This window comes from Staurois parvus, unplaced genomic scaffold (genome assembly GCF_062004578.1).
Source record: "Staurois parvus isolate SC_StPar_1 unplaced genomic scaffold, SC_StPar_1.0 ptg000175l, whole genome shotgun sequence".
NCBI lineage: Eukaryota > Metazoa > Chordata > Amphibia > Anura > Ranidae > Staurois > Staurois parvus.
The window spans coordinates 8,278,188-8,350,276 of NW_028317971.1; the positions used below are offsets into that span (position 1 = coordinate 8,278,188).

A 72,089-nucleotide genomic window follows, 5' to 3' on the forward strand; every position below is an offset into this window, starting at 1 on the left:
TTTTTTATTTTCCATGCATGTTCCCCTCAGATCTACAGCAGCTGCACTTGCAGTGCACAGTCTATTTGCCTTTAGTAAATCAACCCAACCCCATTATGTTTATCTAAGGTGTTGTGTATGTGTGCTGTCAAGGTCTCCACATCTTTGATTCTGGCATAGAGGTCCACTGAAATGATGGGTCTCTTTTTCTCCAATGGAGGGCCACCAAACAGCATGCTGCTGTCAATATATGATGGGACAGTTTTTTAGCCATTTTAGAGAGACTGGGGACGGGGGGTAGTCCCAGAAGGAAACATTTATTTTGAAAGGAATGCTTGTGTCAAGTAACCTTTGCAGCAAGTGAGAAAATGACCACCAATAAGGAATGATATGCTGGTAATGACACTATATACTGTATGTATCAAAGTGCCACGGTGACACCCCCCAGCAATGATCACTCGACATGGGATAAATTGCATGAAGAGCCGCTGGCGTTGGGAATCAAAACATAATTTTATAAGTGTTTTCCTTGTACAATATACAAATGGAACTCTTTGTAGCCTGAGACCAAATTAACTGACAGTTACTCACCTATTATCCCTTCCCATTTATACATATAGGGGTGTTTGCCCTGACTTTGTAAAGGAAGAGCATTTTAATTCATTTTTAATATTCAAAGAAAACTCCCTTCATCCATCCATGTCATCATGCTTTATTTTGCTGAGAAACACCCCCTCCCTAACATTTTTGGTCGGGGCCTTCTTGAATAGGAATGGATTATTCATGTAGCCTTCCTGCAATCCATTCACCCTTAGCTCAGGCATGCAGACAGGAGGGTGTGCTTAGCTCAGAAAATCCCTCCTCCCCTTCTGAAGACTCATGGGATGTATGACGCCATTTGCTTAGGCAAGAAACCAGGAAGTAACTGAAAAAATGTTAAAGTACATAAATGATTATATACTTTCCTATCTATTTACTAATGCTAGCAGCATAAGGATGAAAAATAGTTCATGTTGACTGAGAAAGTGAAGTTTAGCTTTAAATACTGTAATAGCATTGAGGAAGCATAGACTGTATGAGAAGTCCCTCTAGTGGGCAAATAGAAGTATGCAGTGCCTGTCCTGCATTATATTATAAAATCATAAATTAATGTATTACAAAACCCTGGACCCTGCATTCACTCTATCTGGTCTCCCACAGTACACACAACACGGAAATACAATTATTTTAGTAAACATAAACTGCTAATTACTTTTTCTCATCAGCACGTAGAGCAGTCTTGTGACTTCTATCAGTGTCCAGCAGAGCACTGATCAAAGCTTGTAGGAGGAGTTTTCATTCTCCTGTAGGAGGATGCAGAACCCCTGACCTCTGTCTGGACAGTGCTGATTGGTCCTGTGCTGATCACATGCATTCTCCCAAGAAAAGAAAAAACTGCTCTAGTAATAAACACCAAACTGAGCATGTGCAGCTTGCCCCATGAGCCTCTGTTCTATCAGAAGATATTTAGGAGACACTGGAAAAAGGGAGGATCAGACAAGACAGGATCAAACATCCTTTTTAACACAATGTGGAGGATTAGCCCCTTAGGTTCCACAGTGAGTATAACATGCATGCTTTACTGCATATACAGACTGATTTTACTGTTTAGGGTTTAGTAACACTTTAATAATTATTTGTGTTACTGTTAATATAATAAAAGTTTAAGTAAACATGGTATTTTTAGGCAAATAATAGAAAGTAAATACATTAAAACTAGGTCTTTCTAGGGACCAGTGGAACAATATACGGAAAATGGACATGATTCAAAATTATAAATGGTAAAAAAATGTTAAAACCAAATCCCAGGCACAAAAATGTTTATTTAAATATATTCCTCAATAACCACAAATGACATAAATACATTTTGTCTGCACTAAATATCTTTGCAAACCCAGATATTACATTGCAATTGTAGTAGTGACACCATCACTGTGCTGCACATAGCCTATGCAGAGAGCAGAGCTGTGGGAGGGACCAGCAGGTCCTCTCACTACAGGTTGTCTGCAGAAAACTACAGGAGGGTAGAGTACAGGACCAAGCACCCTGCACAAGGAGAGAGAGCAGGGAATGGTACAGAAATATAGAAAGCTCCTGCACAAAAGCAAGGTTTCATAGGGGATTACTGCAGAGATCTGGAAAAAATACATGATGGACACCATGAAACAAGTGAGAATACACATTCCTTTCATGTTTAGATAATATTTGCTTATCATGGAGTTCATCTTTAAGTTTTCAGCAGTTTAATTGAGATTATCAAGCAGTTCCATATCAAGATATGTATCCAAATGGTCTCACACATCATTTTTTAAACCTACCAAATGTTTCTGAATGGTCGATATATTCCAGAGGTGTAATGTCATAGTTATTAAAAAAAAAAAAGATACAAAAATGAAACCTTTAACATGATTCTGAGTTTCCTGATCTGCATAGTTGTTTTAAAGTGACACCAAATGATCTCCTTATTCTCCAAAAATAATCCATCCACTACTTAAAGTGTTAAAGTGTTACTAAACCCACACCAGTAAAATCAGTCTGTATATGCAGTAAACCATGCTTGTTATACTCACTGTGGAACCTAAGGGGTTAATCCTCTGCATTGTGTAAAAAGGCTGTTCTTCTCTTCTCTGTTCCTCCCCTTTTTCAAGTGACCACCACTTATCTCCAGACTGACCTGTAGGCATGCACATGCTCAGTTTGGTGTATATTGCTAGAGAGGTTTTTTTTTTCGTGGGAGAGTGCTTGTGATCAGCACAGGGCCAATCAGCACTGTCCAGACAGAGGTCAGAGGATTTCCATCCTCCTAGAGCAGAAAGAAAACTCCTCCTACAAGTTTTAGCTAGTGCTGGGCCGGACTCTGATAGGAGTCACAAGACTGCTCTAACTGCTGATGAGAAAAGGTATTTAGCAGTTTATATTTACTAAAATAATTGTATTTCCATGTTCTGTGTACTGTGGGAGACCAGATATAATGAATGCAGGGTCCGGGGTTTAGTAACACTTTAATGGCCCTGTAACTTCTTTTTCTTACTATGTTTTTTTGCTCCTTGTAACGTCTGCCAAGATCTCCTGAACCCCTCTTTTTTCCCCTCACTTCCATTACCTTGGAACAAGCAGTGAAGTTTAGTTGCGGTCATGTGCATTACTCTATGAACACTACAAATCTCATAGTCCATAGTGGGCCTTTTTTGTCATACTGTGTTCTGGCACTGGGCCATTGCTGCACTCTGAGCATTACTTACATTTGACCCATGCATTCTGAGTGATACTTACACCTGACTCCTGCACTCTTATGCTTTCTTATGAACATTTATTGCTATTGTTATCATGCACCAAATACTAAATATGCTACTTTCTAGCTTTACTCACTCTTTAACTCTTTGTGTTACTTACTCCTGACCTCTGGACTCTGAGCATTACTTACTTCTGCACTCTGAGCATTACTTACACCTGACCCCTGCATTCTGAGCAATACGTTTACCTGACCCCTGCACTCTGAGCGATAATTGCACCTGACCCTGCAATCTGAGCGATACTTGCACCTGACCCCTGCACTATTATGCTTTCCTATGAAGAAATGGCATAGGAGACTGGTGACATGGACAAAATAGCTGCTACACATGCAGCTATTCATGTGCACAGTACACACAACTATTATAGAAATGTTTATTGCTATTAGCATTATGCACTAGATCAGGGGTCCTCAAACTACGGCCCGCGGGTCAGATATGGCCAGCCAAAGACATTTATCTGGTCCGCCAGGCCAAAAAAAAAAAATGGCACCTGCCGGCAAATAGCTAGGCTGCTCGCTGGTTCCTCGGCCATGAGGACCCATCGAACGGCAGCCTGGAAGCCCCGGATTTCACCTGCTACAGCCAAAGTAGCAACAGGAGAGCATACCAGGTACAGTGCATTGCGGTGTCCAGTGTGTCAGAGTGCAGTGCGTTACAGAGTACAGTGCATTGTGGTGTCCAGTGTGTTAGTGTACAGTACATTGCGGTGTCCAGTGCATTACAGAGTACAGTACATTGCGGTGTCCAGTGCGTTACAGAGTACAGTGCATTGCAGTGTCCAGTGCGTTACAGAATATAGTGCATTGCGGTGTCCAGTGTGTTACAGTGTACAGTGCATTGCGGTGTCGTGCATTACAGTATACAGTGCATTGTGGTGTCCAGTGCGTTACAGAGTACAGTGCATTGCGGTGTCCAGTGCGTTACAGAGTACAATGCATTGCGGTGTCCAGTGCGTTACAGAGTACAATGCATTGTGGTGTCCAGTGCGTTACAGAGTACAATGCATTGTGGTGTCCAGTGCGTTAGAGTACAATGCATTGTGGTGTTCAGTGCGTTAGAGTACAATGCATTGTTGTGTCCAGTGCGTTACAGAGTACAATGCATTGTGGTGTCCAGTGCGTTACAGAGTACAATGCATTGTTGTGTCCAGTGCGTTACAGAGTACAATGCATTGTGGTGTCCAGTGCGTTACAGAGTACAATGCATTGTTGTGTCCAGTGCGTTACAGAGTACAATGCATTGTGGTGTTCAGTGCGTTAGAGTACAGTACATTGTGGTGTCCAGTGCGTTACAGAGTACAGTGCATTGCGGTGTCCAGTGCTTTACAAAGTACAGTACATTGCAGTGTCCAGTGCGTTAGCATACAGTGCATTTTAAATATTGTATTGTTTTTTCCTGTTTTTTTGCACTACAAATAAGATATGTGTGGTGTGCATAGGAATTCATATTTTTTTCAAACTATAGTCCGGCCCCCCAACAGTGTGAAGGTCCTTGAACTGGCCCCCCGTTTAAAAAGTTTGAGGACCCCTTCACTAGACATTTAAATACCAAATATTCTACTTTATAGCTTTACTCACTCTTTAACTATTTGTGTTGCCTACTCCTGACCTCTGGACTCTGAGCATTACGTACTCCTACACACTGAGCATTACTTACACCTGACCCCTGCACTATGAGCATTACTTACACCTGACACCTGCATTCTGAGCAATACTTACACCTGACTTTTGCACTCTGAGCGATACTTGCACCTGACCCCTGTACTCTGACGGTTACTTACACCTGACCCCTGCACTTGGACCGTTACGTGCGCCTGACCCCTGCACTCTGAACCTTACTTACACCTGACCCTTGCACTGAGCACTATAAACTTTGCATGTTATTTACTTCTGCACTCTAAGCATTATTTTTTCCTGAACTCTGAGCAATACTTACTACTGCACTCTGAGCATTACTTGCTCCAGACCCTGTAATGTACCTGGTGGTGGAGCCTGATGTGTGGAGGTAGGCTTCTCTTACAATTCCAGCTCAGGAACCCTGGTAAAGTGACAGGAGTGCCTGAGCACAGGGTGGGCACGAGTGCATGACTGGTCCTCTGTTGCAGGATGCTGGAGAGCAGTGCATGTATTGCCGAAAAGCAGGCTGTGTGTTGTCGAAGAGCAGGTGGTGCATTGCTTAAGAGCAGGCTGTGTGTTGTCGAAGAGCAGGTGGTGCATTGCTGAAGAGCAGGCTGTGTGTTGCTGAAGAGCAGGCTGTGTGTTGTCGAAGAGCAGGCAGTGCATTGCTGAAGAGCAGGCTGTGAGTTGCTAAAGAGCAGGCTGTGTGTTGTCGAAGAGCAGGTGGTGCATTGCTGGAGAGCAAGCTGTGTTGGCGGTAGACGCTGATCGCCACCATTACTAGTAAAAAAAAATTAAAATTCCAGTATATATACTGCCATTTGTAAATGCTAAAACTTTCACACAAACCAATTATTTTACACGTATTGGGATTTTTTTTTAGCAAAGACATGCCGCAGAATACATTTTGTCCTACAGTTATGAGAAAATTAGATTTTTAAAATTTTTTAATGGGCATGTTTAATAGCAAAAAGTAAAAAATATTGTCTTTTTTTCAAAACTGTTGGTCATTTTTTGTTTATAGCACAAAAAATTAAAAACGCACAGGCGATCTTATACCACTGAACAAAAGCTCTATTTGTGTGAGAAAAAAGACATACATTCGGCCGAAAATAAAATCGGCCGTTTTTCGGATCGTTAGTGGGCTATTTGTTCGGCCGTGTTTCGGTATTTTGGCAGATTTTTTTTTATCGGTAAAGTTGGAAAAAAAATCGGCCGAGTTTGCAGATCGGCCGATTTTCGCGGCAATGATGGGCAAATCGGCCGATTTTTTACCGATAAAAAATCTGCGCATGAGCAGTGACCTGCAAGAGGAAGACAAAAAGAAGAAAAAGAAGAAGAGGAAGAAGAAGAGGATGATGATGATGAAGGAGAAGAGGATGATGATGATGAAGAAGAAGAGGATGATGATGATGATGAAGAAGAAGAGGATGATGATGATGATGATGATGAAGATGATGAGGAGGATGATGATGATGATGAAGAAGAAGAGGATGATGATGATGAAAAAGAAGAGGATGATGAAGAAGAAGAAGAAGAAGAAGAAGAAGAAGAGGATGATGATGAAGAAGAAGAGGATGATGATGATGATGATGATGAAGAAGAAGAGGATGATGAAGAAGAAGAAGAGGATGATGAAGAAGAAGAGGATGATGAAGAAGAAGGGGATGATGATGATGAAGATGAGGATGATGAAGAAAGAGGAGAAGAAAATGATGATGATGATGAAGAAGAAGAGGATGATGATGAAGTAGAAAAAGAGGATGATGATGAAGAAGAGGATGATGATGATGAAGAGGATGATGATGATGAAGAGGATGATGATGATGATGATGAAGAAGAGGATGATGATGAAGAAGAAGAGGATGATGATGATGATAAAAAAGAAGAGGATGATGATGATGAAGAAGAAGAGGAAGAAGAATGAAAAATAAGAGGAATTCCAGTATAGGAAAAAGTGTCCCTGCAGAGAGCTCCGCTATTTCTTTGACAGTTCTCTGACAGTTCCTTGACATTTACAGCGGTTGCAACATTGTATCTATTTGTTTCCGAATAAACACATCTGTATCCTAAATGGATACAAATAGATACATTGTTGCAACCGCTGTAAATGTCAAGGAACTGTCAAAGAACTGTCAAAGAAATAGCAGAGCTCTCTGCAGAGACACTTTTTGCCGGCTGTAGACTGGATGAAAATCGGCCGATTTTTTTTACCATTGCTGGTAACGACGGCCGCTTGAACGACCGATTTTTCGTTTTTTAAAAGAAAAATCGGCCGTTTTTCTCCCCGTCTATGGCCTGCATCAGTTCAGTTTCACTTTAACTTCACCTCCCGCCCCACCCATGCCTCTGTCTCCTCTAGTCACATCATGGGGCAGTGACAAAACTCCACCCTTACCATCGAATAAACGGGGACCCAATCACTGACGTCACTTCCCTCGCCCTACCTGCTTACGCTAGTCTGCCTAAAGCCCGCCCCCAGGGTCACGTGATTCCGATGTCAGTCCTGTAGCTCTCTCATTGGATGTGGGGGGCTGTGGAGCGATGTAGAGCGGGCTGTTAGGTTGCTTACTGGCCGCCACATTCTGGTGAAGAGTGTCCGTTGTGTGTGGGGCGGAGTTCGGGTCAACTGGACGGTACGGCGTTATACCGGATTATAGAGAAAGAACGTGTCCGGCGTGGTGGCCGCATGTCTTTATTTGACGTGTTTGATAATGACTCCACTGCTGTCACCATTGTGCCCGAACGTGTGTAAGGGGAGGGCGGCACTCCGGTCCGTGTTCTCTGCTCACATGTGGTCAGCCGGGACTCCTCACATGAGGGAAGCCATGAGATGGGGCGGTGTGTGTCTAGATCTGCCATAGCAGAGGAGGACCCCGGGTATAAGGCTGTGTGATGGGTGTAGAGGGGGATAGTTCTCCCACAGGGGCTGTGGAGGTCTATGACGAGCGATCAGGGTACGCATGAGGTCTATGACGAGCGCTCGGGCTACGCATGAGGTCTATGACGAGCGCTCGGGCTACGCATGAGGTCTATGACGAGCGCTCGGGCTACGCATGAGGTCTATGGCGAGCGCTCGGGCTACGCATGAGGTCTATGACGAGCGCTCGGGCTACGCATGAGGTCTATGACGAGCGCTCGGGCTACGCATGAGGTCTATGGCGAGCGCTCGGGCTACGCATGAGGTCTATGGCGAGCGCTCGGGCTACGCATGAGGTCTATGACGAGCGATCGGGCTACGCCTGAGGTCTATGACGAGCGATCGGGCTACGCCTGAGGTCTATGACGAGCGATCGGGCTACGCATGAGGTCTATGACGAGCGATCAGGATACATATAAAGTCATGTTCATCTCTTCCTCCAGGAATGAAGACAGAGGAACAGAACCTGAACATGTCATTTATTGACACCACCATCAAGATGAGGAAACAGGCCAGCTCCAGGAAGTTTGTCCTGGCTAGTGGGGTCCTCAATGTGTCTCTGGCTGGGATTATTTACACTGAGATGTGAGTATCATGGCTCTCCTTCATTAACCCCTTCACGCCTAAGGGTAAAACAAATCTTAAAGCCCAAGTAAAATTTTACACCTTTGACATGTGTTAGTAAAACCGTAAATATCACCACAGCTTCTTTGTACATCCAGGTAGATTATACCTTGTATTTTTTCAAGACAAATTGGGCTTTCATTTGGTGGTAAATGGTAATGGATATCTCCTGATTTTTTTATCAAAGGAAAACCTGGCCCAAAATAGTAACAAAAAATATATTTTTTTATTTAGCTGTGTTTCTTGTTACTACCATAACCTACCATCAAAGAACAACCCAAAATAAATTTTCCAGCTCTTGACGATCGCAGTGATGCCATATATGTGTAGGTTTTTTTTTTTCTCCCGGAACTACAGCCCAGAAACAGTAGTGCACGTTTTGTTTTTTTACCTAAAACACAGTGACACGAACTGATACCAATTTGAAAAACGTAATCCTGACCCTTGACCTAAACACCAACCCTGGCACTGAACTAGATCAAATTTTTGATCTAGGTATTTTTTCATATTTATCTTCTTTTTTTTTTTTCCCTCTCTGCCAGGAGAGAGACAGATACAATGTGTCTCTCCTTCATTCAGAGAGAGAAAAAAACCAATGTGGGCGGGCTTCACAGTGACTGTTCACTGTTTATAGCCAGTTAGAGGCTGTCACAGCAATCATGTGACCTGGAATCGGGAGTCTCTTGTTAGAACGGGACCTGGGGCTCTGTGAAACACTGTCTTTGTGCTGCGGGTGCGTTCTCAGCACAAAGACAGACACAAGTATGCGGCCCCACGGAAAAAAGCCCAGTTCTGTGAGGCTGCATATTTGTGTAACGTTAGCATGAAGGGTTAAAGAGCCCACAACTTTTTCCAACTAATCACACAGGACTTAAGTGTTTGCCTCCCACCCACACTTCATGTACGGGGGGGGGGGGGGGGGGTTGTGCAGTCAGGCTTGGCGACATACCCATATTTTGCCACCTGGCTGCCGGTTTTGGAGCGCATGTGTGCTTGCCCCCTGCTGACCTGTGCTCTGATTGGTCAGGTTGCAGCCAATTAATTTGTCTGAACCCTGATTGGGTCTGTTCAATGGGAGATGGCAGGATTACCAGTTACAGATCAGGGGTGTGGGAAAAAGCTACATGTCCAGGGACTAAATTAGGGCCCCAATCTATTTGTCCCTCACGACAATCTACTTGTCCAGATATTTTGCCACCTGGCTTCCGGTTTTGGAGCATATGTGCACTTGCCCCCTGCTGACCTGTGCTGTGATTGGTCTGGTTGCAGTTAATGAATTTGTCTGAAACCTGCTGATTGGCTGTGTCCAATTACTGCATGGCATTTTGTGTTTACAATTACACAGAACAGCAATCTGGCTGTTCTCTCCGAAAAAGCAAGGCGGAAAAAACAGCCAGATCTGTGAGTAAAAGCAGCACACTTTAACCTCTTTCCGTCCAGTACATGCACACAAATGGCTGGACGGGAGCAGCGCTGAGTCGAGTGGATGTTTTCCTGTGGAACACAGATCGCTGTACTAGGCTGCTGTGGGCAGCCCCAGTACCATATAGTCGCTGATCACATGTACAGTAATAAATAAAATGTCATTTTGTGGAATAATTTTTTATTACTGTGAGCTCTATGATCAATCACAGAGTACAAGGCCATTCACAGCAGCCTTGTAGCATGTCATAAGCTGTGACCATTCACAGCTCTCACAGTATTTCTCAATGGCTGCAGGAATGCAGCCAGAGAGGGTGAGAAATGACTGCTTTTAAGCCATGATGGCTGTAAAACTAATCAGTGTAGAAAATAAAATCCTGATCACCCCTCACAAGTAGTACAGTGTTACTATGGTGACACTAATGCTAGGGTGACGGTAGGTAAAAAAAACCCAAATACATTAAAAAAATTATATATTTTTTTCTATGTACTGGTATCATAATCACTATAAGTTGGGGATCACCACCATTACAAGTATAGTGTCTGTAGCTGCATAAATTTCAGTGTATTTATACCATAGTTTGTAGTTGGACAAACCCGCCCAGCCCTTTCTTCAGTTACACAATACAGAAGGAGTGTGCAAATAGGAAGAGAGGTTGTCCTGAAAGCATGCTAATTGAGTGTTTGACCATAAACTTCAGACCTGGATAGGCATGTTGATAATGTCGAGCAACTGCTGAGGTCAAAACTCAAGAAAAAAAAAAGGGAGGAAGGGGGGGTCCTCTGAGCTATAGAGAAGAGGGAGCCAAAGAACTCAAGAAAAGGTACCGAGGGAGGTGACGTAGAGGAGGAAAGATAAAGGAGGAGGGGTTTCTCGCCATGGGGGAATTCGGACACTGGTCCGCCTCAAGAATGATTGGGTTGGGAGATGGCAGGATTACCAGTTACAGTTCAGGGGTTTGGAAAAAACTACTTGTCCCGGGGCTAAATCGGGGCCTCAATCTACTTGTCCTTCATGACAATCTACTTGTCCAGATAAAAAAAAAAAAAAAAGGGGGGGGGGGGAGAAAGACCTTGCAGTGTGATGAACAACGATTGGCTGCTCATCAGGAAAGGGTGGGTCAGGGCTTATATTTTATTCCTTTCGCTGCCAGTTTCGTTTTTGCGTTTTCACTGCCTGAGCCGTTTTTTGCATGATAAAAAATCATTTTAGGCCTGAAGATTACATAAATTCCCAAACATGTATTTTCTGAAAGCAGACCCTAGAGAATAAAATAGTACATGTCGCATGATTTTACAGCAAAATTTTAGTAAAAAATACAAGTAAGTTAACTTTAGGGCACAAAAGTAATACATTACCCTATTTTTTTGTAAAATATAAAAGTTGAGGTTGCAGCAAGTAATTAGATATCCAACTTGTCAAACCTTAAATTTTTGTGTGCTCGTGAAATGGTGACAAACTTCAGTACTCTATATTTTCTAGAGGTCTACACTTTTAAAGCTCCTTATAGGTCACCAGTTTAGTGTTACGGAAGAGGACTGGGCTAGAATTATTGCTCTAATTCTGGCGTGCGCGGCGATATGTGACGTGTATCGCAATCTACGGTTCATGCATAGGTGCTCCAGCATGTGCTTTTACGTTTGTACATGCATATATGTGGGGGTGGGGGCCTCAATATTTTTTTTGGGGGGGGGGGGGATGGTATGTGCTTGGGTTTAACTAATTTGTTAGAAAAAAAAGAAAAAAAAAAGTCTTTTTATTGTATGTGATGATTTTTGGTGACATGTTCTCTTTGAGACATTCAAGGTCTAAAATACCCTGCATGTCTCCCTTTTGCTCCACTGAATGTAATGTAGTGCACATTGCACCATATTACATTTGTACCTGGGGATTGCATTACAATCTCTCAACGGGGACCCGAAAGTGACATCGTAACGTCACTTCCGGGTCAGCACAAGAAAGGGAGGGGAGCGGACTTGTTCGCACTTCTCCCTAGCCGACAGCAAGCCGGGCCCGCAGATGTGCAAGTGGAGCCCAGGAAACCTCACGGGGGGGGGTGCACAGAGGCTGGTACTGCGTGCAAGTAATTGTGGGCAGCGCTGCCGCTGAATGCTTCCACCTGACAGGTGAGCCCGCTTCTTGCCCACAGCAGGGCTAAAGTTAGAAAAAAACTACCCACTCGGCGCCCGGAACTACATGTCATGGGCGATGGGAATTCAACATCACTGCAGATGGACCAGTCGTGTTGGAAATCTAGAGACTGGTTGCTGGTGGAGCCAGGGCTGCCAAATCGACAGAAACTGGTTGTGTTTGTCTTCCAATACCGCCATTAGCTTTTCATTAATGAAAATGCCCTGTATTTTGGATTTCACTTCCTCAAAGTGTCGGAGATTTCCTTGCCCATGCTCTGGTTTGTCTAGTTGCCATAAAGATGAAGTCTCAGTATCCTAGACTTGCATGGTATCTCTTGCAACAGTCTATGAAGCAGAGCTTCACACAGGTTTTCCTGCAAGTTGAAGTGTAATCGAATGAATCCAATTATATTCCCTAGTCCACAAGTGGTAGGCCGTTGGGCAGGACCATCAAATATGAAACTTTGTTCCTGTGTTTGCACACTCTCTGAAGCAAAGGGGGTTATACCCAGGAACATACTTGGCTTTGAGCACAGGGGCAAAATACCAACGGGTGAGACCCTTGTATAAATTTTCCAATGCCTGAATATTCCAGTGGCATTTTGAAGTGGCCTGCCAGATCAGTATCCGATCCTCCACTGAGAGATTTTTTTTTAAGGACTCAAGACCATTGGGCAGAGTAAGAAGACCTTTAAATAGTCCAGCAGGGGTTTAAAATAAACCTTGATTCAGCTAGTTTCAGTTCTCCTCTCCTCTGTGAAGCTGTCCTCTGCAGTAAGTCTTTTCTGCCACTAGATGTCCTCAGTCTTCTGAATGACACTTGGCATCTTTCTCATAGCTATAAAAAATGTCAGGTGATTTTTGTTTAAGATCTGAAGTCAGTTGCATTGTTTGCTATTAGCCCATCTATGCAGCTGAGTAAAGATCAGTTAAAAATAAAAATACCTTTGCATGCATTGTCTTTTTATACATGTATATTACATAATGAGGTTAATTAACTAAAATTGGAGAGTGCAACATCTGGTGCAGCTCTGCACAGAAACCAATCAGCTTCTAGGTTTTATTGCCAAAGCTTAATTGAACAAACTGAAGTTAGAAGCTGATTGGCTGCCACAGCTGTACCAGATTTTGCACACTCCAGTTTTAGTAAATCAACCCAAATATTTTATCTCTGCACAGTGTTTTTAACCTGCAGAGGCCAATTGACTGCATAGTGTATTTTATTCAAAAGGTGAATTTACACTTGATGGTGACCTGTGGTATTCACCAGTGCATGCAGGAATCTCCTGTTAACCCAGATCTGATCTGAAAAGTTTACATGTCTGGATGCTTTGTTTTTTTTATTCCTTCTGTAGTTTTCTATCATCTTGACCTGAAGTGCTTATTATACAGGATTTATATAGCACCGACAGTTTCCTCAGCACTTTACAATATAAAGGGAGACAATACGGCAACAATACAGTTTAATACAAGAGGGTTAGGAGGGCCTGGGAGCTTACAATCTAAGAATAACAAACTGTTATTTATTGCCATGTTGTAACATTCCAAAATGAATTTAGGTTACTTTTTCTTTTCCTCAGGACTGGTAAAACAATTGGAACATATTTTAATATTCCAGACTGGCCATTCTGGTATTTTGGTAAGTTAGAAATCTTTCAATAATACCTCATTTTCTTTTCATGGTAAGTTGTGAGGAAGCTCAGCCTAATGAAACATGATATTGGTTTAAAGTGAACCATATAGGGGTTTTGTATACAGTGTGTATATATAGTGGTAGTGATGGGCCCTGCCACAGTGTGTGGGAGAAGGTGGTGTGCATGGTATTTGCATCAGGGCAGAGTGTGAGGCTCCAGAGTGTTTTTAAATGGAGAAGACTTGCTTGTCAGGGTTGTCTGGGTTTTGGTGGTCTCAAATCTGGGTCTGAAAGTTGCAGGTTTTAAAGTGTCTTGGGAGGGACAAAACCTTTAGTCCTGTGTTTTTGGGTTTTGTTAGAGGCCTGTGGGCTGTGTGGGAGTGCATGCTTGTTGTGGGCTGGGCTTGGGCATGGCTCGGGCTCCCATTTTGGAAACATAACTGTGTGCTTCAGCTGGGAGAGACATACATTGCTTCCAGGGGCACTGCGCCCTTTGAGGGTTTTCCTGGCCTGTGGGACTGGGAATGCCGGTACAACTTGGTCTGGGAGGGCTAGGGCTGAGTGAGCTTGAAGAGAACCAGGTGGCTTAGCAGTTTTCATTTTGTTTGTTGATAATGCTTTGTGGAGCTGAAATTCTTGCGTAGGAGAAATACTGACATAAGAGACTATTTTCTTTTATTGTTAAAATACAAACTTACCCTTTAAACAAAGCTTAAATAATTCCCATTTTTTTGCAGGTAAAATAATGTGCATTTACTATTTTTTGTTTTAGAGGTCTGGAAAGCATTGCACCAGCAGATCGCTGGTGCCATGCAAGTCTCCTGCAGACTCCGTGTAATCTGTCTGCCCGTGCATCGTACTGACAGGAAGAATTACTGAATTACCAGAGAGCTCAACAGCTATGTGGTAGTTCATTGAGAACTACAAGCAGACACCTGCAAATGTTACTTGTAGTTTATTGATTTCACAGAAATCTGAGAATCAAGGATGTGGCCGTGTGGGCGGAGCCCTGCACAACCTTGCTCTTTGAATTGTTGTAGTGAGTATGGGGAGATTATTGTGGCAGCAAGTATGGGGAGATTATTCCCAGCTCGCTGCCACAAGGGGGTGTTGAGGGGTTTGATGCTAAAAAAGTTACACCCTGTATATGGGTGTAACATGCTTAGCAAAATGATCTTATCCTTTTAAGGGTGGACTAGAAAGCCTTTAATCTGCAATTCAAGCTGACATAAATCGGTAAAAGCTCATCTACCACATGCCCCAAGTCACAATACGTACACAGACTGGTCAGGACAGTACAACATCGGGCATGTAACACGATCCTCTATGTGCAAAGCAACTGACTTCTACATTTTATGGTAGATGTGGGTACCCCATAAATCTGTATTGTAGGTTTGTCTCCCAGCATTACCTTTTTTTAGGTTCTCCTAACCTGCTTTTTGGAACAACTGCTCAAATTGTACACTTCTTTATAAGCTTGAAGCCAAGCATTGTGCTTTATTTATTAATAATAAATACCATTTTCACAATTTGAACCAAAATATTTTTGAGTGGTTTATAAATTTACCATTTGGATAAATTAAACTTGTCCCTAACCTGGGAGGTTCATACTTGTTATGGAAATTTCTGGCTGAGACACTGAAAATAAGTTAACTCTGCAATTACAGTTTGGGGGGGAGAGAACTTCTAGCAAAGTTGCGTCTGTGTGTGAGATAAAGATTACGGAGCACATTTCAACATTTAAAGCAATATGGAGTCTCTTGTTCTTAAATGATCAATACAGTGAAAGTCAATGACAATGCTTCACTGTTAGTCCTTTTGACTTGCATAGGTTAATATGAACATCGGTCTCCTGCAGGAAACATTTCCTCAGTTTTCACTTCCCCTGTGATCTGACTACACAATTGTAACTTTGTATCAATTTACAAATTTGAGACAGGGGCTTATCTATGTCAGATATGTGTGATCACAGCTGACAACTGTACAGGGATCAGGATGACTAGGAATAAATGCCAATCATTTTATAATGCAAGAACAAAGTTGGCTACGTACTGCTGGGGAGAAATTTGTTGTGGTAGTTCTGTGATTTCTGATACACATTTCTGTAGGCGCTAGTTGTACATTAATTAGCAAGTACAGTCATTGCCAAAAATATTGACACCTCTCAATTTCTATCAGATAATGCACCACTTTGCCCAGAAAATGGTCAATTACAAATGTTTAGGCATTCTCATGTTTATTTCTTTTGCTTGTATTGGTATGACACAAAAAAGTGGAGAAACAAATCCAAATCTGACACGCAAAATTCCAGAAATGGACTAGACAAAATGACTGGAACCTTGAATTTAATATTTGGTAGCACACCCCCTTGGAAAATATAACTGAAATCAATTGCTTCCTGTAACCGTCAATGAGTTTCTTACACCTCTCTATTGGAATTTTAGATCACTCTTCTTTTGCCAACTGCTCCAGGTCTCTCAGATTGGAAGGGTTTCTTTTCCCAACTGTTGTTTTGAGATCTCTCCCCTCCACAGGTGCTCTATGGGATTAAGAGCTGGACTCCTTGGCCAGTTCAGTACTCTCCAGTGCCTTGTCTGAAACCATTTCTGGGTGCTTTTTGACATGTGCTTTGGGTCATTGTCCTGCTGTATGACCTCTGACAAACCCAACTTTCTGACACCAGGCCCTACATTGCAACCCAAAATTCTTTGGTAGTGCTCAAATTTCATAATGCCATGCACACGGTAAAGACATCATGTGCCTGAAGCAGTAAAGCGATCCCAAAACATCAGTGAACCTCCACTATGTTTGACTGTAGGGACTGTATTATTTTCTTTAAAGGCCTCATTGCTTTTTCTGAAACCAGTAGAATGATGGGCTTTACCAAAAAGCCGTAATTTTGTTTAGTCTGCCCACAGCACATTCTCCCAAAAGGATTTTGGCTTCCTCAGGTAAGTTTTGGCAAACTCCAGTCTGGCGTTTTATGTTTCTTTGTCAGCAGTGGGGTCCTCCTGGGTTTCCTACCATAGTGTCCCTTTTCATTCAGATGGCGAGCTGACACAGTTGTACCTTTTTGCCTGAAGGTCAGCTTGACTTTGTCTGGAAGTTGATCAAGGTTTTTTAGCCACCATTTGAACACTCCTTTGTTGCAATCTTTGATCAGTATTTCTTTTGTCCATGTCCCTGGAGATTAGCTACAATGCCATGGGCTGTAAACATCCTGACAATGGTGTCCGTTTATGACACAGAGAATAGGTGCGATTCAACGGATCTCCGCTATTCTCTGGTCATTCACAGTTTGACACTCAGGAGATCATGTCAGCCCTTCACTGGAGATCTGTGTTCTCCCTCCAGATTCTCCAGCCCAGAGCTGGAGAATCAGAGGGACCGCAAACTAAGCAGAGATAATTTACCTCTGCTTAGTAAACTGACCTTTTACTGTAATCTCACGAGATTATAGTAAAATCAGCTATTTTCCAGAGTTTGTAGACCGTTCTCCAGCGTTTGGAGACCGTTCTCCCTTCGTTCGGAGAACTGCTTGAACTGCATTCACAGGAGAACTGTGTTCTCCGAGAATGCAGGAGAACTGAGCAGCGCTCTATTACCGCTGGTTCATAAACGGACACCAGTGTTGCGCACAGTGGACGTGGGAACATTAAGATCTCTGAAGATGGACTTGTAACCTTGAGATTGTCCATGCTTTTCCACAATTTTTGTCCTCAAATCCTCACTTTTTTTTTGTTTTGTTTTGCTGCTCTTTTTCTCTTCTCCATGCAGTGCACAGACACATCAGAAAGGTTGAGTAAATTTTGCACAATTTTAACTGGTTGCTGGTGTGATCTCTACACCCTGTTCCAAATTATTATGCAAATTATATTTTTCTAATTTACCTAAATAATTGATGTAAAGAACAGTCAGCATAATTCTCATGTTATCAACTATTAAGAGTACAATTCAAATTTTATTGAACAAACCACCTAATAACAGTATTTTTTTTAAACATAATACACTTACAATGCACTGTTCCAAATTATTTCGCACAGTAAGTTTCAAAACACTTTATAGGTTGTAAAGAACTGAAAATTGTCATTTGTTGTGTTTGTAGCATATTTACTGAAATCAAAAGCTATTTCAATCAAACTTTTAACAACATTTTAACTTTTTAAACATTTTAACAAGTCACGTTGCATTGTAACATAGGACCCCTTATTTGATAGCAGCTTTACAAGTCTTGCATCCATTGAACTTGTGAGTTTTTGGACAGTTTCTGCTTGAATTTGTTTGCAAGATGTCAGAATAGCCTCCCAGAGCTGCTGTTTGGATGTAAACTGCCTCCCACCCTCATAGATCTTTTGCTTGAGGATGCTCCAAAGGTTCTCAATAGGATTGAGGTCAGGGGAGGATGGAGGCCACACCATGACTTTCTCTCCTTTTATCCCTATAGCAGCCATTCATGCAGAGGTATTCTTTGCAGCATGAGATGGTGCATTGCCATGCATGAAGATGATTTTATTACGGAACGCATAGTTCTTCCTTCTGTACCAGGGAAGAAAGTAGTCAGTCATAAACTTCACATACTTTGCAGAGGTCATCTTTACACCTTCAGGGACCCTAAAGGGGTCAACCAGCTCTGTTCCCTTGATTCCAGCCCAAAACATGACTCCACCACCGCCTTGCTGACGTCGCAGCCTTGTTGGAACAGGGTGGCCGTCCACCAACCATCCACTACTCCATCCATCTGGACCATCCAAGGTTGCACGGCACTCTTCAGTGAACAGGACTGTTTGAAAATTAGTCTTCATGTATTTTTCTGCCCAATGCAGCCATTTCTGCTTGTGAGCATTGGTTAGTGGTGGCCGAATAGAAGGTTTATGCACAGTTGCAAGACTCTGGAGGACTCTACACCTTGATGTCCGTGGGACTCCCAGAGGCACAAGCAGCTTCAAATATCTGTTTGCTGCTATGTAATGGTATTTTAGCAGCTGCTCTCTTGATCCGATGCATGGATCTGGCAGAAATCTTCCTCAATGTGCCTTTATCTGCACGAACCCGTCTGTGCTCTGAATCGGCCACAAATCTCTTAATAGTGCGATGATCACGCATACGTTTTCGTGAAATATCTAATGTTTTCATACCTTGTCCAAGGCATTGAACTATTTCACTCTTTTCGGCAGCAGAGAGATCCTTTTTCTTCCCCATATTGCTTGAAAATGGTGCTCTGCTTAATAATGTGGAACACCGTCCTTTAGTAGTTTTTCCTTAAATTGGGCTCACCTGCCAGTCTAATTATCACAGGTGTCCGAGATTGTTTTCAGTGATCAAAAGAGCCCTGACACACAATGCCATCCATGAGTTAAAATGAAAACAAAATATTTCATCTTTGTGACACTTAAATAGAATTTGCATAATAATTTGGAACACGTTGTATATTGTCAGCACCTGTTCATTAATGCAGGTTAGTTTATTTACAAACTACAGAAACATCACAAACTTGCAATGCAATTATTTCTTACAATTTTGAGAAGGTGCCAATAATTCTGTCCAATCTATTTTTGTAGTTTTGTGTGGAATGTCAGATTTGGCTTTTTGTTTCTCAATATTTTTTTTTTGTCATACCAATACAAGCAAAAGAAATAACCATAAGAATGCCTAAACATTTGTAATTGCAACAATTTTCTGGGTGAAGTGGTGCATTATCTGACAGAAATGCAGGGTGCCAATATTTTTGGCCATGACTGTATAAACTTTAAACATATCTGACAATAACTTCAAGGTAATTAATTTTGTGCATATTTCTTTATTAGCTCAATCTAAATTGCACAGGGGAGTGACCTGCTTTCTTTGAGCAAATTTTGTAAACTTGCAGTATTGGCCCTAGTTCACACTGATGCAGTGCGGCACATTGCGTGTGATTCGTACAGGAACTGCACTCTGTTCCTGTGCAAATCACATGCAATTTCTGTGCTTTGCAATTTGAGGCATACATCTGCACCAAAATAGTGCAGGACTTTTTTTTTTTTTATCTGTACCAGATTTGGATTGCATGGGTATTCACACCCATGCAATCTGATTCTGCACATTGTACTGCATTTTGTGAACATATTTGTTGGGGTGGTGTTAACTTAAAATACACACCCACAATGGTTCACATGAACATGGTGCAATTAAGATGCGATTCAGAAATCGCACAGAAACCGGTGCAAATTTTGCACCGCATCAGTGTGAACCTGGGTTGAATGTATTTTAGACACCAGAATATGTCAGAGCATTCCCATAGCCTTACTATAAAGTGCTTCAAAGTTTTTCTAGAAGACAATATTTACACTTATGTATGGTTTGTTTGTTGAGAAGGTGCAACTTTTCTTTTTTTTTTTTTTTTAAATGTTGAAGCTGAATATTTATCTGTCAATCACTGACCTTTCAACTGTGTTTTCTTGCACCAGAACTAGTTCTCGCTTTACTGTTTAGTGTGAACGCTTTGTTTGAATTTTGGAGATACTTCAAATACACAGTGACATCATCATGCGTTGCATTGAGCCCTTCCCAGCAGAAGCTTTTGGGCGTACCAAAGTCATGTAAGTCTTTGCTATACCCATAACAATGCTTTATGTAGATAATCTCTTAATATTGGTGTTTTTTAAATACAGAACTTTGCTGTGATTAAAAAAAAAGTTCCGTATACTTGGCTCCCCTCCAGGGATGTGACAAAAAGCCTGCTTGCGACTTCATTTTGTGGCATAAAGTTCTGCTTTCAAGTACAAGTTAATATTCTCTGTGTAGGACCCCACACAGACTGCAGACCTGTTTCCCACTGGCTGGCTTACAAGCAGAACTAGAAGTACTATAATGGGAGAACCAAGGTGACTCTCATTCATCTCTTTAAATTTGAAGTTGTGCACTGCAGTGTTAAAAAGGCAACTCGTAGAAAAATGAGTATAAACATTGGTCAGTTTGGCTTGGAGCTAGGCAACGGGAAGTAGGTCTGGACTGCTTCTGAGGTCTGTGTGGAGGGGAGCCTACAAGGTGGGGGAGGCAAGGGAACTCTCAAGGGTTTTTTTTCTGTCCCTGCAAGTACCCATTGTAATTTTGCAATCTGTTTTAAAGCCACTTGAGTCCTAGGCCAAAGTTGTACATAAAGCTGTGACATCTAGCCCCCCCCCCCCGCCTCATTTTATTTGTTCTGCTCCCTGACAATCATTTTCTGTGTGCCATACATGAGTGGGCAGTAGAATGACTAATGCAGGAATTTGCAGAATGCCACAGGATTGTCTGTTTTAACCTTAAAACATACAGCATTGGGCAAGTAAGATTAGCTAACCGTGATACTAAACAAAATCTTTATTCTCTAAAAATAATCCATACACATCTAATCCTTCATGTCCCTGTAATCTGTTTATTCCACAAGTGTCTTTCAGGACACCTATGAGAGAAAAGACTGCTCCCCCTTTTTCAGGAAACACTGCCACATCAAACATTAAAAGGAGTGTCTCTCTCTCTCTGGTGGCAAAACACTTCATTGATACCTGTTATTTGGCTGCTTTTAGGGGAAGTTTGGCTACAGGAGCTAGGTGGGTCACAGAGGAGAGAGACTTCAGGGGATCTAGCCTAGCGGTGGGCAGGGGAAGTTTTGGGAGTCTACTTTCCTCCTCGGTGCCCAAGGGATGGTCTGTACTGAAGGGGAGATGCTTTCCTGTGGATCAGAGTGGTTCAAGTCTCATCGGCAGCTGAGACTTTACAGCACTTCTGGGTTTGGTCTTGGATGGTAGGTGACGTCCTTTCTGGGAGGAGGCAGAACTTCCTTTGTGTGCCGCAGTTTGTGGCCTCAAGGCACACAGTAAGTTGATCAGGCGTGGGACTGGTGTAGAGTTTTCTGCAGATGCAGCGGTGTTTTTTTTTTTGTTTTCTGGTTGCCCTCTTGGTGGTCAGAGGCTGCTACAGGAGAGGAGTGGTCCTTGGACGAGTTGTCTCCTTCATACTATGTTTAGCGATTTTGAGCACTGATTTTGGAGTTGTAGCTGATGGTAGTTAAAGCGGAGCCCCAGTCAAAATGTAAAACAAGTCAGCAACTACAATAACTGTAGCTACAGCAACTACAAAAACAGACAATTGCCTGTCCTTCGACCCAGCGGTGTCCTCACTGCAGCCGATTTCACTGGCCGTCCTCTCTCCCTGGCACTGGCATATTAAAGTGTAGGCACCTGGCTATGACAGCTTGTGACTTTTTAGACGGTTGCCCACTGAGTAGCGCTGCACCTTGAGAATAGCCCCGTAGTCTTCTGGGACCTGACACGTAAAGGTACCAGTCCTTAATATGGAGTGGGGGATTTGGCCTTAAAGCGGAACGTTTACTTTTTGAGTGGAGCTTCGCTTTAATGAGGCTCTTCTGTTTTTGTGTTTTTAGGGTAGAGTCCTAGGAAATGTTAAGTTGCCGCCTCAAGGGACAAAAAGGAAATGCACCTCTTGTATGATGACTCTTAAGGAGTTCTGGGCTTAGGCTTTATGCAAACCTGTGTTGTGGGTCTGGTCAGAGAGCAATCTGTGGCCTACTTTACAGAGAAAATGAAGTCATTTTACTGATGCAAAGAGGTTTCTCCCTCCGGGTTGCTATATGGTGTTGATCGAATTTAAGAGATGCCTACCTGCACATCCCTATCTATCCAGAGTCGCAGAAGCACATCAAGTTGGCATTAAAGACATTGGGGGATAATACATCCTCAGTTCAACCACTTTTTCCTTTTGGCATCTCATCGCACAGGATGTTCACCAAAGTAATGTTGGAGGCATTAGCTTCATTACGTCTCGAGTGTTGTGGTGGCTTATTTGGACGATTTGCTCCTCTTTGCTAGCTCTGAGAGGTAGCTGGCCCTTGATTTGATATTAGCTCAGCAATATTAGGAAAGCCTGGGTTGGCTTTTGAGTCTGCAAAAGTCAAACTTTGTACTGGCCTTAATAATGACCTTTCCAGGGTACGTGTTTGGCTCTATGCATCAGAAGGTTAAAAGAAAAAAAAAGTTGAAGGTGGATATGGTGGTTCAGTTGCTTCAGGGGAATCATTTAGTGTACATACAGTCAGGTCCATAAATATTGGGACATCGACATAATTCTAACATTTTTGGCTCTATACACCACCACAATGGATTTGACATGAAACGCACAAGATGTGCTTTAACTGCAGACTGTCAGCTTTAATTTGAGGGTATTTACATCCAAATCAGGTGAACGGTGTAGGAATTACAACAGTTTGCATATGTGCCTCCCACTTGTTAAGGGACCAAAAGTAATGGGACAATTGGCTTCTCAGCTGTTCCATGGCCAGGTGTGTGTTATTCCCTCATTATCCCAATTACAATGAGCAGATAAAAGGTCCAGAGTTCATTTCAAGTGTGCTATTTGCATTTGGAACCTGTTGCTGTCAACTCTCAAGATGAGATCCAAAGAGCTGTCACTATCAGTGAAGCAAGCCATCATTAGGCTGAAAAAACAAAACAAACCCATCAGAGAGAGAGCAAAAACATTAGGCGTGGCCAAAACAACTGTTTGGAACATTATTAAAAAGAAGGAACGCACCGGTGAGCTCAGCAACACCAAAAGACCTGGAAGACCACGGAAAACAACTGTGGTGGATGACCGAAGAATTCTTACCCTGTTGAAGAAAACACCCTTCACAACAGTTGGCCAGATCAAGAACACTCTCCAGGAGGTAGGTGTATGTGTGTCAAAGTCAACAATCAAGAGAAGACTTCACCAGAGTGAATACAAAGGGTTCACCACAAGATGTAAACCATTGGTGAGCCTCAAAAACAGGAAGGCCAGATTAGAGTTTGCCAAACGACATCTAAAAAAGCCTTCACAGTTCTGGAACAACATCCTATGGACAGATGAGACCAAGATCAACTTGTACCAGAGTGATGGGAAGAGAAGAGTATGGAGAAGGAAAGGAACTGCTTATGATCCTAAGCATACCACCTCCTCAGTGAAGCATGGTGGTGGAAGCGTCATGGCGTTGGCATGTATGGCTGCCAATGGAACTGCTTCTCTTGTATTTATTGATGATGTGACTGCTGACAAAAGAGGCAGGATGAATTCTGAAGTGTTTCGGGCAATATTATCTGCTCATATTCAGCCAAATGCTTCACAACTCATTGGACGCCGCTTCACAGTGCAGATGGACAATGACCCAAAGCATACTGCAAAAGCACCCAAAGAGTTTTTTAAGGGAAAGAAGTGGAATGTTATGCAATGGCCAAGTCAATCACCTGACCTGAATCCGATTGAGCATGCATTTCACTTGCTGAAGACAGAACTGAAGGGAAAATGCCCCAAGAACAAGCAGGAACTGAAGACAGTTGCAGTAGAGGCCTGGCAGAGCATCACCAGGGATGAAACCCAGCATCTGGTGATGTCTATGCGTTCCAGACTTCAGGTTGTAATTGACTGCAAAGGATTTGCAACCAAGTATTAAAAAGTAAAAGTTTGATTTATGATTATTATTCTGTCCCATTACTTTTGGTCTCTTAACAAGTGGGAGGCACATATGCAAACTGTTGTAATTCCTACACCGTTCACCTGATTTGGATGTAAATACCCTCAAATTAAAGCTGACAGTCTGCAGTTAAAGCACATCTTGTTTGTTTCTTTTCAAATCCATTGTGGTGGTGTATAGAGCCAAAAATGTTAGAATTGTGTCGATGTCCCAATATTTATGGACCTGACTGTAAGTGCAGCTGTGTCTGCCCTGAGCCTGCTGCCATCCTCCATTCTGGTGGTTTAGTGGGCAAGTCTGCATTTGCAGCTTTTTATCCTCGAGTTGAACTCTCTAATTATGATCCCAGTCCAGGTGAAGAGGACGCTCTGATGGTGAAGGTGCTCAGCAAACCTGTCACAGGAGCACCTTTTGGGTTCTTCCCATCACCAGGCATGTGACTACGGATGCAATCGCTTGGGGGTGGGAAGCCCATCTGGGGTTGATGGTTATGCAAGGCAGATGGGAGTATAGAGAGATGAAGAGATCTTGAGGTAGATGAAAGTGGTTAAATCTGGTGCTAAGAACCTTCCAGGAGGATCTTGCGGGCCAACATGTGCAAGTTCTCTTGGATAATGTTTCTGCGGCATTATATGTCAACAAATGGGGCACTAGAAACATGGCTTTGTGGTTGCTGGCAGAGGAGCTCCTCAGATGGGTGGAATTGAATCTAGCTTTCATATTGGCTCCAACCTGAAGGGAGAACTGAACCATTTTGCAGATTTCCTCAGCAGGAGGCAGCAGTGGGAGGCTGAATAGGTGCACAGTTCAAGGCTTTCAAACAAAATTGGGGTACTCCTCTGACCTTTTTTGCAACAAGTGAAAATGCCAAGGTGCCACAATTTTTTTTTATTTTCTTTTTCCCCTAAACATGCAGGACCTTGGGGTGGATGCTCTCTCTCCGCACTGGTGGTTCCCCCGTGCAACACTTTTCCCCCCTTTTGGCCTTGGTGCCAGTGGTTCTAAGGAAGTTTGAGGGAGAAACATCATTAATCCTAGTAGCTCCTCATTGGCCCAGGAGGGCTTGGTTTTTTGGTCCTGAGAAGACTTGCAGCAGAAGCTTCCTGGATGCTTCGATGCAGGGAGAACCAGCTGTCACAAGGTCCACTCTGGTGTCCTCAAATAGAAAAGCTAAATTGAGGAGCAGCTGCTAGGGCATAAGAGATTTTCAGACTGTCTGGTGGCCACCCTGATGTCTACAGGATGTAGGTGACTGGGGCAGTGAACATTAAAGTGGTTGTAAAGGCTGAAGGTTTTTTACCTTCATGTATTCGGCGTATGAAGGTAAACCTTTTCTGTACAGCATCCCCACAGCCCTCTCTAATACTCACCTAAGCCCCCTTTTGATCCAGCGATGTGCCCTGGAGTCTCAGCTATCCCTCTCTTTGGCTGAGACAGCAACAGGAGCCATTGAGTCCTGCTGCTGTCAGTCACATTCAGTGAGTCAGTGAGGAGAGGGAATGGGGCTGGGTTGCAATTCTGTGTGTGAATGGACATTCGGAGCAGTGGCTTGGGAACTCACCTGCTCAGGTGCCCCATAGCAAGCCGCTGCGATTGTATGTTATGTCGTCCCAGGTGGAGGTACTCTGTACGAACTGAGGGGCTGGGGGAAAGATGTTCCTTTTTAAAGTTTTGATGTGGCAGTGTTTCCTGAAAAAGGGGAGGAGCCCCTTTTTTGCACAGGTGCTGTCTTGAAAAACGTTACCGGAAAGTAACTTTTTTGATTTTCATTAGTTTCTTACTGTGTTCTTCTGCCTCCCTGCAATGTACTCTGAACTTCCAAACTTTTTTACTACTCATTTCTGTTTGAAATGAGCTGTGTACGTTCATTGTGATCATGTACACTGCTGTATGCACCCTACAAATTCCATAGTTTCTAGTCCAACTCAGCAGTGTGCACCAAGGGGTGACTACGTTCCTACATACAGTGCGATTATGACACTAATGTTTAGTGTCACTGTTAATACCCATTTTCCTTGTGTACAGATTTTTGCCTTTTTAGCACAGAATGTTGTTACTTTTATTTGAACTGAATGTGCTTTATGATCTAATTTGCAGTTGTGCAATCCAGCCCACCAAAGGAACTCATTAAAAATACAGTGCCAGCATCGTCGCCTTACCCGGGCGTGCAAGGACAAAGTGTATTAAGTTACAGCCCTTCACGGTCACCCAGCACGAGTCCTAAGTTCTCTTCCAGTTTCATCAGCGGTTATAGTCCTCCAATACAAAATGCTCTGTCAAGTAGCAGTAACTCTTTTACGTCATCTGTGCCATACACGCCTAATAGCAGTTATTCTAAGGTATGTTTTTAAATTATATTAAATTTATCCAGGACAGGAAGTTCCTTTTTTATGCTTATTTGTTTTAGTTGTAAACATACTTGGGCCGTCCATAGACAGTTCAAATCTTGGCTGGTTAAGCAGAAACCGGTCGAGATTTGAACCATATATGGGCAGGCTGTGAATGTACCCAAGTTGATAAATCCGCTTGGGTACAACCAGCCTGCTGGATTTTACATTCAGTTATTGCTGTCTTCTCCTGGCAGGGACGGCTTTCCCCACCCCCCTGGCAGGAGAATGCATTCGCTCCGAGGGAGGAATTCCCAAGTCAACACGGTCTATGTTGATGGGGGAATAGAGTTAATTTCTTTCCTCCATCCCATGGTTGAGGAAAATAAATTGCTTAGTAAGGCAGGCCATACACGGAGCAAGTTTAGCAGCACCTGTAAGCCTGCTCATTTGTGAAATTATCTAATCTGCCAATTATCTGGCAGCTGCATAACGGAGAACCTTCATATTTGGGTAAGGAATAGGAATGCGTTGGGTTCAGTCCGCAGTTGGTCTTATCCCAGTTTGATGGAACTCGTGGGAAGCTGTCATGTGATTGCATCTCTGCCAACCCAATCATGTGGCCATTTTAGGTCAATGATGTCACAAGCGCAGCTAATTTGGGCTGATGGGGCTGCGATCATGTGACCGTTTACCACAGGTTCTGTCAGACTGGGTTTAGTTTGGGTCAAATCTAGGTCATTCCTGGTAAGGAATTTTAGTCACTGTTTACATCAAACACTAGAATTGGGGAAAATATGTAATTTGGTGATTTCAACCAATGATGGTTTTTGCAAGACCAGTTGGTTTAAGTGTTTCTTTAACTGTTGAGCTCCTGGTATTTTCATGCACAACAGAGATGGGTTAATGGTGAACAAAAAAATCTAGTGAGCGTCACTTCTTCTGTAAACAGAAATGCCTTGTTGATGTGAGAGGTCAAAGGAGCATGCCTAAACTGATTTGAGTTTGTCAAGCTATGGCAATTTTGATAACCACACTTTTTACAATTGTGGTTAGCAAAAAAGTGAATCGGAATGCTCAACACATTAAATCTTGAGGCAGATAGGTACAACAGCAGAAGAACGTATGGGGGTCGACTCCTTTTCGCCGAGAGAAAACAAAGCTGAGGCTGCAGAGGTCACAAGCTCACCAAAACTAGACTGTGGTAAAGACAAATCAAAAGTCGTCTTAAACTGGCTTTATGAACATAGCATTGAAAATGGCCTTTCCAGTTCTAGAATTTGAATCCAGTAGAACACTAGGTTGGAGTAGGACAATAGATTCAAAGGAATGTTGTTGTGTTAGAACCCTTTCCCACTGATGTGCTTTTGCAGTGCTGGAACGCACTTTTCTAGTGGGACAAAAATGGAATCGAAATTATTTCTCTTTAAATCCTATGAGACTTTTCACATCGCTGCGCTGTGGTTTGAAAAGTCTTGCATGCTTGCATCTTTGATGAGCTTTTAAAAAGTGCACCAAGGATGCACTTTCCATTGAAGTCAATGGGAAATGCCCAAAAACGCACCCAAGGTTAATTTTCAGGTGTTTTTTTTTTTTTTTTTTTTTTGAGTTGCTATGCTGGTTAAGGAACGGGCACCTGCCAGCGTCCATGACCAGTGAATGGCTGATATTTAAGGAGCCAGCAGACGCCAGCTTCCTTAATCAGCGGGTGTGGTTTGTTTTTTGTTTTGTTTTTTTTTACAGCCTAGTGCGTTCTTAGAAGCTCTGCAGTATAAATGAAACCACACTGTAGTATAAAAGCAGCCTAAAGTGGAATAATGGCACAAAGGGAAGCCATATTCAGTATTTGTATTCAGCTCAGGACAAGACAGATCAACATTTTTCTGAAGTCCCATTGAGAACTTCATCCTGCAGGTGTGGTGATTGTCTTGTGCTCTGCTGATAAATTTTCATTTTAAAATCTTGGATTTTGTTGGGGAATATTCAAATAAGTTGATGCAACTCTTCTTTTACAAGTTGGTGTATGGTTTTTCATTCTGTATTGTCTGCCATCCTGGTCTGTAATCTTCCTCCTTGGGTGACCTCCTAAATAAACTTAACCATTCAGACATTGCTGGTGGTGAGTGGAGCATAAAATAGTGAATTCTAACTAGTTACTCGTTCCCAGATGAATTGATACACTGCATAGCAACAGGAGGTACTATAAAGAGGGGTATCCAGCTAGATCTAGTTCACCACCCACTATTGGCGCTATTTAGCGCAGCCAGTGTTTTTCCATTAAGTGCTACGGGGAAAGGCATAATGCAGTCTGTGAACACATTGCAGGTTATTGGTGTTTCACGGCAGAGGTGATACTCATATAGAGCTGTGAAAATTTATGGGGGATTGTTTGGAAGATATGGGGACGCATGGCTTACAGACTGACATTTACCTGGATATGGGCTTTAAACTGCCAAGGGGATGAAAAACGAGAATTTTTTGCTTATATTTAAATATTAATATACTTTTTCTGAAATAGTAATACACCTTTAATGCTGGTAATATGCCTTTAGGGCCGGTTCACACTATTCCCTGATACAAATTGCAGAGGAACATGCTGTGCATTCATATGCAGATCTATGCAGTGCGATTTCATGCCCATTCATTTGAATGGGATGAAATCGCACCACACCATGCTAAAAGTTGTACATGCACTGCTCTTTTTAAACGCATGGCAACCGCATCACATGGTACTTTGTACCATGCGGTTTGCTGCTGGAAAGCACAATGCGCTTGCAAACTGTTTTGGAGTGTCGTTAACTTTCATTTACTTTTGCAGCAGAACGCAAGGGTATTGCGATTGTAATGTGGTGTGGGAAGCATGGAAACACAGCTCTCCCGCATCACATTCAAGTGTAAAGGAGCATTTAGTCTGAAAGTGAAGAAAATGGTATTTAGTAAACTTTTTTTTATTTTTGCTTCCAGATGCAGGGTTATAGTCCTCCTTTGGCATCACCACAGTATCTTAGTACTCTTGGGCCGGTGGAAAGCAGTGGCTTAAGATCTCGCTACAGGTGTTCACCATCATCCCACAGCTCTCTAACAGACACAGAAGACTATATAACAGACCCCAAGGTATTGGATGCTTTTCTTCGCAGTGAAGAGCAAAAGCAACAGCGATCCCAGCTAGGTATGAAGCCTTATCGCGTCAGACTATTTGCACCAGCCATAGTTCTTCATCTATATAACAAGCACAAAGACCAACCTCCTAACCAGATTCAAAGCTGGATTCACAATGTGGCTGAGACTGCACAGTTGCTGGATGACGAAGAGTATAGGGCTCAGTTTTCCCTATGTCGTCATTGCTGTTCCAGGAAAAACATTGTGCCCAGCATTTACAGGAATGTGTTCTGAGCCACGCCATACAGTGATACTTGCCTGCTCTGTGCAGTAGTTATGTACAGAATAGCCCTGATCCTCTTCTTTTTGGGTCTGCCACCTTTGTTCCTGGCTCCTCCCACTAGGGTAGTGCCCCCAGAGAGCTGCTTGGCTTGGGGGCACCGTTGCGTGTCTGCTCCTGAGCCACTGCTCTTGGCTCACTGGATTGATTGACAGCAGTGGGAGCAATGGGTTCCTGCTTTTTCTCTCAGCCAATGAGGAGGTAGAGTCCTCATACAGCCGAGGCTATTGTGAACATTGCTGGATAAGAGGAGACTGAGATAATTATTGGGGGGGGGGGGGATGCACACAAAAGGGTTTTTTGTTTTTTTTTTTTGTTTTTTTTTTACCTTCATGTATAGAATGCATGAAGGTAAAAATTCTTGAGCCTTTAGAACCACTTCCGACTGACTAATTGGGTGACTTTTAAAACCTAAGTTCGTTTTTTTTTTTTTTTGTCTTTTTTAAGATTACAAATGTTTTTAGCAATTATAAATGTGCTCCTATTTTTTTATACCTGCAATTTTGACAATTTCTCTGGGATATACACTGTGTGCACAATTATTAGGCAAGTGAATATTTTGATCAAATCATCATTTTATGCATATTGTCCAACTCCAAGCTGTATACACTTGAATGCTTATTGGAATTAAGCATATCAGGTGGTGTATTTGTGTAATGAGGGATGTGGATGTGACTTAAGGAGATTATTATTATTATTATTACAGTTACAGTAATACCAGCCCATACCAGAACTCCACCTTGCTGGCATTTGAGTTGAAGTGGAGCTCTGTGCACGTTACTAATCCAGCCACAGACCCATCCATCTGGTCCGTCAAGAGTCACTCTCCTCTCATCAGTCCATAAAACCTTGGAAAAATCTGTCTCCACATATTTCTTGGCCCAGTGTTTCAACTTATGCATCTTGTTCAGTGGCGGTCAGTTTTCAGCCTTCCTTACCTTGGCCATGTCTCTGAGCACTGAATACCTTGTACTTCTGGGCAATCCAGGTAGGTTGCAGTTCTGGAAGATAATGGGTTCCTTGTGGCTTCACGTTTTGATTCTTCTCAAATCCTCGGCAGTTACTTTTGCGTCCTTCTCTTTTTTTTTTTTTTCCTTTTTTTTTTTTTTTTCCCTTAAGTTTCTCGCGACCTTGTTACAACAGAATGTTTGATTTTTCTGTACTCATTCCTCAATATCTTAGCAGTTTCAAGAGTGCTGCATCACTCTGAAAAACTTTATAATTTTTGACACTTCAGATTTGGTTAAATCTTTTTTGGCCCATTTTTTTTGAGGAAAAGAAGCTGCCTAATTATACACACCATGATATAGGGTGTTCATCTCCTTAGGCCACCCCCTCCCTAATTACACAAACACACATCACCTGATATGCTTAAATCCAATAAGCATTCAAGTTTATACAACTTGGAGTTGGACAATATGCATAAAAATGATGATTTGATAATTAAAAACTCACTTGCCTATTAATTGTGCACACAGTGTATTGTTGAACTTACTAAATGCATTCAACCTAAGTCAGGTAATCTAAATAAGTGCCATATTTTCTACTTTTAACTGTTACTAAACCCACAACAGTAAAATCAATCTGCATATGCATTAAAGCATGCTTGATTTGCTTACTGTGGTATCTAAGGGGTTAATCCTCTGCATTGTGTAAAAAGGCTGTTTGATCCTGACTTCTCTGATCCTCCTCTTTTCCAGTGTCCCCTTCTTATCTCCTGATAAGACATATCTTGTGGAGATACTCTGCAAATGCTTGGTTTATTGTGTATTGCTAGAGGTTTTTGTTTTTCTTTTTCCCTTGGGAGAGTGCATATGATCAGCACAGTGCCAATCAGCACTGTCTAGACAGAGGACAGGGGTTCTACATCCTCCTAGAGCAGAAAGAAAAATCCTCCTACACGCTTTACCAGTGCTCAGCTGTAAACTGATAGAAGTCACAAGACTGCTCTAACTGCTGATGAGAAAAGATATATTTAGCAGTTTATATTTACTAAAATAATTGCACTGTTGTGTACTGTGGGAGACCAGATATAGTGAATGCAGGGTCATGGGTTTAGTAACACTTTAAAGCGGTATTGCACCCAAAAGCAAACCTTTATTATATTGCAGCTTTCCAGTTCTGAAATGTGATGGCTTCATTAGCTTTCTTTCCCTTTGTTTTCACATGGTGATTTCGCCTGGATGTCTTTATTTTTCCAACAGAATAAGCTGTCCTGCAGATGTCAGTTAAGAAAAACTATTGATGTTGCCAGGGGTGCTTACAATGATCAGCTTTTATTTGAGTAAAACCTTTATTCCAAAAGTGAAAAACACTGCAGCTGCTTAGAGTGTGAGCCAGAGTTTGGCTTTAATTTTGTAAGTACCCTCCCCCCAGACTGACAATGCTGCTGTCTAAAGGTGTCTCTATTGCTCCTGCATCCTGAATGTAGGCAGTCCAATACAGGAGGTGTGTTACTGGCCAGTTCGTCAATTGAAAACTGAGGAGAAAAAAGCTTAAAAAAGAAATTAATGCAGCCACAACATCTAATGATGAGTAGACTGCCTTCTTTTGCAAAAATGTCACATTTTTGTCTTGTCACTTTACTATTAATATGAATGACCCTTTGTTATGCCTATAAATGTTCACTTTCCTGTTTTAAATGGTTACATAAATATAGGAAGCCCGGAATCTAATAGTCCTTCCAACAGCCCAACATTTTGGAATTATAGCCGCTCTATGGGTGATTATGCACACACACTGAGGAAGTACCAGTACCAGTTGGCATGCCGATCTCAAGCTCCTTCTGCACATAAGGATGAAGCAGATCTTGGTTCCAAGCAGGCAGCAGAAGAGGTATAGTCAGAAGTAAATTTATAGTAATTACATCTTTTATAGTTTAATTGTATCCTTTTAGGTGATTGATCTGTGCCTAAAGAATTGCAAGGATACAAATTATAGGATGTGTATATCCCACACAGCTGGGCCATTTCTTTTATCTGCTAATTATCTAATTGTACAACATATGTTTAATGTGTGATTGGTGAACTGTTCAAGATCACATGATCTGTTAAATGTTTAAAGATTTATTACAGTAACTTGTCACCACAGGACATAATCCTTGCAAAGAAATAATACCTTCACCTCACCATGTTTATGGTGATATATCTATATGGTAGTTTTATTACATTCAAACCGAAAAAAGTCAGGGCATTCAAAGTTTACAATTTAGCAAAAAAAAAACTCCATAATACTTGCTTTACAAGTCAGAAAAGAGGTCCTGTCTAGTTTATTTCTAATTTTAAATGGAGCTGTTGGTATATGCAGACAATATATACATATACTCGTTTTTTTTACAGATCTGGGCAAGAGTTGCAATGAATCGACAGCTGCTGGAACATGTGGATTCATGGACAGAGAAATTCCGTAATGTGTGTTGACACATAATCAGCCTAATGAGTGCATTTGTTTTTAATGGTTTTAGGATATTAAATGTTTAGCTGTGTTTCTATTTCAGTGGATGAGTGAAACTATTCTGGTCCCTTTGGTCCGTGAGATGGAGTCGGTCAACCTGCAGATGAGAAGGCTTGGGTGTCCTGAATTACAAATTGGAGGTAATCATATGACTGATCATAGATGAGATTTATTACAATATTGTTAATACCACAAAGAAAATCAATATCTTTTGTTTAGATTGTTAAAGTACAACTTCCAAATCATCAAGTATACATAGGCATAGATGTACAATTTTATATCTATGAAATTGACGATCGCAACCAGCCAGTGCTTCTTATTTCACCTTCTTGCCCAGATGAGGTCACCCTTGTGCCCTCCCTTTTAGAGGTCTGTGTCCAGTCCCCTGGGCCTGAAACCTGTAGAATCTGGTTTAGCTCAGTGTTATCATTCCTGCTAAGAGTTCTAGTATTATGCAATAATGGGAAGTAACTATAGAAAGCGAGCTCAAATACTGGCAGTATTAAATCGCAGAATTAAAAAAATGCATACGCTCAGGGGAATGGTACCTAGACCCCATTCTGGACATTTAGGGGCGGCCTGTAACATTGCTGGTTGGCACTGGACCCTGCACAATGATATACATTGCCTTACAGATCGGTAGGGTGCTTTACAGACCCAGTGTAATAATCCTTAGTTCAGGAGTCGAGAACCTGAAAGCCCTTTGGCATTATCTGCCATAATGGGTGAAGATTGGACCCCCTGCAGCAGACTTGTGGGTGCCTTAGAGTAGGCCCTGTTGATGTCCTCCTCTTATGGACCCCCTTCCCTCCATGAGTGGAAAAGGAATTTTGTGGTCAAAAGTTTTTTTTATTTAGTGTGCAGGTATTTGGCAGTAGTGGAGCTTAGGGGCAGTCTGACTTTGGACGTCAAATACAGGAGTTGTTTTTCTCTGCCCTTTGCATTCACTTGAGACTGACTAGGTCGTATGTACATGCTCAGTGCAGCCAGTGATGTCACAAGTGGGGCAGAGCTCTCTAGCCATATTGAATCCCCTCATCTGCGGCAGTACGAGCCCTTGTAGGACTACTGGTTGCAGCAGAATAGTGCATTCAGTGGGAGAACATGATGCAGCGTCCGCACTACCTTGTGGCACTACAGGTTGCAGAAAACAGATTGCTTGTAGGACTACAGGTCACAGTAGAGCCTTCCTTGTGAGACTACAGATCTCAGCAGATTGATGGTGGGACTACATGTTGCAACAGCTTTCCTGGTGGGACTACAGGTCTCTGCAAGTATTAACGAACCACACAATCTTTCTTTGTTGTGGGGCACTGGCAGATTTAGTAGGAAATCTCCTGGGGTAACCAGCATACTGGTGCTTTCTGGCAATATGTTCTCTCAGTTTACTTGGACAGCAGAGTGGATGGTGTTGGTGTGGGTCCCCCCAAATACTTTCTTCTGCAGGTAGGTAGGTAGGAAGCTGGACGCAGTCCCCTGGGGCTCAGTATGTTCCATGCAGCTCTGACTCCCTTCACCTATCTGAAATCTCCCCTTCAGCTGGGGAACTTTCCTCCATTTCCTTTTTTTTTTTTTTTTTAGAATAGCTAGAGAACAGCGATAGAAAATCAGAACCACTTGCAGAATTGAGTGATAATGATTCGTGGGGAAATTCGTCATCAGACACTGAAAACGATTTTGTGACTTTGCTCAGCGATGTGCAAACTTGGCGCTATATTTCAAATTTCAGTGTTTTTGGTTTGATTATATTATTAAATTTATTATATTTTTTGATTATTTATTAAATTATAATTTATGATTTTGTGTTTCAAATTTTATCATACCCGGGATGTTTAATAGACTCTTGTTCGGACAGATTTCAGTGAGTCCTAAAAATTACAGGCCTACAATATATAAAAAAAAAAATATATATATATATATATATATATATATATATATATGTATATGTATATTTCCATGCAAAAAAATGTACCGCTTTGAGCACAGAAATATGGACATAATCAGACCGCTAGGGAGGTTAATGCAGAAAAGCCTTTTTTTCAGTGACCATTCTGCCATTGGCTTCCACATTTTTTCAATGGGAAAGCAGTGCTCTCTGCTGGTGCCTCAGGCTTGGCAATGGACATCCTAAAAAGCATCCAGTGATGCTGCTGAGTGTCGTTATAGCAACCAGACAGCAGCTGGACAGTTGCAGAAGTTACCTATTTCCCACACGGCCAATAGCAAAATGACGGCCAAGCGGCACTTTCATTAATCACAGGTGGGTATCATAGGATGTCCTCCCGGATCGCGCCGTGGGGCTGCGCTGCGGCGAGATCTGTCACAGACTGTCAATTGGACACAGCCGATGACAGATCTGTGTACTGGCCCCTTGCCAGTACCATGTGACTGTTGTGACCAGTTACAGCAGGTCACATGACAATTGTAAATAAGGGATGGGCTTCCTTTCATGCCATACATTGTATACAATTGTGTCACTAGCTGTGATTGGCCACAGTGATGACATGGTATAGACTGGGCCAATTGTGTCGTCATCTGTGTCGTGATTAGCTGTGGCCAATCAGATAATCGCAACAAAAAACCTTTCATTCAGTTAAATGCTTGCTTTAAAGCAATCATAATGCGTAGTTAAAAAAAAAAAAAAACTGATCATTTCCCTAGAGTAGTATAATTTTTACTATGGTAACATTCTAATATAGTCACTGTTTAAAAAAAAAAAAAAAAAAACAATAAAAAAAATTGAAAAACATATATTTTTTTTTTTTTTAAACAGTGACCATATTAGAATGTTACCATAGTAATAATTGTACTACTCTGGGGAAGTTGGTGTCCCTGATTACCGCCACACCAGTTATATGATGACGCTGTACTGCACTGGTGACCGTATAAAAAAAAAAAAGAAATTGTGTGGTGTGTTTTTTTTTTTTTTTTGTTTTTTTTTTTTCCGTCATTTGCCAAAAAATTATATCTTTAAAAAAAACTTGCCAGGCCTCTTACTAAATGGGTCATTTGGGAGATATCAGTACTGTCCTAAAATTTTTGGGCTTCAAGAAGAGAGAGGCCATCAGTACATCAGAATTGATAGATTTTGAGATATATACCATAGTTTGTGGACTCCATAACTTTCCTACAGACTAAATAAAATGTTTATGAACAATTATTTTATATGCAAAATTTTATAACAAACTAAGAAAAACGTGTTTTTTTTTTTTTTTTTGTTTGTTTTTTTTTCACTAATTTAGCAAAAAACCCAGTGGTGATTAAATAGCACCAAAAGAAAGCTCTAGTGTGAACAGAATGATAAAAACTAGAGTTTGGGTACAGCGTTGCATGAACACGCAATTGTCATACAAAATGCAAGAGCGCTGAAAATTGGCTTGGGCAGGAAGGGGGGTAAAAGTGTTTTTTTTCGGTGCAGTAGCAGCACCGTGATGATCAAGTGGGTGTTGGTTTATTATATTTAACCTGAGCTGGAATGATTATTGCAGGTTTAGGGCTGATTGTAGGTCTAAAGGTGCATTCATTTGGGCTGATCTCTGGTGTATACATAAACAAGTTTCAAGTAGGCACCAGTTAATAATTTATTTTATTTTTATTTTTCAGAATCCAGCATTACCAGTTTAAAACAAGCAGCTCTGGTAAAAGCCTCTCTTATCCCAACATTAAATCCCATTGTGCAGTATTTGGACATCACCCCAAATCAGGAATATCTCTTTGAGCGAATTAAAGGTAAAATTATTGTTCTATTATAAAACGTGTACATAATTTGCATTTTAGTTGTCTGTAATGGAAAGGTATTTCTAATAAGGCAGTTGACCTTAATCTTGCTTGCCTTGGTGCAGGGTCGGCAACCCATCGATCGCAATTGACCGGTCGACCATGGGGAGTTTACAGGACGATCGTGACCGCTGTTCTGCTCCCCCCCCCAAGCCTCTGCCGCTCTCATGTTACCAGGCGAGCAGGAGGCAGCATAGTGCTGGGTGGGGGGGCGGATGCTGCTCAGTGATTGGTTGCTAGGCTGTCCTAGAAACCAGTCAACAGATTAGTATTATCAACTCTGGCAGCTCCTGCTCCCACCTTCCACCCAGCACTTTCGTCTTCTGCTCTGCTGTACACACAATGACTGATATGAAGTGCTACCCGTGCTTGTGTGTGAGTGATATGAAGGAAAGTGTGTGTGTGTGTGTGTGTGTGTGTGTGTGTGTGTGCTTAGGAGGCACTGTTGGTGGGGGGGGGGGGTACAGGACACTACAGTGGGGGCTGATGTAAAGGAGGACAGAGGACACTACTGTCCCCTGGGGGTGCTTTACTTCATGTTGTCCAGGTAGACCTCAACCTCTGAAAGGTTGCCTACTGCTGCATACATATTTCAAAACATCAAAAATTTTAGACTTTACTGGTACTGGCATAACACCAAATATTTTATAAAATCAATATTTTTATTACAGGATTAGGAATCACATACGCATGCAATATATTATAATATAATACAATATATCATTAAAACTATTTGGGGAATAACCCCACAAAAATATGGTCATTACTTCGTGAAAATGTTCGTTCCTTTTTTAATTCCAAAGAGGTCAATTCGTTTAGCTTGATTGCTTCCTCAGGACCTTCATACAGGATTAGAGTGTGGCCTATTTAAGAGAACATTTGTTATAAACCATATGTAATATCTAAAAACATAATGCCAAAAACCACATTTCAATAATCAAACTCCTATAAAGAACCTGGTGTTCACTCGTATGCTAATCGAGAGGCTCAAGAGGACTGTAGCTGTAAACTACAATGAAGGTAGGGTTATATCAATAGAGCTTACAGGGCTTGTCCAATCCAATCTTAGCCATATAAATGACTAATCTTCTTGGGGGGGAAAGAGAAATGGAATAGAAATAAAACGTGCAAGTCTCCCAAGGTCCATCCTTGCTAGAGAGAAACTTAATACTTAAAGTGGTTCTAAAAGCTCAAGGTTTTTTTACCTTCTTGCATTCTATTCATAAAGGTACAAAACCACCTGTGTACAGCAGCAGGCCCCACCAATACTTGCCTAAGCAGCCTCCTCGATCCAGCAATGTCCATGAGAGCCTCTGCTCTCTGGGCACTCTCACTCCTGATTGGCTGAGGCAGCAGCAGGAGCCATTGCTGCTGTCGGTCATAGCCAGTGAGCCAGTCGGGAGAGGGAGGGGGTGAGCCTGAGCCATGGCTCAGGAGCACACGTGCTTGGGTAGCTCCAGAGCAATCTGCTTACTCTGGGGGCACCTAGCAGGAGGGAGGGGCTGTGAGTGCCGTCGGGCGACCCAAGAAGAGGGGGCTCCAGGCTGCTCTGTGCAAAACCACTGCACAGAGCAGGGTAAGTATAACGTTTGTTTTTAAAAAAGAAAAACTTTATATCACTTTAACAGTAATTTACACTTACAGAATTATTTTCCCTTTGATCACATGGACAAAATTTATAGACGTGAATAGTTGTCTTCCCCCATCAGAATAAAGGTGCGCCTTCAAATGGATTAAATATCAAGCACATACTGTAGTTACTAAATGGTACAGACACCAGTTTCAGCCACAATTCCTGGCAAACAAAGAACCACTTGCATGAATAATTTCCAATTGGCCTCTATACCTCCTATAATTTTTTTTCAAGTGATCAAAGGGAAGATAACCGTAATTCACACTTACAGAATTAAGTATCATACTTCTCTCTGGCAAGGTTGGGCCTTAACCACTTGGTAACCTCGCTATAGCTGAATAACGTCTACAGCACGGTTATCCAGTTCTGGGAGGGCATCATATGACATCGTCCTGTGCACCCTTAGAGGCGTGCACCTGGCAATCTCTGTGAACGCTGTGTCCTCCTGCAATCTCCTGATCACGTGATTTAGGTAAATTGCCAATCACAGCGGCCTTTTACCACATGATCAGCTGTGTCCAACGACACAGCAGATCACGGAGTTAAATGCAGTTGCCGGTTATCGGCAGAACTTTCCTCACGCTGTCACAGAGGAGATAATCGGTGCCACCAGTCGGGGCTGCCAGTTAGTGCCACCCATCAGTGACCATCATTGCTGCAGATCAGTGCCTCACCAGTGCCACCTCATCAGTCCTGCCTATCCGTACCACTTCATCAGTGCCCATCAGTGCTGCCTATCAGTGCAGGCTCATCAACGCACATCAGTGAAGCCGAAAAATTACCTGTTTGCAAAATGTTGTTTTCCAATGTTTTTGCTGCTTTTTTGTGCAAAAAATAAAACGCCCAGTGGCGATTACCGTATTTTTTGCTCCATAAGACTCATCTGATTATAAGACACACACCTAGGTTTTAGAGGAGGAAAATTACAAGAAAAAAATACTGAACCAATGGACTGCAGACCTAGTACAGGAGATGACCAGAGACTGCGGACCTTTTGGGGAGCGGGTACCCAAATTTGATGGGCACCCGCTCCCACAGAGTTGTCCTCCCCCCTCTCTCCCTATAGTCTTCTGGGACACATGACAGGTCCCAGAAGACTACAGGGCCATTCACAAAGTGCAGTGCTTCTCGCACATGCGCAGTTGGCACCCAGCTGGGGAGAGAAGATAGTGAGGACACCACTGAACCAGGGAACAAGTGGGACAGCTGGAGGTCTGCAGGTTCTGCTGCACAGAAGAGCCGAGCGGCCGGCCCGGTATTCTAACAAGGCGGCGGGAATGCCGTGCCGGCTGCTCCATATTCGTTCCATAAGACACACAGACATTTTCCCTCATTTTTTTATGAAGTGAAAAATACAGTAAATACCACCAAAAGAAAGCTGTGTGTGAAAAAAATAAACCTTTCATATGGGTACAATGTTGCATGACCGTGCAATTGTCATTCAAATTGCGACAGCGCTGAAAGCTGAGAATTGGCCTGGGCACGAATGGGGTAGAAGTTCCAAGTAGGCAAGTGGTTAAGAGACTTGCATGTTTTATTTGTATTCCATTTCTTCTCCCCCCCCCCCCCCCCCCCCCCAACAAGATTAGTCATTTATATGGCTGAAATTGGATTGGACAAGCCCTGTACACTCTATTGATTTACCTTACCTTCATTGTAATAAATAGCCCACCTGCTAGCCGCTGTCCTGTTGAGCCTCTTTTTTGATTGACATGTGAGGGAACACCTTGAGGATACTATCTTTTAGTTGGCGTATTTTGCAGGCTGCTGTTTGAGGTTCTAACCTGTTTTGATTTAGTTGGTTGGAGCCAATTGCCATGTTGCCCTCCACTCATATTCTTTGCTTTGGAACATGGAAAGAGAGGAGAGGGGAGCCAGACTAAGTGCAGCATTAGAAGGTAAGTTTTATTGCAAGGTAAAAACAATGGCAACTCACTAGAAGTGAAGTATAATAAGGCATGCCACCCTGGACGTCGTCCTGTAAAGATCCTGGAAGCCGATGCGGAAAGGGCAGGAGTGTGTGATGCAGGAAACGAATCTCCTGGACGCTTGGTGCGGCCAGCTTTGGAACATCCCTATTCTAATGGATATGAAAATGCTCTGTCTCTCATGTATGAGAGAGGATTTGTGGTTTACCTGTAAAATTCTTTTCACGGAATCCATCGTGATACATGACTTGCTGCAAAAACTGAAGCCTTTGCTAATGTGGAGGGGTTATGCCTACGAGGCGAATTCCTGTTTTTTTGCCAGCATCCAATGATGCGCTGTGTATTGTGATATGTTCCAGGTAAAGAACTTTGTTACAGGTAAACCAAAAACCCCATCCTTTTTTTTTTTTTTTTTTCCTTGTGAGACATATACTTTATATTTCTCAAAAGAATGAGCTTTTACAATATTTTTTTTATTAAAAGGATCTTTTTGTTTTCCAGATCTTTCTCAAGGAGGGTGCATGAGCTCATTCCGATGGAATGGAGGAGGAGCGTTTAAAGGTCGTAAATGGGATACTGACCTTCCCACGGACTCTGCAGTATGTTGTGTAGTTTATTTATATGTTCTTTTTGATAAGTTTATTTCGCTGCTGTAGAAAATTCTAAAATATCAGAAAACTGGTATAATGGTCTATTTATGGCAATGACTGAAATGTATTCTTTTGACAGTAGTAGCTATGCATACCATCTCAGTGAGACAAATTGTCAAGGTGTATATTCCTTTTTTAACCTTTCATATTTCATTTTAGGTGTCTCTGTTGTCATGAAGTGTATAGTTCCTTTCATGTGTTCCATTTTTACAATATATTTTTTAAGATATTCGGCTTCTATTCTACATTTTCAGATACTCATTCATGTCTTTTGCACATATTTTGACTCTCGCCTACCTGCCCATCCCAAGTATCCAAATGGAAAAACATTTACCTCACAGCACTTTGTGCAGACGCCTGATAAACCAGGTAGGAATATGTAATTTTGCCAACGTCTACACAAATGGAAGTTGCGTGTTTTGAAAATAAGCATAATTATTCCTTGTGCATTTAAGCCTCATGAACACAGGACATTTTGCAAACTACTAGAAGCCAGTACAAATATCCCCCATGTTGCAATTTGTTTGGAAAATGAAAAAATTTAAATTTTTTTTATTTTTTTTTTCCTCTTCACACACTGTCACCAGCGCAGTACAGCATCGTCATATGACTGCTGTGGTGGTTATCACAGACACTGACTGGCAATGGTATTTTAACAAAACTTTTGTAACTTACCTTTTTTTTTTTTTTCCTTTCATCAGAGTAGTTCAGGATCACCAATGTCACATTGTAACAGCAATGCTTTGAACTGTCATGAATGAGTTTCATTCATAACCGCTGTGCTTACTAGTGGTCTGCGATTGGCTACAGCAAATCATTATGTACAGGATGCTTTGATTGGCCCAGGTACCATGTGATAGCTGTGGACCCATTACAGCACCGTTGTATAGAAAGCAGAACTGTTACGAATGAGATTAATTCATAACTACTACTACAGGAGTGGCACTCTGTGCACCCGTAAATCGGAGCAGGCTGGATGACGTACATGTTCTCTATCCAGCCTGCACGTGTAAGTGGTTAAGATAAAAAAAATGTCCTAGTAGCTGCATCGCTCCCACTCCAGCATACTTACCAGTCCTGTCTTGATCCAGTGCTGGTCTTTTGTTCCTCCTCCTCTTAGGAAAAACAGGCAGCAGTGGGTGCCTCCTCCTGCTGTCAATCAAATCCTGTGAGAAGGGGGCGAGGCCAAGCTGCGTTGACTCTGGACGTGCACAGCCCACACATCTTCCCCCACTTCATGCTGCTTGCAATGTAGGCAGACACAGAAGAGGGAGTGGAGAGCACTAGTGGGGTACCCCCAAAAGAGGAGATTTGGGTCTGCTCTGTGCATTTGAGGAGCTACCCAGATGCCTGACCAGCAGCTGCCTCAGCATCTCAGCACACAGCTGAGGGTCTGAGCTAACTATTCTCATCCCCAGCCCGTTGCTCCAGTGAGCACTGGAGGGGCTGAGCAGAGATCAGTGACTAAAAGTTACTGCTGTCTGCTCAGAGCCGAAAGAGAACTGAGCAATTTGGTGGTCATGTGATTCATCACTTTGCGGTCCCTAGAGCTGCCAAAAAACAGCAGCAGCTTTGAACCAATCCTGCAACCATATAGGTGTGTATAGATGTTTTTATTTTTTATTTCACACATTTTTCCTAGTTAAAATAGATAATATTGATTTAGAGAGTTTAGTTCTGCATTAGACTTTGGGGTTTTTTTTTTTTTTTTTTTTTGTGGGGATTTTTTTTTCCATTTATTTTCTTTAATCAAGTCTTCTCTACACCGGTGCTGGAGTTTTAACCTCCAGTCTGCAGCCATCTGGTATGGTTATGCTCAGCTCTACTGAACTTGGCAGAGGTAGCCTGAAAGTGACCTTTTGGGCACTGGGTTCTGTGTGGGTGCTTTCCAGATGTAGTTCTGTTTGCCTGTGGAGAGCTTTTCAGGTCCAGAGCTGCTCACATTGCCTCTGCCCTTGCCCTGGCTCTGAAGACTTTAGTGAGTAGATCAGTCAGTCTAAGCATTGGTCCATGGTCATGATTATTCCCAGTTTCTTGTGAGCTTTCTGTGGAAGGGGTGAACTGCCCCACAACCAGGGGCGGACTGACCATTTAGAAACTCTGGCACTGCCCAAGGGCCTGGGGTCAGAAGGGGGCCCCATGAGATGGCCCTGGTACTTTTTTTTTTTTTTTTTTCATAGGCTTTTTTGAGTTTGGGCAAGGACACAGGGGCCCCATGATCCCCTATTGCCCGGATGCCCCATGAGTTGTCAGTCCGCCCCTGCCTACAACTTCTGTGGCCTTTTCCACTGTAGTGTTGAGAGATTCTTCTCCCGCTGTCATTTGGCACCACAATTCATTTCTACTGCCTTGCCTCTTTCCCTAACCTGTATGTTGCTTAAACACTTTTCTGCAGCAACATATCTGATTCTAGACACCGGAAGACAGTCAAATTGTACCAACTCACATTCTGCTGATAGGTTGGGGAATACCTGCAGCATGCCTACTGATGTTACCAATGTCTTCAGCCTGATTACATTGTCCTCCTTTTTAGTCTTTTTGACTTTTAGATTTTTCTTTGGCTCTGTCAGATGTAGCTAGGTAATTTTTGTCCGCTTGGCTGAGGTTTTACTATAGTTCTGTAGGACTTTATCACTCATTTTCTAGTTATTTGCTGACTTTTGATTGCAGAGACATAAGCGTGTCCCTCGTGTTCTCAGCAAATTCTGTATCAGGTTTACCCATTGCGTTAGAAGCTTCTAAATCATGGGCAGCAGAGCCTCTGATTCTGAGTCGCTTAAGTCCCTGTCAGATGACATTACCCTGGATGAGTTGCTCATGTTATTTTTAGATGTTACCCCTGAGGAGTCGTAGTCTACTGCTATTACTCATGCGTTTAAGGAGACTATTTTGACCCTCATTGATGTGGTGCATACCACACTGAAAGCAGAGTCAACTTGTTGCCTGTACCCGAGCTGTTTCCAGCCTTGGGTCTGTTCTGGCACTCTGCATTAATATTTCAGTCTAAGGACATTTTGATCTTGAGTACATTACCAAAAACCTCAAGGTCCCTGAAAGAAAGAGAGAAAAAGAAATAGCAGTATTCCGGAAGTCCCTAATCATGACACTGCAACTCCAAGGAAAAAAGTAACGATATATATGTACACAAATATAAAACCAACTCAACGAACCTCCAGCAATCCACATAAGAATTTATGAAAAGATGCCATTTATTCCATAAATAAACAATTTTGTAGTCATTAACCACTAATGAGCCTATCCAAATGGTGTGCTTTTTGTGTTCTATCAATAGGCTAATAAAGCTTGTGTAAGTAGATCTGTTAGGAAAGTCCAATGCCCTTGGAAAATACAACTGGGTGCATGACGAAGGATATGGGTCGCCATATAGAGTAGCCATGTGTAGTCCACAGGAGGGATATGGATATTATGTAAGATATGCACTTCTCTGCTGAACCTCCCTCATACACTATATATAAATGTAGATAACATTCAATTAAAAACATATATTCATCACATAACATCAAAGTGTTTACAAATATAGAACAGTATCCTGACCACTGGTATTGTACTACTACTTTTGTTTTTAATGTTTAATTCGGGGCTTAAAATTTCGAGTCTAGACCTACTAGCCATCCACAAACCTTACTCTCCACCAGTTGCCCCACCCAACCTTGCCCAGGTCCGCCTGCAACCACGCCTCCTTAAAGCTTATGAAATTACGTTTTACATTAGAATAAAGAGTCCAAAATATAAAACTGTACTGAGTAATGTATATCCCAGCACCCCTGCACTCCATTATAGTGATATGACGTGTACAATATGTATATCCCAGCTCCCCTGTACTCAGTTATAGTGATATGACATGTATACAGTAATCATTACTGTATACATGTCATCACTATAATGGAGTACAGGGGAGCTGGGATATACATCACTATAATGGAGTACAGGGGAGCTGGGATATACATTACTGTATACACGTCATATCACTATAATGGAGTACAGGGCAGGGGGGATATACATTACTGTATACATGTCATATCACTATAATGGAGTACAGGGGAGCTGGGATATACATACTGTATACATGTCATCACTATAATGGAGTACAGGGGAGCTGGGATATACATTACTGTATACATGTCATATCACTATAATGGAGTACAGGGGAGCTGGGATATACATTACTGTATACACGTCATATCACTATAATGGAGTACAGGGGAGCTGGGATATACATTACTGTGTACATGTCATATCACTATAATGGAGTACAGGGGAGCTGGGATATACATTACTGTATACACGTCATATCACTATAATGGAGTACAGGGGAGCTGGGATATACATTACTGTATACATGTCATATCACTATAATGGAGTACAGGGGAGCTGGGATATACATTACTGAGTAATGCATATCCCTGCTCCCCTGTACTCCATTATAACGATACGACATGTATACAGTAGTTACTCGAGTCCCCCTCAGCGGTGGAGAGGGTGTCTCCTCTCGGCGGAGGAGAGCGGACCTCTCCTGTACCTGTCCCCTCAGTGGCGGTGCCGCAGAAACCGGAAGTTGTAAACCGGAGCTCTGCTTCACAATGAGGCCTGGAGCGCAGGTGCAGTCGCTCCCATGCTTCATCTGTGCTCGCCACAGAGGAATTTCTCGTCGCATTGGGCGAGCGGCTTTTTCAAGCCCTGGTTTAATTGATTTTCAAAGGTAAATTTACCAAACCCTGACTCCTGCCACGTGTAAGAAAAATTTTAAAAAAAATGTGATCTTGGCAGAAATAGTGTCCTTATTGCTTCCTGTGAGATCACTTTGAAGAAAAAACAATCTAGTCTGTCTTGAACGAAGGTAGACATGTCAAAACCCAGTCTGGCTAGTAACCATGCAGTGTAGGAGTGAGCATAGCCATCCAGGTAAACAAAGCTTATTTACAAGATTAGGGAGTGAAAATGGCTTGAAAAAAGATCATTGTAGTCACCTCATGAACTACTAGGCTGCAATATAACATTTTTGTTTTTGGGTGCTTCTTAGTGGTAGATAAAGTGTATTAATTGTTCTACATTTACTACTTGGCAGCAATTTCTCTGACATTTGCCGATCTATGGCAGCAGTGTTTTTGCAGTTTTCATACCAAGTAACACAAATTTTCCAGCAAGTTGGAGATCATTACTGGGCTATAAAGGGGTACTTATCAGTGGCCAAAGTTTCTGATCAGGGTAGGATGAGACTGTTTTTGGCTAGCCTAAATTAGTTACTGCCTAACTAACCTTGTGTTTCCTAAGCCATGATGCATTATTATACAATTTTTTTTTTATTTATTTATTTATTTTTTTTAAACAAACTGCTAATGGTGGGTTGTGAGGCTGATCCAGCTCATATATTTTTATTATATATTTATCAATTTTCAGCCACTTTAAACAAAATTTACATTGGTACAAAATGTCTATTACACACATATCTGAAATTTTATTGGCTATTAACAATATTGCACTTTCATGCTATTGTTTCCTCATCAGATACCTCAAATGAAAACGTGTTTTGCATCCATCAAAGTAGCATCAATCCTCCTCATTTTGAGTTGGTCTACCAGAAGCACATTTATAACTTGCCAAAGGTACTTTTTTTTTTTTTTGTTTTCCCTGAATTCCTATAGTAAAGTATTTTGACAATGGTTAAGGAAAAACAATGATTAAATGCAAAGTCTATCCAGTCATCTACCACCTCTAACATTACATGGCCACAGTGGCAGATACCTGTTGACCACTTGTTGCCTCGAACAGTACATTTACTGCGGCAGGGCAGCACGTGCAAGCTCAGTCATGTGTATATATACATGATCGTGCCAGCTTCAGCTTAGGAGCGCTCCTCCTGTGTTTCCATTGTGTCCACCGGACACAGCAGATCACTGTTACAGTCAATGGGTGTCATGTGATCGCTATGATTGGTCATAGCAATCACATATTAATAATGTGAACAACCTCTCATGAATGGCTTTCCATTCATTAACAGCTTGCTTACTGTTCTGATTTGTGATTGTGACTGTACCATGTGATTAGCTGTAGCCAACCACAGATCATACCAGCAAGCAAAGCGGTTCATTAACTTTTATGACAGCTAAAACCATTTCTTATACAATGATCATCAATGGTGACACTGAGCTACTCTAACTGGATGGGGGAAAAAAAAGATAAAATGTTTAAAAAATTTAATAAAATTTTTTTTTTTCTTTCATACGGTCATCAGTCAATATACCTGATCACGGCCACACCAGTCATATGATGACATTGTACTGCATTGATTACCATATGTTTGAAAAAAAATAATTTTCCATTTTTAAAAAATTTACAAATTCAAAAAACTCGCCTTGCCTTACTAAATACCCCAGACTGTCTACTTTCCAGAAAGGGGTCATCGGTCATTTTGGGGGGGTGTTTGTACTCTCCTGTCATTAAAGGCTTCAAAAAATATAGGTAATCAGGATAGATATAGAGATGGATATATGCATGCAGCACTATACATTTTGGTCTAACTTTATGAAGAATTTTTTTTTTTTTCAAAATCAGCTTGGCTTTCCATTTTTTTAACATGCTGCTGTAGGCAAAAGGTTGTATTGCATATTTTGTGTAACCCAAGTCTTGTCAAACACCAGCCAGTATTAGATATAAAACAGTCCAGTATTTTGAAGACACTTTCTTAGTTGAATAGTTATACAAAAGTGCTGTGCTTAGTGTTACCTAGTTAAATAAAGCAACCAATATAAAACGGTGTCAATACTCTACAGTGGATATGAATACCACTGTGAATCACTCACACCAATTACTTTCATGTATAACAAACCATCAGTATTGCAAGGTGGATATCACTGTTGGTACTCAAAGTCCAAATATCCGTGCAGAAAAAAAAAAAAAACGGTGCAGATAAGTGACACAAGTCCTCCACCAAAGCCCCAAAGAAGTGTCTTCACCTGACTGGACCTTCACTATAAAGGTCAAAAATTGTCTGGGAACCAAAATTCATGTCTGGTGGAGCCAGTGGTGCTGCCCACCCCCAGGCACATTCTGGAGTGAGGAGAAGGGAGGCCACATGTGTGAACATCCCTGAGCAGGCTTTCTGACATCTAGCAGCAGCAGCGGTGGGTGCAGCATGTAAGTGAGAGCAGCAGTAGATCTCCATAGTATTCAAGGTGCTTGTCTTTAATCATTCATGTGAGTGCATATGCATTTATTTTCTTTTAATAAAATGAGTTGATTAGTGAGCACTATTAATTTTGTTATTGAGCTTGAGATCCGGAAATTATAGGGGGCGGTAAGAAAAGCCATTTGGGGAGTGATACCCTGACATTGTTTTTTTTTTTTTTTTTGTTTTTTTTTTGTTTTTTTTTTTTTTTTTTTTTCTTCCATGCATCGAATGAATTCATCTGGTTGAGCTGTGGATTTTGGATTCCCATGCGATCCCTGTGTGAACAGGCCTTGAATGTTTTGGGGTCCCCCCCTTTAAGTGTTGCCCAAATTTTATCTAGCTGTAGGTTCTGCTAGGTGACCTGCAAGTCTGCATTTTGTACAGTAGCTTGCTGCAGCTTATGAAATAATAAACTGTGTTTTGTATTGCCTAAAGATATTTTCTTTTGTATTTTAAGGGAAGGAATAATTTATGCCATACGTTACTAATGTTCCTGTATATAATAAAGACCAAAGAATCAGGGATGCTTGGGTAAGTGTAGTCAGTCTATATGGATTTGTACAGCTGTGCAGCTCTAATTGGTTGTTTTTGAAGATGGGCAGACTCCCAGCTGACTATGATAAATTCACATCTGTTGCTGTCCTACAATGCTAATTGTGTCAATGAAAATCCTGCTGTACATTTAAAGAAAACTCAGTAGCCCTCATTCATATGACCAATTGGTGATGGTGCGTCAAGATCTTGTGGAAAACTGCAGCCGGCAGCCGAGGTGCAACCAGGAAGACTTTGTAAAGTCAATGACAAGCTTGCAGCTGTCCACTGGTGTTCAGGAATAATCGCAGAGAAATTACCTGCGGCTTAGGACAGATTATTTCCCCTGGATGCAAACGGCTGGTTTCCAGAGATGATTTATCCCCAAGCGCAGTTAATCACTACCTATACTTTTTTATTTCTGGACACTGGCAGAGAAACTGACCTTGCTTTCTACAGCCTTCCCAACCATCGATGTCTGCACACACATGGGATCCCCACTGCAGTTTTCCACAACATCTCAAAGTACAGTGGCCGATTTGGCTGTGTGAATGAGGCCTTATAGACATTTCAATGGCATCTGTTACTTTTCAATTATACTCTACCTTCGCCTCTGAATTGAAGGACTTCATATGTGTTCTATAACCAAAAGCATAACCTTTTTGTTATACACATAGAATCTAGTTTAGTAACAGCCAACTGGTTATTTAAGACTGCACATTTTCATATTGAATACCATTGCCCAGCTTTTACTACATTTTTCATTGTATATTAAAGGTCAACTATAAAAGCTATAAAAGAAAGAGGGAGGGGAAAAAAGTTCTCGCTGTACAGAGTAAGGCTGCCTTTACACTTGAGCATAGCTTGCATGTTTTGTTGCATTTACACACAGCTTTTTTTTTTTTTTTTTTTTTTTTTTGTTTTCCATCAGTTCTTTCTTTTTTGTTCATTTTTATTTAAATTTTTTTTTGCTAGGGTAAGGGGTTAGGATTAGGGTTTGGGTATTTTATGGACTTACTTTTTTTTTGTTAGGGTGTTAATAATAATACACAAAGAAGAATAATCATTAATAAATGCAATAAATAAAATAAATGTAATAATTATCCCCTAACCCTTAAAAAATTAAATAAAACACCCTAACACAAAATTAATAATTTTATTTATTTTTTGTTCGGTTTGTTTATTTTATTAAGAATAGATTTTTTTTTTTTGTTAAGGTTAGGGATAAATTATCACATAATAATTTTATTTTTTTGGAATCAAAAATGCTCAAATCTGCCAATTTTTAACAACAAAATGAGATCCAGAACTTGTTTTGCGCTTAAGGCAGTTTGACTTCTCGCAACTTGGAGTGGAGATGCGAACCATCTACACTGGGAATATTTGACTTTTTTTTTCTCAAGTGTTTTGGAGCCTCAAGTTACAAAGCGCTCAGGTGTCAATGGGACCTAACTTGCTTTTGATGTGTACCATCATCATTCTTTGCATAGTCCCAGACCTCCTCTCCTTTTGTGCACATTTAGTGTGTGTGTGTGATGTATGTCAGAGGTGAATGGGCAGACTGGTTTGAGACGATAGAAAGGCAACAGTAACCCCATGTCAATATAGACCAAAATCTGAGTCATCCACACAACTGCCACTCACGATATATACTATTTTTTTGGACCATTCTCTGTAATCCCTAAAGATGGTTGTGTGTGAAAATCCCAGTAGATGAGCAGTTTTTTAAATTCTCAGACCAACCCATCTGGCACCAACAACCATGCCATGTTCAAAGTCACTTAAATCCCCTTTTTTCCCCGATCTGATGCTTAGTTTTAACTTCAGCAAGTCATGTGCACCACGTCTACATGCCTAAATGAATTGAGTTGCTGCCATGTGATTGGCTGATTAGCAATTTGTGTTACCAAGCAATTGAACAGGTGTATGGAAAAATATGCTAGATATCTATACTGATTTGGACTGAGTAATGTTAGGAATGTAAGGATGCCCCATCGTTTGATGGCAATGAAAATTATCAACCTACAAAGGACTGAATTCAAAGACACCCTGAAAATCAAAGTGAAAAAATGATGCAGCAGGCTAGTCCATTTTGCTGAAATTACATTGCAGTAACTCAAAATAGTTCTCAGCAGTTTGTATGGCCCCCACGTGCTTGTATGCATGCCTGACAATGTTGGAGAATGCTCCTAATGAGACGACTGATGGTGTCCTAGAGGTGTTCTATTGGATTTAGGTCAGGCGAGTGTGGGGCCATTCAATGGTATGAATTCCTTCATCCTCCAGGAACTGCCTGCATACTCTTGCCACATGAGGCCGGGCATTGTCGTGCACCAGCTTAGTGTCCAACAATGGGTCTAAGGATTTCATCTGATATCTAATGGCAGTCAGTGCCATTGTCTAGCCTGTAGATGTCTGTGCGTCCCTCCATGGATATCCCTCCCCAGACCATCACTGACCCGCCACCAAAGCGGGCATGCTAAATGAGGTTACAGGCAGCATAACCTTCTCCACGACTTCTCCAGACCCTTTCATGTCTGTCACATGTGCTCAGGGTGAACCTGCTCTCATTTGTGAAAAGCACACGGCGCCAGTGGCGGACCTGCCAATTCTGGTGTTCAATGGCAAATGCCAAGCTCTGTGGTGCCGGGCAGTGAGCACAGGGCACACTAGAGGACATCGGGGCCCTCAGGCCATCCTCATGAAGTCTGATTGTTTGGTCAGACATTCACACCAGTGGCCTGCAGGAGATTATTTTATTGGGTTCTGGCAATACTCATCCTGTTCCTCCTTGCACAAAGGAGCAGATACCAGTCCTAATGATGGGTTAAGGACCTTCTATGGCCCTGTCCTGCTCTCCTGGAGTAACAGCCTGTCTTCTGGAATCTCCTTCATGCTGCTGGGTGACACCACAAAGCTTCTGGCAATGACATGTATTGATGTGCCATCCTGGAGGAGTTGGACTACCTGTGCAACCTCTGTAGGGTCCAGGTATCGCCTCATGCTACCAGTAGTGACACCGACACTAGCCAAATGCAAAACTAGTGAAAAACAGTCAGAAAATGAGTAGGGGGAAAAAATGCCAGTGGCCTCTCTCCTGTAAAACCATTCCTGTTTTGGGGGTCGTCTCATTGGTGCCCATCTGGTGCACCTATTGTTAATTACAGCTAATTTTTTGGAGGTGGGTGTTTTTTTGTTTTTTTTTTTGTTTTTTCTGGGTAACAAGTACCCCTTCAGGAATTTTCTCCCACTTCCTTATTTCTCTAAAGTAAAAAATTAATGTTTACTTAGTCTGCAACAACCCCCACCACAGTCCTTGTAGCTGCTATTTTTACTTTTTTGGGTGAAGTTCCTATTTAATCCTGAGCAGTTACCACTGTACCTCTTTTTGACTACAAGATGTCCTCTGTCTTCTGGTTTGATTGTATCCCAGCATTTCTTAAAGTGGAACTACACCGAATCTGAGCACCACAAATTGAAAATTTAATTTATAATTATTCAAAACAAACTCCCTCATCCATCTATGTCCCGTGCTTTATTTTGCAAAGAAATCACTTTGAAAAACACTCCCTAGCATTTATGACTACAGCCATCTTGAGTAAGGGCAGATGATTAATGTATCATTTATTTCCTGGAATTCATCTGCCCTTAGGCCAGGCCTGCATGCAGGAGGATGTGCTTAGCTAAGAAAACCCCACCTGAACTCTTCTTGGATGTATGAAATTTTTGCTGAAACCTGGAAACCAGGAAGTACCTGAAGAGAAGAAAAGATTTAAAACCAGAAAATATGATCTACTTTCCTATCTACTGTATTTACTAATTCTGGTAGCATTAGGATTAAAAATAGTCTGTGTTGATTGAGAGAGTTTAGTTCTGCTTTAACTTAGAAAACTGAGTGACTGCTGAACATCAAGGCCCTGCTACGTAAAGGGGTGTCACCGCTGTGCTTTCATTTTATAGTATACTAGTGAGACTGGTGCATACATCTGAGCAGTGCAACTTTCTGCATCAGTAGGGAGTGCCCAGTTTGGAGAAGAGGCGAAGACTGGCCTGAAGGCTTTAAAAGCAAAAACATTACCTACAGTTAGCAGAACCACAAGGAGGGGGCTGGTTTCGGGAGAAGCATGGGGCCCTGAGTTGAGCTTTAAAAACATTGGGCTCAATTCACTAAAAGTCAAATCCCACATAAGTTATTGCGTTAAAATATGTAATGAGAGGAAACTTGACTTGCCTGTAAATTCCATATCTTGGAGTACAGTACAGGAGGCAGGCCACTCTCCTTGTTAATCTGCATTGCTTGCGACAAAACTGAGAACTCTCAGATCGAGGTAGGATTATAGGGGAGCTGACCATGGGATGTGTCCTCAAAAGCTTGCACAGTGTCCAGTCACCTGAATGAACAAGCCTATAATCCATGATGTATGAATAAGTTGCTTGTGTACTGTACTTGGATATGGAATTTACGGTTAAGTCAAAATTCCTCGTTTAGAACTCGCGAGTTTCAAAAACCCAAAGAAACTGAAGCGCCATTCATTTAAATGTGGAAAAAAGTGCTGGCAGGAGAGTCAGGTCACATGACCTTTACTCCTGTCATGGAGTGTTCTATGCAGCATTGGGCAGAAAACACTCCGAGGAATACTGCTGGTGATTCACCATGGCAGATTTGAAACCTTTAAGTCAGATTGTCAAGTGCAGACTGGACCCCATGTCTGCATCTCAAGCCTATAACAGTCAAAACCTAGATTTAATTGTGTACATAGTGTACATAGTAAAACATTTCTATTTCTTGTGTTCTATAATGTGTGCATTAAAGGTTTTTTGCGTTTTTGTTATATATATATCATGCAGTGGTTTCACTTGTGTTTTACAGTTTTCATTTTTTTTTTTCCCAAACTTTAGGAGAGTCAACCTTGGTTTATCTGGAGTGAATATATTATGGATTTTTGGCAACCACTAATAGTGCTATTTTATTTCTGAAGCATATTTTTAGAATCCTCTATGTTCAGAATCCTCTACAGGATCACAACAGATGCCTTCAAATTTAATTCACTGACAACTTGTAAAGGGTTTTAACAAATGACTGTCGGTATATAGAAATATGGCAGGCTTCCTTGCATCAAGAGTCTGTTGTGATTTGTGTTCGTGAGGCCCAGTAGTCCATAGTGCCAACGCTTTTAATAAATGAAGCTGTGAGCGCTTTGTGAACATACTAGGTGAACTCCATGTTGGATGCCTCGGCAGGTAATTTTTTAAAACTATGTATTCGCAAACTAAGTTTGCAGTTTATTCCAGGAATAGCCTCTTTCTTCTTGTATTGAATATTAGAGCAGATATACTAACAAAACAAACAAAATAACAAAAATGGCAAAATGTATTCATATAATGTAAAACACTTGTACTACATACTTATTTCATGACTTGGAAGGTGTTCTGAAACATCATATATAGCATATGTGTTCCACAAAACACATTTTTTTTTATTCACACTGCAAGATGGTCAAAGTGTTTTGCGTGCTCCCATATGTCATCAGGACCGTAGTGACATGGATAATAGGCATATTCTTTAACCAGTTTCCAACCACAGATAGCCAAATGACGGCTACACTGCGGCCGGCCAGTTCTGGGAGGGCGTCATATGACGTCCTCCCAGAACGCGCTCTCCTGCGTGCCCCCGGCAATCTCTGTGATTGTTGTGTCCTACGGACACAGCTGATCACGTTATGTGGTAAAAGGCAATCACATCGGCCTTTTACCACGTGATCAGCCGTGTCCAATGACACGCTGATCACAGGGAAATGCAATTGCCGGTTCTCGGCTGCAGTTTCCTCACGCTGTCAGATCGTGAGGAAAGTACTGCTGAGAACCGGCAGTTGTTAGAGCAGGGATCCGCACCGATCATCAGGGCACTGATGATCAGTGCCCTGATGATCTGTGCCCAGCAGTGCCACCCAGCAGTGCCACACACCTGTGCCCAGCAGTGCCATCCAGAAGTGCCACCTACCTGTGGCCACCAGTGCCATCTACCTGTGCCCACCAGTGCAGTTGTGCCAGTCAGTGCCCAGCAGTTGTGCCCAACAGTGCTGCCAGTCAATACCTAGCAGTGCCGGCCGTCAGTGCCCAGCAGTGATGCCAGTCAGTGCCACCTATCAGTGCTGTCTCCGTACCCATCATCAGTGCCACCTATCCATGCCACCTCATTAGTGCTGCCTATCAGTACCCATCAGTGCTGCCTCATCAACGCACATCAGTGAAGGAGAAAAATTACCTGTTTGCAAAATTTTATAATAGAAACAAAGAAACTTTTTTTTTTCAAATTTTTTTGCACTTTTATTGTTTATAGCACAAAAAGTAAAACACCCAGCGACAATTAAATACCACCAAAAGAAAGTTCTATTTGTGAGAAAAAATTATAAAAATTTCATATGGGTACAATCTTGCATAACCACGCAATTGTCAAAGTGCGACAGTGCTGAAAGCTGAAAATTGGCCTGGTAAAGAAGGGGGTAGAAGTGCCCGGTAGGCAAGTGGTTAATGTTCTGATAACCTATTGTAAAGCCATTAAACTTCTCTAGAACCAGTTCTCAGATTCCATAAGGGTAGAAACCATCCAAAAATGTCCAATTCGAAAGAGATCTGATTAAATCACTTTCAGGAAAAATGCATATCCTCTGTTTCACTGCTGCCCTGATGAAGCATGAGAGCATGCAAAACCTGTTGGACATCTTGCAGTGTGAATAAAGCATGTGATATATGGAACACGTGATACCATACTTATTTCTTGACTGGGATGGTGTTTTTAAATATGTGAAGTCTTGCATTCTATGAATGAATTTTGCTATTATTGTAACTGTTTTTTGTTACTACATTAAGGTTCTGTAATGTAAAGTTTGTTTTGTAATGTTCAAAGTATTTAAACTATGACAGCACCTTTTGGATATGATATAGCCACTAATGCCCTCTCTTTAATATTTCTATTTAATATTAAAGGTGATTTCTGGAAAATGTAAATTTTAGTCTGAGCTAAGTTTTTTTTTTTTTTTTTTTTTTTTAAAGTATAGGTCAAGCCAAAACTATAAGGATTAGTACCCCTGTCAGGGTTTTGTGGCTATCTGGGGGTCCACTAGAGAGATTTCCCCTCACTTGTTTTCTTGGTAACATCTGTTTTACTAGACAGAAAATGAGAGGAAATCTGCAACAGGGACATACAGCAATAAAATGCTGATATAAGTTCAAACCTTTCCCTACTCTGCTGTTAAATTTTTTTCCTTAATACTTATCTGGTTAAAGTGTTGTCTCCAGGTTAGTAAGGATAAATTTGAAACTCCGGACAGAAGTAACACCTGGTGAGTTCTAATCCTCCACTCTATATAAAATCTCAAAAAAAAAATTTGGTTGAACATATACTTTAATGACCTCTAGACTAGCACTTGAGTTGAATTACTTCATATTATTATACAGGATTTATATAGGGCCAACAGTTTGCTCAGCGCTTTACAACAAAACGGGACACAATACAGAAACAATACAGTTCAATACAAGAGGGATTTGAGGGCCCTGTTCCTTGGAGCGTACAATCTAGGATATTTTCTGTTTATATCTAGTACAGAAATGAGTTTTGTATTGGGTTTTTGTGCTGCAACAATACTATCTGAATGTCCTAGGAAATGTTCTGGTTTTTTTTTGTATAACTGCGATTGAAGAATTACATAGTGGCCACTATGCAAGTAAAAATTTTCAGTATGTTTACCATTAATTATACTTGCATTGTCCATTTATTCCAGAATGTGTTTTGGTTTGTGAATGACTTGATTGTTGTATTATGGTAAATTTTGATTGCATATGTACTTTGAATCTGAAAGGTATGTTTGTGTAACTCAGATTTGTATATATGTATATATTTTGGAAGTGGAATTTTTTTTCTCATTTTTAATAGTGATTTTTATCAGACCTATTTTCTGAGATATGAGTCTTTTTGTGCGAAAAGTGTGTCTGTTTAATAAACTGGACTACTTTCTTATCTTTGTGTGTTGGCCTTTTTTATTAATGTTTGTTCTACTCAATGTGTTACTAAAGGGTTTTTTTTTGGGGGGGGGGGGTTGACAAACATTTAATGCTTGCCTACTCTGTGCAATGGTTTTGATCCTCTTTTTGAGCCCCCTGCTGACGCTTCTGCCCCTTGATCAATGCCCTCAATAGCAAGCCAAATGCTATGGGGGCACTGGTGTTTGCTCACTCCCGAGCCAGCTCTCTTCGTCCATAATACACACAGAGCTGCGGTTCTGCCCCGCCCCACGCTCTCCTCATTGGCTGTGATTGACAGCAGTGGGAGTCAAAGGCTCCTGCTGCTGTGTCGCAGCCAATGGGGGGAGAAAGAGACACGGCACAGCTGAGACTCCCGTGCATATCACTGGATCGAGAGGGGGTTCAGGTGAGTATTGGGGGGCTGTAGGAGGAGCAGTGCACAGGTTTTTTTTTTTTACCTTCATGAATAGATTGTATGACTGTAATAAACCTTCGGTCTCCATAACCGCTTTCTCTCCGCCCTATAGCAGAAATACTGCTACAGGGCAGCAGGGGTGCGCAAAATCTCACACGTACACATACGCACGCACGTGATTTCGCATTTCTGGGTAGGGGGCACGTGCGAGCGCTACCCGTGCTGCCATTGGCGGCCTCTCCTGTCAATCACCGGGTCCCGGCCGGTGATTCCTCCGCTTGCAGTTCGCCATGTATCACCGACGGGGGAGAGACCTGTATGTAAACAATACAGATCTCTCTCCTGTCAGCTCCTGCACACTGCTTTGTATGGCTCTGCATAAAGTGCACACAGTTAACCTTTTGACGGATTAACTTGGGAGATAGTGGCATTTCGCATTCCCACCTCATAACCCTTTTTAATGAATCTGTCTCATAAAGCCTGCCTGCGCTAAATAATCTTCCTTGGAACAGGTACATTTAATCTGCAAAAATTGGCTTCTCAGGACTGGTTAACCACTTGCCCTCCTGAGGATTTACCCCCCTTCCTGACCAAGCCATTTTTTGCATTACGGTGCTGCTACTTTAACTGACAATTGCGTGGTCCTGCAACGCTGCACCCAAATTAAATTTACTTCCTTCCCCCCCCCCCACAAATTGAGCTTTTTTGTGGAGGTATTTTGCCTGTGTTTTTGTTTTTGTTTTTTTTTTTGTTTTTTTGTTTCTTTGCGCTATAAAAAAAAGCCCAACAATTTGGAGAAAAAAACCTATTTTTCACTTTTTTCTATTAAACATATCCAGGAAAAAATATTAAAAAAACAAATTTCATCATAAATTTACGCCAAAATGTATTCTGCGACATATCTTGCTAAAAAAAAAAAAATCCCAATACCTGTAAATTAATTGGTTTACATTAAAGTTATAGCGTTTACAAATGGTGGTATATGTACTGGGAATTTTGTTTTTGTTTTTTTTGGGTAATGGCAATCAGCTACTTATAGCGGGACTGTTGCAGACATTCTGACACTGGGGGGAACTGACTTGGTGTCATTGCAATCCCCAGTGACACCAATACAATTATCAGTGTTAAAAAAAAAAAAAAAAAAAAAGCACTGACACTGTACTAATGGCACTGGGTAAGAAGGGGTTAACATGAGGAGCGATCAAAGGGTTAACTGTGTGCAGGGAGTGTTTTACTAGGGGGTGGTGTCTGTGTCACTGTAATCCCACTGCTCTGGATGGCTGTGCACAGCCATCCAGAGCAGTGTGCCCGAGCTGACAGGGAGGACGACTGTTGGTAAACAAGAGTCGTCCTCCCCATCGGTGATCGTCGGAAATCAGGCGCCAGCAAGTAATTACCAGGTGGGACCCAGTGAGTGACAGCCGCGAATGGTGGAAATGCAAAATCACGTGTGTGTATATACAGTTGTGTTCAAAATAATAGTGTATTGAAAAAAGTGAATAAAGCTCAAAATCCTAATAGCTTTTTTGCCATACACATAAATGCATTGGGAACACTACACATTCTATTCCAAATCAAAACATGAAGAACAATATATCAAATTTGTGTTGTTCCTCTAAAAAAAAATTGAAGAAAAGTGAATATTAGACTGTTCAAAAAAATAGCAGTGTTTGTATTCTTCTTTACAAACTCAAACATTCACTATATAAACTGAAAAATGTTTGAAGATTTTGCTTTCCTTTGAGTCACTTAATTAATATTTAGTTGTATAAGCACTGTTTCTGAGAACTGCTGTACATCTGTGTTGCATGGAGTCAACCAACTTCTGGCACCTGTGAACAGGTATTCCAGCCCAGAATGATTGGACTACATTCCACATTTCTTCTCTATTTCTTGGTTTTGCCTCAGAAACTGCATTTTTGATGTCACCCCACAAGTTTTCTATTGGATTAAGATCCGGGGATTGGGCTGGCCACTCCATAACGTCAATCTTGTTGGTCTGGAACCAAGATGTTGCACGTTTACTGGTGCGTTTGGGGTCATTGTCTTGTTGGAACACCCATTTCAAGGGCATTTCCTCTTCAGCATAAGGCAGCATGGCCTCTTCAAGTATTCTGATGTATTCAAACTGATCCATGATCCCTGGTATGCGATAAATAGGCCCAACACTGTAGTATGAGAAACATCCCCATATCATGATGCTTGCGCAACCATGCTTCACTGTCTTCACAGTGTACTGTGGCTTGAATTCAGTGTTTGGGGGTCGTCTGACAAACTGTCTCCGGCCACTAGACCCAAAAAGAACAATCTTACTTTCATCAGTCCACCAAATGTTGCGCCATTTCTCTTTAGGCCAGTCAATGTGCTCTTTGGCAAATTGTAACCTCTTCAGCACGTCTTTTTTTCAACAGTGGGACTTTGCGGGGGCTTCTTGCAGATAGCTTGGCTTCACATAGGCGTCTTCTAATTGTAACAGTACTCACAGGTAACTTTAGACCTTCTTTGATCTTCCTGGAGCTGATTGTTGGCTGAGTCCTTGCCATTTTGGCTATTCTATCCATTCGAATGGTATTTGTTCGCTTTCTTCCACGTTTTTCAGGTTTTGGTTGCCATTTTAAAGCATTTGTGATCATTTTAGCTGAGCAGCCTATAATTTTTTGCATTTCTTTTTGTTTTCCCCTCTCCAATCAACTTTTTAATCAAGGTACACTGTTCTTCTGAACAATGTCTGGAACGACCCATTTTCCTCAGAATTTCAGAGAGAAATGCACTGTAACCAGCATGTACAACATTTGCTGCCTTCCTTCCTTAAATAAGGGCAATAATTGCCACCTGTTTTTCAAAGAATTAATTACCTCACTAATAGAACTCCACACTGCTATTATTTTGAACATGCCCCTTTCAATTAGTGATTCAATTACACAGAATCAGCAGCATGCATGTCAAGACTGTTGGGTCTGTTGGATTTCTATTACTCTACTACACCTGCTAGTAAATTATTTGCCACGTAGAAATATCATTTCTACCAAAAACAGTGATTGATCAGGTTAGTGATGTCTGACTGCTATTATTTTGAACACAACTGTATACGTGATTTTTGTGCACCCCTGTCGCCCTGCAGCAGTATTTCTGCTATAGGGTGGATGGGAAGCTTTTAACCAAGAAAAGCGATGGTAGCTGTCCAACAGGATAAAATAATTTCTATCCATACTCTTATAGAAAGTAGAGGTTATCCATCAAATCAAGAAAGTGAATCTCATTCTGGCTCTTCCATGAATGACTAAAAGAGGGAAAGTCACCTTTCCAAAGGAGGAGGATGTCATCTATACAACGTGCCCACAGCACCAATTCAGGTCTCTATTGGGCATAGATGACATCCTCTTCCTATTTGGCCATAAATAAATTAGCCAAACTGGGGGCATATTTGACCCCCATTGCAACACCCTTATTTCGAAGAAAATATTGTCCATCAAACCAAAAATGAGTAGCCACAAACTCAAGTAACTCCATAATACAATAACTTTGTACCCAAATATGATTTCTAATGCAAAAAGTATTGTTTCAAACCCCAAAGCATGGGGAATGATGGCGGATAGAGCTGTTACGAACGCAGTAACTATCCACACACTGCTGTCAATCCACCAAATTAAGATTAATAATGGGTCAAGTATCTTAAGAAAGAGGGAATCTGGGACACCAAAGAATGCAGATAATGGTCAATATATTTGCCCACCCAGGATGAAACTGAATCAATTCCACTAATAATCGGACTTCCTGGGGGGTTTACAGGATCCGTGTGAACCTTCAGCAAGTAGTGAATCACAGGTGTATATGAAGCCAAAAGGGACTAAAAAAACTTTTTAAATTTAATATGCCTTAGCTATATCCCATATTTACTAATTTCTGTAGTAATTTTTTTAAGGAAACCCCCAGGTTATTTTTCAGCAATATATAGATTTTCCTGTCACTCAAAATACGGTTTATTTTTAACATATATTCCTGCTTATCGAGAACCATGATGTTCCTGGCTTTATCAGCAGGCTTAACTACAAAGTCTTTGTGGTTACATAATTTCTGAATGCCATTGCAGTTTTGGTTTTGATAACTTTAGGTTCTCCAAATCTCTGAGGACTAAATACCCAAATAACAATGACAGGTTAATGGAACAAAGAGTCATATAAATTAGAATGCTAAATATCAGTAGTAATTCTGTTTTCAGTCTTTTACCGTATTGCTAATCAAATATCATTTAACATTCAATTTACCAGTGTACTTTTGGATATCGATGAATGTCTGGAATTTATTTAATTTTGAAGGAGGTGCAAATTTCAACCCTTTTATCTAAAATAAGCCCTTCTGTGGTTAGGTCAGTTTTACTTACCTGTACCCACTATATCCTTTTTTTTTTTTTGCCTGTATTTACCTCCTCCCTCTTTCCTTCTTTCAGTTTACATTTTTTATTTCACTCTTTGGCTGGCCCAGTACGTTACAACATCTTGGTAAACATTCCACCTAATGGTGGGACAGGAACAAACTATACACAACATACAATCATTGGTAACCACCATGTCGTACAAAACAGTGTCACACTGCAGCTCACTCGAAGTAATGGGTAATTGCATAGTGTAAGTGCCAGACCTTGTTTAAACGCCCTGCCGCCCCTCCAGAGCTTTAACCCGGGTCCTGTCCATGCAGGTTTAGGCTTCTAGAGCGAATTGTTAAAGCAAATAATAGAAGATAGAAACGGGGGAAGAATGAGCAGAAATAAGAGAGAGAAAGGGGGTCGGGGGAAATGGTTGTAGGAGGAGTGGGAACTGAAGTCCTGTTAACCTGCCAAGGGACAGCCTAGTCAGCCTCCACTGGGCCTGAACCTCTGTAGCAGAGCATAGTCTTGTGAGCATTGGAAGTCGTACTAATAAAACCATGTTTTGCTGAACAGTTCCTCTTTCAGTTTTATGGCCACTGTCAGTTGCTCCATTTCGTTAATCTCCTAAGTGGATCTGGACCTCCTGTACCTATGTCTGGATTAGGGGATGAGGAAAACTTCAGGATGCATGTCTAGAGAGAAATCGGTAAGTTAGTAGATCATCCGTTCAATATCTTTCAAGAAGGATTGTAGAGCAGGGCATGTTCAAAAAATGTGCAACAGAGTTGCCAGTCTCTTGTTGGCAATGCAATGGTGAGACAGATGGGAAGATTTTGTGAAGGATCGCCGGGGTCCTATACCATCTGGTCAGCAGTTTGTAGCCTGACTCTTAGAATCGGCTGGACAAGGAAGACCAGTGCGCAAAATAGAGAACCCAAGCTGTCTGTGCTGGAGTTTTAGCTATGTCCCTTTCCTGTTTCTGTATAAAAGGGGGAACATAGTCTTCCAGAGGTTTAGAAATCAAAGCATAGGACATTGAGAGCGTGTGACATAAGGGGGAGGTTTGTGAGCAGAGTTGCTCAGATTGAGAAATCCTGCCCAAGTTCACCTTGTTAAGTTTGATGGTAGAAAGTGGCATATTTGCATAGCTTTCCATCGGTCTAGAGGGGAGAAAGCATCTCTCGGATCTCAGAGACGGACCGCCATCTGCTTCCCATCACAAATTTCCGAATGCAAAATTGATTGGTTGATAGGCCCAAAATCTCGTGCTCTCCACTCCTGTGGGGGGGATTACTGAACCCCTATGATCGGGGACATTAAGAATAACAACTGTGCAGCAGACCTTAAGCAGCCCACTTTGGCCAGAGTCGCCACCGTGGTCCCTATGGTCGGATGCAGTTTGACCTCTGGAGGAAGAGGCAGTGTTTGCCACGGGAGCGTTTGTAAAGGGAGTGGTGACAAAAATTGCTCCAGGTCCACCCATCCCCTTTCGGGCCTATGTTTGATCCAGTCTAACGTACGGGACATATGTTCTGCATAGAAGTATTTGAAGAGATTTGGAAACCCTAGGCCCCCTGTTCTTTGGGAAAGCCAGAAGTCGATGGGAAATGTGCTTTGTTTTGTGGCCCCCAAAGGAATGTCAAGAATTCCTTTGATTGCTTAGAGAAAATATCTAGGGAGTGCAACCTGAAGGGTTTGTAGTAGGCAGGGGCATATTTGCCACGAGGCAAACAAGGGGTTTGCCTAGGGCGGCACTTTTCAGGATGGCGGCACTTCCGTGGGAAAGGAACAGGCTGCTGTGTCTTGTCTGTCTCCGCGACTCCATGTCCCACTTCGATCCGGTTCAAGAGTTGCTGCTGGTGGCGAGGGTGTCCGTCCGGTGTCTTCATTTTCCTGGATTTTGATTGTAATGGTGACAGAATGACATGCCAACCCTCTCATCTGGCCACACCCCCAAGATCACTGGGCAGCCTATCCCTCCCTCTGCAAGCTCCACCTCCTCGGCGGTGATTGGCCGCTGGATCTGTAGCTCAGCAAAGGCACACAGGCGGCCAATCACCTTGTTAATAAGACCCCATAAAAATAAGATCTAATGCGCCTAATATTATTTTTATAGATAAAAATAATAAAAAATTATTTTTATCTAAAAGGTGACCTTATCATTTAAGAAATAGCCTACCTAACTGGTTGTAGAGCCTTTCAATTTCTCTTTCAATACATTTTTATTTAAAAGTTTTAAGAAATACAGTGTGTGACTGCAATCAGATTTAGAGATGAAACTGTATCAAGTTAGTAACAATTTTACATTAAGTAAATAAGGAAATCATAGCAAATGACAAAATGTTTAGCATTTCAAAAGGCACATTAAGCATGCCATAACAGAGGAACAATGTAGATAAAAGGAAATTGAGTCTGTGCGCCTATACCAGAAAAACAGGCACTAGTGCATAAGATACTTACAGTGCTCAGCATAAAAGAGTACACCCCAACAGATTTGTCAGAAAACCTTTTACTTTCCTTTCAGAATCAACATTTTCTATGGGACACTATACTACAAAATATGCCCAAAAAAATTCAGACCATGTTGTCATTTAAGACCATTGACCATGAGGGTAATGAACGTCTTAGGAGCAAAAGCTAAATTCTAGACAACAAAATCCTAATTAACAAGAATTCAACTACAGGTGAGTCTAATTATTAAACAGGTGTCCAGCAGACAGTTGATTATAAAAGGGCATTACTTTACAAAGAAAACCCCTTCCCATTTCTTGCTGTCAGCAATGGCACCACATGGTAGAGAAATGTCATAAGGCCTGAGAAAGAAAATAATTTCTTTCAACAAGGTGAAGGCTACAAGATCAGCAAAGCTTTATCAGTCAGAATACTGTAGCAAGAGTGATACAAAGACGGAACTGCAACCATCTCACAGAGACATCCAGAACAGTTAACACCTCGACAAGATCATCTTCTGGTAAGGGTTGAAGAAAATTGCCATGCAAGTTCACAGCAGTTAGCTAAAGAAGTAGAAAGCCAAACTGGGGTGATTGTTTCCTATGTCACAATACTGTGTACACTGCAGAGGAATGGCATGCATGGGTGTCATCCAGGAAGGAAGCCTTTCCTAAGGCCCATGTATAAAAAAAAGCCCACCTAGAATTTTCCAGGGCCCATGCTGAAAAAGAAGAAAACTACTGGGATTCTGTACTCTGAAGTGATGAGACCAAGATAAATGTTTTTGGAACTTATGGCTTCAAAACTATGGTGTCGCAAAGGTAAGGAGTACAAAGTAAAATGCATGGTGCCTATAGTGAAACTAGGTAGTGGCAGTGTCCTTCGGTGGGGCTGCATGAGTGTTGCTGGAGTCGGGGAGCTGCACTTCATTGACGGCATCATGAATTCACAGATGTACTGCTCAATATTAAAATAGAAGATGCTACCATCACTCCGTGCCCTTGGTTGTTGTGCACTTTTCCAACATGAGAATGATCCAAAATGCACTTCTAAGGCCAATGTTGCGTTTCTGAAAAAGAACAGGGTGAAAGTGATTCAACGGCAAAGTATGTCTCCTGATCTGAACCCAATCGAGCACCAATGGGGAATTCTGAAGTCGAGCATCACTCTCCATCCAGCATCCAGGCTCTAAAAGAGGTTGTTTTGAAGAAAGAAATACTAGATGTAGTGGTTTTTATTGTGGGATGTATTCAAATACTTTGAGTAAAACTGAAGATTTTGTAATCTAAGTTTTATTATCAAGCTAAACAAATGTTCTATAAAACTCAGTTTTGTCAAAATTTTGGCAATTGTTCTTGTGTATATTGATTAAAATCTTACTTTTCAGAAGAGATGTGCTCATTTATGCTGAGCACTGCATATATTGAATTCACTGTACAAGGAACAATTAAATGTATAAGTAAAGATCATCACAACAATAAAACACAAACTGGCCACCCAAAATGACACGTATAGCTGGTGTCATTGACTTATCTCCGACTCACTTGTATAAGTGTGGATCCATAAACCCAAAAGGTACATACTAAGCAAAATGGTAGTGTGACAAGAACACCCCTACCTGGAAAAAGAAGGTTACTAGGTGATCCACGCGGAGTAATATGAATTCAAAAATATTCCAAACAATACTTTATTTGATCACATAGATCATAAGGAGGTTAAACATGAGCACGGTGTACATATGAGAAAAGTTAATAAAATCATGTTAAAAAGCACTAGGCGTCTTCAGTTTCGGGTCATCTTAGCAAATAGAGTACCATAAGGCACAGTTATATAGTGGTGATATAGTTATCCTGGGTTTCCATGGGTTTTCGTCTTGTATTCAAATGAACCATGTATTCAGCAAATGTGTTCCCAATATATGTCAGGTATCTCCTGGTATGGAAAAGCTGGAACACAGAAGTACATAGTATATATATGGGAGTATGAAAACCAAAAAAACAAAACACATCCAAAGTTCACCAGGCCTCCCTCTGCAGTAGTCATGCAGATGCAGAAATTAGGTCTGCGTTTACAAAGAATCTAGATCCCCAAGTAGAGGGAAATGAGGGTGACATCAAGACCAAGTTTAAACTACATAAGAAATTAACTACTAAATATTTGAATAGAAAGTGGGATATTACATCCCTTGAATCATATATAGAGAGAGGGATTGTTCCTAGGGGATTAAGAGAAAGGGTAATTCCAGCAGAACATCTTCACACCCCCAGATTCCTGGAAAAGTGGAAAGAGGTCTGTATAAAGCATGGCATAGAGATCATGCGACTAATTGTGGAAGAAGAGAAGGTTCAATTGAATGAACTCTCTAATGAAATTAATGAGAGTGCAAAATCACTTGATCCCCTGAAGAACGATGCTGAATTTGATAAACACAATGATTTCCTTAGAAAAGAGATAGAAAAAATACAAAAAAATCTGAAATTTACGAAACAACAAAAATTTAGAAGAGATTTAGAGGATTGGGAGAAAGGTGAGATATTCGATCTAACAAATAGTAGAGGAAGAAGTCGATCAAAACGTAAAAAACATTTCTCTAGGAATAATAGAGGATATTCGTCAATGAGTGAAGATGATGATGAAAGTTATAAGAGATCGGTTAGTTTTTTAGAAGAAAAGACAGCTGGCGAGAACCAGGGAATATTGAAACAAACAAACAAACAAACAAATCAATGGGACAAAGGAAGAAAGAAGTACTCTAGCTACCCTAAAACTACCCAATCAAAACCGTACCCGAAGCCACAAGAGATAAAGATCAACCTAGAGGGGGGAACCAATGATCTTAAGGTAATAAATCTTTCCAAATTTGTATTAAAAAAAAGACATTATGATCTATTGCGGAAAGGTTTAACCTTCTCCCCTACGGATAAAATGGACCTATTTGAGGTCTATAAAGACCTAAATCTGTTTCTGAGAAAGATCCTTCTGAGAATTCCATATTTATCTAGAGAAGGACAAAATCCCTACGACCTCAACTCAGAGAGGGAACAACAGGCACTGAGAGATCTTATTAGTCTCTCTGAGGAGACTCCTACAGAAAGTGAGCTTGGGGAGGAGGATGTCTCTAATAAGTGGAAAAGACACACTAGACTTAAAACTCCTTCTAGAAGAATGCCCAATATTAGGGAAAACAAATGGTTAAGTACTTTTTTAGATCTAGTACACGATGACCTGGGGAAAATAGACTGGACAATGAGGAACTTTGATAATCTCACTAGGGGTGAAAGAATAGCCCTTAGGGAACTTAAGAATGCTAAAAATATTGTGATTAAAAAGAGTGATAAAGGGGGAAATGTAGTATTACTGGAGAGTGTGGAATATGAGAAGGAGGTACTTCGACAGTTGAAGAGTCAGGATACATATCGTAAACTACATAATAACCCATTCCCAAAACTTGTAGTTGATTTAAATAAAAAAGTGGGATTGGCATATGAAGCAAACTTATTAACCAAACGGGAATGCGATATGTTGACAGTCGATGTATACAATATTCCCACCTTCTATGTAATTCCAAAAATACACAAAAACCCCTCTCAACCACCGGGACGCCCTATAGTATCGGCCATTGGTGGTCCTTTGGAACCAATAGGCAAATTTGTAGACGATTTAATTAAGGATCTGGTTTTAGAACTCAGATCTTATGTAAAAGACACGGGAGATGTACTTAAAAAGATCTTAAATGTAAAAGTACCAAAAGGTGCACTCCTGGTCGGCATTGATGTAGAATCATTATATACCTCTATCCCACATACCTGGGGACAAAAAGCTGTGGCCCATTTTCTGGAAACACATTTTCCTGAAATGGAGGCTCAAAATTAATTTATACTGGACTTGTTGGACTTTATGCTGACCCATAACTGTTTTCAGTTTTTGGGTTCCTTTTACCAGCAAATATGTGGTACCTCCATGGGAGCACCTTGGGCCCCGGCATTTGCATGTCTGCATCTAGGTCTATGGGAAGAGGAGTTAGTATATCCCTCTATTCCCTATAATCAATACGCAATAACCTGGTTGCGATATATTGATGATGTCCTGATGGTCTGGGATGGTAGTATTGATGAGCTTAAAAGGTTTATGGAATTCCTGAACGAGAATGATAGAAATATCAAACTTACTTATACAGTAGATAGAGAGGTGATAACTTTTTTGGATTTGTCAATCTCTATCTACGGAAATAAATTGGTCACTAAAACATTTAGAAAGGAAACAGCGGCAAATACACTTCTCCATGCTAATAGCTATCATCCAAGGAGTTTAAAACAAGGAATCCCTATTGGTCAATTTCAGAGAATAAAAAGAAACTGTACAGAAGATTTGGAGTATAGATATGAATCTATTCAGCTATATAAGAGGTTCAGAGAGAGAGGCTATTCACATAGAACCCTAAGAAGAGCAAAAAGAAGAGCCCTCGGTAAAACAAGAGAGGAATTGATAAATAAACCAAAACTAAAGTTAGCTGAGAACCTTGAAAACCAACCGGTAAGATTTATAACTAAATTTGGACAACAATGGGGTGAAGTTAAGAAGGCCCTGGACTCCCATTGGTACTTGCTAACTCAAAATCCGCAGATAGCCAAAGTAGTAGGAGAGAGCCCCCAAATGGTAGCAAAACGAACTCGGAATCTAAATGATATACTAGTACAATCAGAATTCCAGAGGGCACCACAAAGAAACTGGTTAACGAGGAGGACTGGGGTATATGGAATGTTCCCCTGTGGCCATTGTCAGATGTGTCCATTTGTGCATAAGTCTAATCAGTTTTTTAATAATGATAATTCTAAGATATTCCAAATACGAAGCTTCATTAATTGCTCAAGTAGCAAAATAGTGTACATGATAGAATGTCCTTGTAAGAAGATGTATATAGGTAAAACTAAAAGAAACCTTAGGACGAGGATTGGTGAACATCTGAGAGATATCAGAAATGAAAATAGAAATGCTAGAAAGGGAGAAAAAGAAAACCCATTGGCTCAACACTTCAAAGAAGTTCATGGGGGCAAAACAGATGGTCTAAAAGTAAAAGGGATCTTTCTGCTGAATATTTCAGCTCGTCGGGGTGACTTTGATAAAGTCCTCCTACAAAAGGAAAAATTCTGGATCTATACCCTGGGAGCACTTGCCCCATGCGGACTCAATACAGAACTTAACTTTGGGGTTTTTTTGAAATGAGTCTTTTGGAACCCCCTATATATCCCAAGTTATAACCTATATTGTGGTATCTTTTATGTGAATTGAATGTGGACATATTTGGACAAAATATGAACCTAACCCTGCACTTGATCCTATTTCCTCTAGATAATAAAAATAAATCTTTATAATAATTGGATTGATATTGAAGCTGAGGTAACGGGATTTGGTCTTGATATTCTCCTCTTTAGAATAAGTATTGTGCTAATATTGATCTCCTCTCTATTATTAATTCTTTTTTTGAAGATGATCTGACTGTTAACATTTAGGCTCCTTCCTTCTATATCCAGCAACCATTTTAAATTTAAATTTAATTTGTGTGTTTTAATTCACTTTGGATCATTCCAATGTAGTGATACTCTTTCAACACAAGATGGCGAGGTGGAGACTCTTTGGTATGCAATTGGAGCACCATATAAGGCGAAGTATTGAAGTCCCCTCCCAGTTCTGACGAAGTCTGCGGTGATTGGCGGACGAAACGCGTCAACGTATTGACGTCACTACGCTCGGCGTCTTCACTGGGTGCGGCGCCCACGAGGCGGGAAGGAACGGCGGTGTCACAGCTCTCTGCTAGGAAGGCCCTTGACCCTCTGAAAACTACCATAAGGCTACTATTGCAGCGGTTCGCAAACGGCAATCTTTCAGGGAAATTTATCTTCCACCGGTGGCAAGTTATTTCAGCTTACGGCTGTTGAGATCTATAGAGCATTTATGGTATTAAAAGGGCATGCTATATGGGCCTAATTTACCCTGTATATTCGGGGAATTTTTTGTAAATCCTCTTTTGAGGACGATCTACATATATATATATATATATATACGCTATCCTATCCAGGTGTTGTGCTGTGACATAGCCATATCCTCATGAAACCGCAATAACCCTCTCATTTTGAGTAATTTTTGGAAACCCTTTATTGGGTATAAATACTCAGGCCTGTATAGCCTGTTACATGCTATATACATAGTATATGGAGCAATAATCTTCTCATTTTGAGTAATTTTTGGAAACCCTCTATTGGGCATAAAAACTCAGGCCTGCATGGCCTGTTATATGCTATATACACAGTTTATGTGTTTGGAATCCATGTATTGTGACTACCTGGCTCCCCACCCCCACATGTATCTTGGAAAAGCATCAAGGACCTGATCCTATTTCAAGTCGACAGTAGTCTTCTTGATCTTCATTTATGGTAATATACCCACTCTATGTGTGTCTTGTTTTCAGGGTGACCTGATGCCCATGATTTTTATATGTATCACTATTTTTCTATATATATCCTCAGAATCATTTGGTACTGTGGACCCTGTTTCACTTGGGGTGGCTATCCAGGAAGTCCCTACATCTGAGAAGTTGGCCTGTTAATCTCACTATTGAGAAGGTAATAGTAGTATCCATTGACTACTGCAGAGGGAGGCCTGGTGAACTTTGGATGTGTTTTGGTTTTTTGGTTTTCATACTCCCATATATATACTATGTACTTCTGTGTTCCAGCTTTTCCATACCAGGAGATACCTGACATATATTGGGAACACATTTGCTGAATACATGGTTCATTTGAATACAAGACGAAAACCCATGGAAACCCAGGATAACTATATCACCACTATATAACTGTGCCTTATGGTACTCTATTTGCTAAGATGACCCGAAACTGAAGACGCCTAGTGCTTTTTAACATGATTTTATTAACTTTTCTCATATGTACACCGTGCTCATGTTTAACCTCCTTATGATCTATGTGATCAAATAAAGTATTGTTTGGAATATTTTTGAATTCATATTACTCCGCGTGGATCACCTAGTAACCTTCTTTTTCCAGGTAGGGGTGTTCTTGTCACACTACCATTTTGCTTAGTAAGTAAAGATCATCCCTACAGAAGAGCAGAAGTATATAGGAAAAGGAGAGGAAATAGGGGCGGGGATAGAAAGTAGATAAGTGGAAGAGGACACTAGGAGCCCCCCAACCAAAGTCCTAGGGCCTCAGGGCTCATAGCGATGTGTAACTAGCAATTAGTATAGAAGGGTGAGCATATTGGATCCATGTGGTCCATAGTTTAAGAATGCTCACGTGCATATCTATGAGTATACTGGAAAGCTTCTCATTAGTGAAAAAAAAAAAGCCTAAATCAGTGGTGGACCTCTCTAAAGGGGATAACACGTTGTTTTCAAGCTCATGCTATTGTTTTTTTTTTGCAACAGTCAGTACATAAGTGTCCACTTTGAACTAAGGTTTAGTGAGGCCTGGGGTTTCAGGTGTAACAGGACATACTATGGATCTCTTGGGAAGGAGTAGGTCAATAATGATTGAAAACGATTAAGGACTTTGTCCAAAACCGGGAGAGCATAGGGCATGTCCACCATGTGTGGAGGACATCTCCCAGAGTAGAGCAACCTCTAAAACAGGTTCCAGGAGCATATAGGTGGATACGTGCTGGACAGGACCAGGTACCACCTCGAGACAGTTTTAAAAGCCAATTTGACTGTAAGGATAATAATGGAGCAGGAAGTTAGCATCGTCCAAATT

The 72,089-nt window shown here is 41.4% G+C and overlaps 1 protein-coding gene across 3 annotated transcripts; it reads left to right on the forward strand.

Moving 5' to 3' along the window:
- The first annotated feature begins 7,414 nt into the window (after positions 1–7,414).
- On the forward strand, positions 7,415–57,086 carry TMEM209 (transmembrane protein 209). Of its 3 annotated transcripts, none has more exons than XM_089676911.1 (15): positions 7,415–7,563; positions 8,291–8,432; positions 13,607–13,665; positions 20,103–20,234; positions 26,240–26,481; positions 29,434–29,638; positions 32,568–32,743; positions 33,247–33,318; positions 33,405–33,501; positions 36,965–37,090; positions 41,201–41,298; positions 41,604–41,718; positions 46,876–46,973; positions 48,996–49,069; positions 53,969–57,086. In XM_089676911.1, the coding sequence occupies exons 2-15, from the start codon at positions 8,293–8,295 to the stop codon at positions 54,024–54,026; spliced, it is 1,692 nt and encodes a 563-aa protein (XP_089533037.1). In that variant the 5' UTR covers positions 7,415–7,563; positions 8,291–8,292; the 3' UTR covers positions 54,027–57,086. The 3 variants fall into 3 exon arrangements, 2 of the variants coding, with proteins under 2 accessions (XP_089533037.1, XP_089533038.1); XM_089676912.1 differs by having other exon boundaries at positions 41,661–41,718; XR_016312656.1 differs by lacking the exon at positions 46,876–46,973.
- Positions 57,087–72,089: the final 15,003 nt, after the last annotated feature.

Coding starts and splice junctions, on each gene's coding strand:
- TMEM209 (XM_089676911.1), top strand. CDS start 8,293: ATGAAGACAGAGGAACAGAACCTGAACATGTCATTTATTGACACCACC. Junction 32,744..33,246: donor CCAAGCAGGCAGCAGAAGAG/GTATAGTCAGAA, acceptor TTTTTTTTACAG/ATCTGGGCAAGAGTTGCAAT. Junction 37,091..41,200: donor TCTCTTTGAGCGAATTAAAG/GTAAAATTATTG, acceptor TTTGTTTTCCAG/ATCTTTCTCAAGGAGGGTGC.